The 71,826-nt window shown below is 40.4% G+C and overlaps 3 protein-coding genes across 7 annotated transcripts in view; 2 read left to right on the top strand and 1 right to left on the bottom strand.

Moving 5' to 3' along the window:
• The window catches only part of LOC127556631 (zinc finger protein 566-like), a 19,935-nt gene extending 15,628 nt beyond the window's left edge, over positions 1 to 4,307 (top strand). The window contains exon 5 of the mRNA XM_051989896.1: positions 1 to 4,307. This exon is cut by the window's left edge and continues 1,491 nt beyond it. The gene's annotated coding sequence lies outside the window, so the exon portion shown is untranslated.
• A 15,894-nt stretch (positions 4,308 to 20,201) lies between these two features.
• LOC127556632 (zinc finger protein OZF-like) lies at positions 20,202 to 39,809 on the bottom strand. Of its 2 annotated transcripts, none has more exons than XM_051989897.1 (3): positions 37,476 to 39,809; positions 36,747 to 36,860; positions 20,202 to 30,265 (listed from the first exon to the last, which is right to left on the bottom strand). In XM_051989897.1, the coding sequence occupies exons 2-3, from the start codon at positions 36,778 to 36,780 to the stop codon at positions 28,746 to 28,748; spliced, it is 1,554 nt and encodes a 517-aa protein (XP_051845857.1). In that variant the 5' UTR covers positions 36,781 to 36,860; positions 37,476 to 39,809; the 3' UTR covers positions 20,202 to 28,745. The 2 variants fall into 2 exon arrangements, with proteins under 2 accessions (XP_051845857.1, XP_051845858.1); XM_051989898.1 differs by lacking the exon at positions 37,476 to 39,809 and adding an exon at positions 37,242 to 37,339.
• A 2,019-nt stretch (positions 39,810 to 41,828) lies between these two features.
• On the top strand, positions 41,829 to 67,259 carry LOC127556619 (zinc finger protein ZFP2-like). 4 transcript variants are annotated; one of them, XM_051989874.1, is made up of 6 exons: positions 41,832 to 44,232; positions 44,500 to 44,593; positions 47,499 to 47,587; positions 52,527 to 52,653; positions 59,928 to 60,029; positions 64,772 to 67,259. In XM_051989874.1, exons 2-6 carry the CDS (start codon positions 44,560 to 44,562, stop codon positions 66,727 to 66,729), a joined length of 2,310 nt encoding a protein of 769 aa, XP_051845834.1. In that variant the 5' UTR covers positions 41,832 to 44,232; positions 44,500 to 44,559; the 3' UTR covers positions 66,730 to 67,259. The 4 variants fall into 4 exon arrangements, with proteins under 4 accessions (XP_051845835.1, XP_051845834.1, XP_051845836.1 ...); XM_051989877.1 differs by lacking the exon at positions 64,772 to 67,259 and adding an exon at positions 60,279 to 60,402 and having other exon boundaries at positions 43,121 to 44,232; XM_051989875.1 differs by lacking the exon at positions 47,499 to 47,587 and having other exon boundaries at positions 41,829 to 44,232.
• Positions 67,260 to 71,826: the final 4,567 nt, after the last annotated feature.

Genomic DNA, 71,826 nt, shown 5'->3' with positions numbered 1-71,826 from the left:
GACATAGGGAATAGCTTTTGAAAGGCCCCTTCAGCCTTAAGCAAAGTTAATGAAGAACAGGATTTGGGGATCTTTTAAGAAAAGAAAAAACTAACCCCTTCTCTGTCTCTCCCCAATCCTCTCTGTACATGTATTTGTGTGTAAACACACACACAGATGTAGATATATAGATATGTAGATATTGATATAAAGGTATAGTGGAACTCAGAGAACATGCAAAAACTCCTATGAAGTGATGAAAGAAAAAAAGTATAGCCTAAAGGATAGTATGCATGTTGACTATTGCAATATAAATGAAGACAGCTTCAAAATGTGTAATGTGTGGTTATTTCATATATATCTTCTAATATGAGTGTTTTCCTAAGTAAAATCATAACATCGTAGAGAATAGAAGCATATAAGACTTAAGTGAAGTAGAAAACAAAATCAATGCATCTAATATAAAAGGTAACTGGGGGGGAAATCCCTTGCATCTCATTTCTAATGAAAGTCTGATGTCTAAATAAATAGGAAATTACACAAGTATATGACTGAGATCTATTCCTTACTAGATAAGTGGTCAAAGAATATGGAGAAACATCTCAAAAGAATGACAGACTATTATAAAGCATGTGAAAAATACTTCATATCATTAATAAGAGAAATACAAGTTAAAACAGATCTGAGGTTTCACCTTACACTCAGCAGTTTGACGAAGATGACAAAAGATGGAAATAGTCAATGTTGGAAAGATTGAGAAGATAGGCATAATCTGTTTGTGGAGCTATGGTTCCGACTACTCTGTAAAACAGAGAATTCCGAATTATGTGAAAAAGTGATTTAAATGTTCATATCCTTTTACCAAGAGATGTTACTGTTAGATTTATGCTAAAGAGGTCAAGGACAGTGCTATGTGGGGATCAAAGAAGTAGATAAAAAGGTTGACTAAGTGATTGTGGTATATAAATGTGAAGGAATATTATTGCCTTGTAAAAATAATGATTAGAAATACCAAAAAAAAATTGGAAAAAAGTGCAGACTAAGGTAAGTAGGACCAAGAAAATAGGATTACAACAATGTAAATGGCAAACAATTTTTTTCTTAAGTGGGAAACAATTTAAAAGTGAATGCTTTGTGTAATTATAGTGACCAATCTTTACCCCTGGAGAAGAGATGAAGAAATAAATATTCCTCCTTTGGAGAAATAAATAATAGGCATGGGATGTTGAATACAGTATTAGATGTAGTCATTGTCTTGGGTAATTTTGTTCAGTTTTCTTAGAATGGAAAGCTCCCTGGGATAGAGGAAGGGAAAGGAGCATTGTTAAGAAATTACTTTAACATAAAAAAGGCATCAATAAAATTTTCCAAAATAATTCATTGGTACCAGTATATAATCAACAATCTTTTCATCTACTTTAATGGATATTAGGTCACTTAGGCAAATGTGCCATACTTTGTTGTAGGCTACTTTAAGAGAAAAGCTAAGATTTTGTCACCCAAGAAAATGCAAGAATGGATTCTTGTATGTATTTAAGCTATTTCTATTAAGTGAGAGGGCTTTTCTTTCTGAGATTTTTTTCCCCTTAAGTTTTTTCTTTTGTGTTTATTAAAAAAAAACATGAATTTATAATAGATTTTGGGAAGGTGCCAGTGTTTTAAGACATAGCAGAATCCAGTTTCCTCTAACCATCCATCAAAATAATGATAAAATCAAAGCTAATCCACTATAAGCTAGATCTGGTCAAGGACTGTACAAAAAAGACTACTGGAATTTTGGGAAAGTGCTGATCAGAGATAAACTGTAGAAAGGTTCAGAGCACAAGCAACCCAGAGACCCATCCAGATCTGTGGCTGGAGATGATCCAGGTAGCACATTCAAGGTGATCCAAGAATCCCAACCGTGAAAGAAGAAAGATTCAATCCAGTGTGTAGGTTCAACTCAAGAGTAACCTACCTTTCATGGTACAGGAGAGAGCCAAAGGGACTGCCCAGTATGGACTATCCGGGGACTCTCTGAGACAAGAAAATGGGGACATAATGGAATGCATGGGAGAGCAACTCCAGATCCCTGTTTGTGATAGGAAATAGGACTGGACCAGCATCCAGATAGCCTGAGAGCCAAGGCCAATCGACTCCTACAGAGCTGAATCAGAATCAAGCAGAATTATACATCATCCAGGACTCCAGGAGCAGAGTTTGCCATATATGTAAATTGCTAATAAACTGAAAATGAAGACACGGGTCAACAAAGGAAAATGTCAAATACAGAACTGAGAGAAGTGAAAAGGGTAAACCCAAAAGAAGAAAATAACTGTTCAACAAGTCTTAAGTATCCTCAAAGGAAATGTCATGACCATAAGTTATGGAATACATGGAATAAATGAAGTGTAGCTATGAAGGGGGAAAATAGCAAGGAAAATTGTTACTTTTGAAGAGAGAGTGGCAAAAAATTACTCAGGAATTGAATACTTGGAAAATTAGGATGTGCCAACAACAACAACAACAACAACAAAAAAATCCCAAGCTCAGCCTAAAAAATGATTCTGATACACAACAAGAAACATTAAAATCAAAAGATGGGGTGGGGAGGGAGAAAAACAATGTCAGATTTATGTGACCAAAAAACAAATTTTAAATCATTATTGGACAATTTTTTTTAGATTTTGGAGAGTGCTATACCCTTCATGGTATATGTGCCTATTTAGCTCATTCCTGAAGTGAACAGGTTTTCAGAACTATGAGCCCTTCTCACCCCTCTTAATACCTCTGTGTCTATTCTTCCTCTGTACCTCATTTGTATGATAAAATTACTATTTTTATCTTAACTCTGCCCCAGTTTCTTTTGAGCTATCCTATAGTTGATATTGATCTTAAACATATGGTATACATTTCCCATGTTAAAAAACAAAAACAAAAAAAAAGTAAGCAATTTGTCCATATTATGTTCCTTAAAATTGATTTTTGATATAGGCTCTTATATTTAAATTTTCTTTTGCATTCAGGTTTGATTGTTAGAAAGTCCTTAAAATCTGCAAGTTTACTGAATGTCCATTTTTTCTCATTCAATATTATGGATAATTTTGCTGGATATGATATTTTTGGCTACAGGCTAAGATTCCAGGACTTTGGATCTTTTATTATGGCTGCTGATAAGTCCTATGCAATTCTAATTGTAGCTCCAGTGGAGTTTTTTTTTTCCTTGTTTCTTGCAAAATTTTCTCTTTGATAAATGGGGAATTTCAAGATTTGGCAATAATATTCCTATGGTGTTTTCCACAAAGGATCTCATTGAGATGATAATTGGTAGATTTTTTTTCTATTTCTACTTTCCCCTCATGTTCTATCACTCCAGGACAATTTTCTTGGATTATTTCTTGCGTTATTGTGTCAAAATTCTATTTTTGGTCATAACTTTCAGATAGTCCAATTCTCATATTTTCTCTTGATCTTTTCTCCAGATCTGTTATTTTTCTTATATTTCCCATTCTGTTCTATTTTCCCATTCTTTATAATCTTGTTATTTCTTTGTCTTTTATAGCTTCACTGGCTTCCCCTTACCCAATTCTAATTTTCAAAGGGTTATTTTCATCTATGAGACTCTATCTCCTTTTCTAGTTGATTAACTTTTTTTTTTTTAATAATCTTTGCTTTTCTTGGATGTTTTTTTTTATTTTTATTTATTTTTATTGTTTTCCTCAATGTCTCATTTGATTTTTGAATTCTTTTTTGAGTTCTATAAATTCTGGGCAGGGAGCCATTTCCTGTTACTCTTTGGGGTGAAAAATTTTTTTACTTCAGTGTCCTCCTCTAAAGACCAACCTTGGTCTTCCCCATTCCCATAGTAGGTTTCTGTGGATTTATTTGGTTTCCACGGTATAAAAATTAAATAGGAGAAATGAAACAAATTAGAAAATTCAATCTCACAGGACAGTGGAGAGTGGAGGTTGCCCAAAGGAATATAAAAATGTAAGCTCCTTAGGGGCAAGGGCTGATTTTGTGATCAGGCCGGTTTGCCCCTAACTCTCCACTATTACCTTTCCCTAGTAGAATGGAAGCTCCGCAGATAGGGACTAGATGGGGTGGGAAACACCCTACTCTGTTAAGCATTTGATAGCCTCAGGCTTTCTTACCTCATTTTTCAGAAACTGCTTTAGAAACCCCAGCCAGTGAGGAAAGGAGCCAGGGCTTGGGGAGGGGAGCTCGAGGTGGGGAATAAAAAAGAGAATGCCCTTTGCCTCTGTGTCTCTCTAAAATCAGGTTTTGTGTGTTGGAGACTGCACATCCTTTCTCATGAGAAAAAAATAAACTTTTTTCCTACATTCACACTGGGACTTTTGATTGTTTTAGTGGTCCTACTGTTCCACAGAGCTGGGGTGGGATAAAAGCTCCACTGAGTGGGCTCTTGAGCCTGACCAGCCACAGGACGACCCACTGACCGTTTTTCAGTGACCCTCGGTCTGGTGGAGGGACTCTCATAGTCACGTGAGCCTAAGGCTAAGGCGAGAACCAAGTAGAGGAACAAGAAAAAGTAAGGGAGGAATGGGGGATCCATTGTAAAGGAAAAGTGCACTGCTCAATAGCCTAAGTCTGTGCACAGATCCCAGTTAAGGAAAAGGTGCCTGGGGGACTGGACTAGGGCTACTGTCGAGGTGGGCAACTGTGGGAGGTTCAAAGCAGTTCATGTTTGTGTGAATGTGTGTGTTGTCTATGTGTTGTCTATTTTTCTCACTCAGCTAAATTACAATGGAAAAGATCTGGCCATTTTAAAGTTTAAAAGTGCTTGTTTTGAGTCTCTGCCTGTCAGGCATCTTGATTCACACTAACCTGAATTTTTCTTAAGCTTTTAAGTTTCTCTTTAGATGAGTCTCTATGTTCCCCAATCCCTAGAGTCCCCAAACTCTTCACAGGGGACTCTGGACTCAGTAAAAGGGTGTGCTCTATCTCCACAAGGCTTGGGGAAACCTAGGGAAAGTCGATCTTTTCCCCTTCCCTATACAGCAGTCCACAGGGATTTAGGGAAGAGAACAAAATTTAAGGTGGGGAGATAGGAGCCATTGCCATTTTGCTCCCGGTGGGGGGGGGGGGGAGGGGAAGAGGGGTAAGGAGGGGGAAAGGGAAGGAGGGGCTTTGCTTCTATCTCAGGTCTCAAATATTTTACTGCCATTTCAAAGATTTTGGGCAGAATAGGGAAATGTAGTTTTTGAGGGGGAGGAGTTTTCTCCCAAAATGCAAACAAAATTTCTGTGTGTTTAATATGATATATGATAAAGTTACCCTAATTTGATGGGAGTGAATCCTGAAACTGTGTCTCCTTTAATCTGTTAAAAAAAAAGGGGGGGGGAGATTCGGTGTTTCAGGCTCTCCCCCAGGAAAAGCTTACCTTCCCAGACAAGCCCTTCCCAAGTTAAGTGGCTTCATTCAATCAAAGATCTTGGTCAAATCACCCTCCACTGAAATTGAGATCTTTTGGGGGATGGCCCAGATCCCCTTAAAGGAGTTTCCAGACTCTGGGAGGAAGCCTCCAAACTCCAGTTAAGCGATTTTATTCAATTGGAGATCTCTGATGGTCCTTTACTGATTGGCCCAGGCAGCTCCCAGCCCCTGGGCAACATTTGCCTACAGAACTAGAGTCTGTTAACCCACCTTTGCCAAATTCCTCAATGGGAAATTTGCCAGCTAAGAGAGCCTCTTTCTTAGTGAACAAGAAATTTCCCTTTTGCCTCACAGACTTTTCGGGTTTGAGAATTCTTTCTCATTGGACCTGCACCGACCAGAGGGGATTCCCCACCCCAATTCCAGCACATTTTCTCTACCACTAGAACCACATCAGTCTCATTGTTTAACGAACATGATCTATAGTTTTCTTGCTCTACAGGCACACTGGACAGTTTAGGATTTAAAACCCGATGAGTGAAACTTGCTATTGAGATGAAATCTCTTGGGATTATAACTATTATTGTTTTGAGTTTTTACTTTGGGAATGATTATCTGATGAATTAAGTTAGTAACCCATCATTTGAGAGCTGAGCTGGCTAAAGTGGGAGCGTTACTGCATGACTGGTTGTTAACCGTGCCATTGGACTGAGGCCCCGAAGGATCAGTTTTGATGCAATTATAATCACGCCCATGTTTTTTCCTCTTATAGCAAATTTCTATAAACAGAGGAAATGGTCAATAAAAACCACAAGCACAGTTCAAATATGTAATATCTTGATGCTTTTAATCTGAACATATGTAATCATTATATCTTAAAAGTTCCAAAATATGATATAACTGACTGTGGGACCTATTATTTTATTGATTATTGAAACTAAAGCTGAAACATCTTTGGTTTGGAGAAGAGAATTTTAATATATTCTTTTCCTAGAAGGATGTAACTTATGGAATATTTTGTTACATCAATGAGAAAGTCAATTGTATTTAAGTTTGTTACTAATGTGGCAATAACATTTTTTTGTATAGTGTATCCTATAGCACAAACATGTTTTCTTTTGATACACCACAAACAATTCAGTTTGATGCTTCTCAAATTATAGTTACACAGGTTTGATTAGCTGTAAACAAGCAGTTACAATAAATATTTGTATCCTGATAGACAAAGAATTTTATGGAACTACCTGTCAGATTTGGAATAATGTTTGGTTTGCTACGTAGGCTAGACATTTAGAAAATGCAGATCAAAAGGATAAGTTGGGAATAGATAGAGATCTCTTAGGAATATCTGGAATCAAATCTAGCACGTAAGGCAAGAGATAGACACCAATGTCTGGGTAGAACTGGTAAAGTATTCTGCAAAGAGTCTGAATGAAAAGTAATTTCTTTGTCTGTTCTACAGGTTGCCCCATGCCCAGATAGTACCGTTCCTTTTGGGTATGGAAAAACCCGAGAGTGAATTCAAGTGCAGGATCTTTCTGTTCTCAAAATAACATTCCTGGGGGAGACCTGCAATGCTTTGTTCTCCCTTTTTCTTCTGTGAGGAATAAACCAAACCCCTTAGCTCTGGAGATCAATAGGTTCACCTCTCATGGCAGGGTGAAAGATTCCAAAATTTGGGGACGTGTTGCTGAGTCTGGAAGCTCTGGCAATTTCTCAGGGATGAGAACACCCCAACCTTGGGTGGTACTGTGGAAGCACAGCCTCAAACCTGCTTTGCCTGGGACCTGAGGGGACACCTGTGCACTGATCCATGTGACTATTCCTTTTACCCTGGCATTTGAAGAAGAAAGTCAAAGATAGTAAGTGATGAATTCAACACTAGGAATCCAGTTCTGGATTTGGTTCACTCCTGATCTGTTGGATAAATATTATTGGGGGAGTTATACCAAAGAGGCAGTGAAGGGAACAGCAGAGTAATGAGATGTCACCAGCAGAATGGCGTGGGAAAACAGAATGATGCTGGACAGATTGTTGGTAGAACAGCCCTGACAGAAGAATTAGCAGAGAATTCAGGGGTTAATTATCTGTGCTGTGAAGGAGATGTGTTAATATACTTTGATGAAGTGGGATGTAAAAAGTATTAGCCAAATTTGAGGGATTAGAAAAGGATGTGGACACCAAATTTTAAAAGGGGAGGGGAAATTGTGAGAAACCGATTTATTTGGTTTTCACAGTGTAAAAATTAAATTGGAGAAATGAAACAAATTAGAAAATGGAAACCCACAGGATGGCCAGGGGTGGCTGTCTCCTGCAATCAAACTGAATTTCTAGTTGTGTTAGTGTAAGCACCTCTAATCGTGGGGTGGAGGAGATGCCTCCAGCTTCCCTTCAGCTCTCCCCTCTGACCTGGAACCCCAAACAAAGAGTTCCACTCTCCTGCAAGTACATGCAACCAGCACTGTCCCTGCCCCCCTACTTCTGCAGCACAGCTGGGCCTGGTATTCCTGATCAGCTGAGGTTCTCTTGGTCTTTCAGGACTCTGACCCCCAAATATTCACCCATTCTGGGAGGTGAAAGTTTCTGGGTCCTGGTGAGACTCCAGCCAAGCTCAGCTGGCCCCACTTTGGGGTCTCTGAGGAGCTAGCCTAGAGGTATTTGCACTTCACAGTGGTTCATCCCAGTCTGGGGTTTTCTTCAGATATTCTTGGATTTACCAGGAGGACCCCAGGTCTGCCTCAAATCTTTTGGATTTGTCACTAGTGTATGTTGGACCTGAGGTACAAATTTGTTCTATTTGTAGAGGAAATCTAGAGAGCTTGAAATTTACCAACATACTCTCATCATCTTCCAGTGGATGATTTTTAAGGCAAAAGACTAATAATAATGAAAGAGTTAAAATAATTCTTTAAAACATGAGGGCAGTAGAGAAAAAATGGGAAAAAAATGACAGTTGTGGAAGGAAAACATAAAAAGAGAAATGAAAACTTGGAATGAGAGGTACAAAAAACTTAAGAAAATAATATCTTAATAATTAGATTGACCAAGTCAAATCTAATGACTCCATGAGACATCAAGAAATTTGTTCAGTCATTTCAGTGGTGTTCAACTCTTTGAAGCCCCATTTAGGATTTTCTTAGCAAAAATACTAGAATGGTTTGCCATTTTCTCCAGCTCATTTTACAGATGAGGAAACTAGGCAAAATCAAATAACTTGTACAAGGCCACATATGAGGTTGGATTTGAACTAAGGAAAAGGACTGACATCAGGCCAGGCCCTCTCTCCACTGGGCACCCTAGTTGCTTCTATATCAAGAAATAGTCAAAGTCATAAAACTGGGGTAAAAAAGAAAAAAAAATATGTGAGAACACCCAGCAAAAATAATTCATCTGGAAAGATTTATCTGATGGTCTTGAGTGAGATAATTCATCACTGGACTACTTAAAAGTCATAATAGCAACGACAACAAAAAAGAACCTAGTCATCTTATTTCAAGAAATCTTAAGGAAAAACTGCCCAGATTTTTTATAACCAGTGGGCAAACAAGAAATTAAAAGAATCTACCTGAAAGTAATCCTTTGATGAAATACTGACAGGAATACTGGAGTCAAAATCTAGAGCTACTAAGATAGAAAAACAATACTTTAAATAGTCAAAAAGAAAGAACCATAGTCAGAATCACATGAGATCCAGCAAGCATCATTCCTAAAGAAGTAAATCTGGTAAACTGACCACAATGCAATTAAAATTGTATATAAATGAAAGAAATTTGAAAATTAATAAATTAAAGAAAATTTAAAAATAATTAGAGGCATTAACTTAAAGCTAAATAATTGGTGGATCAAAAAATCATAAAAAGAATGGGAAATTTCTTCAAATGGGTAAGGAAAGACAAGGGATAAGCATTTAAAAGCACCTACCACTGCTGAGTGCTTTTTATAAATATTTTTTCATTTGATCTTCACAAAAATTCTGTGAAGTACGTTATTGCCATTTTCCAATTGAGGAAACTAAGGCAAATATTAAATGACTTGCCCAAAGTCACACAGCTAATGAGTGAAGCCAGATCTGAATTCAGATATTCTTCACTCCAGGCTCAGTGCTCTATATAGTATGTCACCTAGCTAACTCAAAAAGAAAGAAACTTACAATGATAGAACATACCAAAACATGCCATCATTAGGGGAAATTTACATCTCTAAACACTTTCATTAACAAAATAGAAATCAGCAAAATCAATGAATTGGGCATGCAAAAAAACCCAAAAACAAAACTGGAAACCAATGTATCAATCATCCCAACTAAATACCAAAGTAGAAACTCTGAAAAGAAAAGAAGAAATGAATAAAACTGAAATCAAATCACTGAATTAATTTTTTAAAAAAACATGGCTTTTGTTTTCAAAAGCAAACATTTAGCAAATCTGGTTTTTTAAAGACAAGCAAACCAAAATGAAGTAGAATTGACAAAAAACAAGGAAATAAAGGACACTATCAGAATTATTTTTTTCAATTTTATCCCAACTAAATTTAGGTTAGATAAAATAATCTGCTTATAAAAAACATAAAGTATCCAAATTAGAAGCAGAAATAGATAATTTCTTTGTAATTATAAGAAAAAAAATTGTAAAAGCCATAATTGAACTTCTGAAGAAAAAAATCACTGATTGACAACTGAATTTTATGAAATTCAAAGTATACTTAGTTCCAATATTATACAAACTGCTTGCAAAAGTAAAAGGATCCTTCTCAGTGCTATAATCTAATTATGATATTGATACCTAAAACAAATGGAAAACAAAGCAGAAAAAGAAAACTATGCACCAATATTCTAACGATCATTGGTGCAAAAAACATTAAATATCAGCAACATATTAAAGAGATTATACCTAAGCATAAATAATGGCTTGATTTATACCAAAACTGAAGGGTTGGTTTAAGATAAAGAAAACTGCAAAAATAAAAGGCCATTCAAAATGATTATTGCAATACATAAAGTCTTTTAATAAAATCTAACTCCTGTTTCTATTAAAAGCAATAAAATGCATAAAAATACCCTTATCTTTAACAGGGTAAGATCTCTAAAATCAAGAAGACACATATCTAATGGAGAAAAATTGGTACTCTTTCTAGTAAAAATAAAACAAAAATGATATTGACATCACTATTTAACATGGTTAGAAATACCATCTGTGGAATTGTTAAGAAAAAAAATTCAGGGGATAAATAAAAGCAAAGAAGAAACAAAGAATTTTACTTTTTTTCCAAGTGAATTTCCAGAGAATTCTAAAGAAGTTAACTGAACCAGATAGTCAAGTTGCAGAATATGAAATAAATCCATATAATTCTTGAGCATTTCTCTATATTACCAATAAAAGTAAGCAGGAAGAAACAGAGGAGTTCCTTTAAACATGAATAGAGTATATATAGTATTTCGGTGTTTATCTAGCAAGAATATATCTTGGGTAATATATGAATGCAACTACAAAATACCTTGCAAAAAATAGAGACCTAAATAAATGGAGAAATATTAAAAGATGATGGGTAGACCATGCAAATGTAATAAAAATGATTAACACCTAAGCTAATTTGCTTATTCAGTGTCATACCAATAAAACTATAAAATAATTACAGAGCTAGGGAAAAAAAATAATGACATTCACCTGAAGGAATATAACATCAACAATTCTGAGTGAAAATGAAAAATAATAGGAAAGAATTAGACCTAGCAGTACCAAATTTTGAACGGTACTATAAAGCAGTAATCATCAAAATGATTTGATACAGTTAAAAAACAAAACAGGTCCAGTGAAAAGATTAGGCACTACCTGCAGAAGCAAATAAAGTCAGTATTCTCCCAAATTTTGGCTACCACATTAAACATTCATTCTGATCAAAAAAAAAAAAAAATTCTGGAAAAATTGGAAAGTAGTCTGGTAGAAACAAAGTATAGACCAACTTTAGACATAAAGTGTTACATTTTAAACAAAAGAGCAAAGAACACATTACATAATTGATCTAGGAATAAGGAAAAAACTTATGATTAAACAAGGAATAGAGTAGATAACCAAAGGTAAAATGGATACTATTGATAGTATAAAATTTAAGTTTTTGTGCAAATAAAATCAATACAGCTAAAAACTTGAAGGGCAACAGTTAAATGGGGAAAAATTATTTGCAGCAAATTTCCGTCATAAAAGACTCATATTCAAAGTGTTCTAAATTTTTAAACATTTTAGTCCAGATCTAAGTTTCAATAGTTTAATAACTCTGATCACGATTAAAGCTCAAAATTGCACTAAGATTTTTCAGACTTATTCTGTAAGTGTCTGATAATGAAACATGCTACCCACTTCTCGGAAGAAAAGTGGAGAGACTTAAGATGTCAAATGACATATTTTTTATAATAACCAATATAAGAAATTATTTTGCGTAAGTATGTTTATTGGTTATCTGAGTTTAATTCTTTTTTTCTCCCAATAGGCTAGGAAATCAAGGTGAAATAGGCAGAGGCTACCTCTCCCCCTCAGAAGAAAAATCTAAGAAGAAGAAAAAAGCAAAAACAAAAGGGGAAAGGAATAAGCACTTATTAAGTGCCAACTAAGTGCCAAGCTCTGTGCTAAGCACTTTATCAAATGGTTTATCCTCACAACAACCTAGTGAGGCACCTGTTATTGTTATTTCCACTTTACAGTAGAGGTAGCAGAGGTTAAGTGAAGTGCCCAGGGTCACAGATCTAGTAAGTGCCTGAGACTGGACTTGAACTCAGACCTTCCTGACTCTCCAGGCCCAAAACTAACTTGAACCCCAGAAAAATAGAGTCACTAAGGCACCCTTTTTTTTTTAATGCAGAAAAAGGTAATAGCCTTTTATAGACAAAAAGCACTATTTTGAAAGTTACAGGTTGAATTTATCATATAATTAAAAAGAAAAGCAAACTACAATAAATATCTATGATTTTGAGAACAATATTCTTTCTATTTTTCTTCATATGTGGAAATGGCCATTTCACAATCAATTAAAATAAAATAAGAGACTTATGTGAAAAAGAAAAAGTTTAGATAATATACCTACTTAGCCAAATGTGTCAATGCTTACACTGGAGAAAATGAGATGAGGATTAATGTTAAAACAGCATTTACTCATTGATACTCTCTGAGAAAAAGGACACTTGTAATCTGGATGAACTTTTTATGCTGCAAAATCTCTTCAAAAGGAAACTAATAAAGGTCTCCTACTATAGTCATTCAGATATTCTCTTAGAGTCTCCATTCAATTTTATGGGCCCCCAAAATTCAACAAAATGTAAAGCTAGGATATATGAGTCTGTATTGCAGAAAAAGATTTATTTTGAGAGGCAGTCTTATTATTTTAAAGTAACGAAATGAGCATTCAAAAGAAATTAATGTTACATTAGCAATGTCCTGCTTATTTTTGTCCCCTTTGGAATGTCCTTCCGTGTCCTTTTAAATGTTTCATTGAGTTTTGTTTTCTTTCTTTTCTTTTTCCCCATCACTATCATTATCCTCCCTTTCTTATTGCTCAAAATATGTCTTGCTTATAATAGTTAGATAAAATGAATTTGTGTTATAATGAAAATCAATACATCTGAAAATATATTTTTCCATCTGTCCCTATAATGCATCATCTCTCCACCAAAAGAAAGAGGTATGTTTCATTCTTTTGGAGTCTTGATTGGTCCTTACACTTATCTAAGCACTTAACTTTTTCACTTGTTTTCTTTTACTCTGTTGGGGTGATTGTATTGATACTTGTCCCCACTTTGGCTTCACTTCATTCTGAATCAGTTCATATAAGTCTTCCTAGATTTCCCTGAATTCATCCCTTTATATCATATATAAATATAGAGAGTATATACAATGTTGAAAAAGAGGTTTCCAATACTGGGGCTTATATGTCCATGAAATGACTTAGGGAGCAAGTATAGGAACTACTGGAAAAAAATTTTTCAATTTTGAGCCTTTCACCTTGAGATTATTCCTTTTTCTTGTATTGAAAGATTCAGTTCATGTAAATATTTATAAATTTAATAACTATTAAAAATCACTAATTTAGATAAGAATAGAGATTTTATGGTTATCATTGCATTCTTATTGGAGCAGATTCCTGTGAACATCTCACCGCTTAGAATTTTGCTATGCAGTTATAAGTTTGCTATGCACCTGGGGTGAGGGAATTTTTTTCTTTTTATATTTTGTTTTGATCCAACAGATATTTCACCACAAACGCTCAAACATTTCCTTAACAAAATACCTTCCCCCCTAAATAATCAAATAAACTTACATCATAATGATTGTGGCAGGACAGTATGTGCTATTCTGCATTTTCCAATTTAGTATTCAACACAAAGGATGCATGTTTTTATTTTGTTCTTCTGTTAAGCATAGTATTTTATATTTCTGAAGGATTTTCCCTATTCTTTTTGAATTCTGTTTGTTAGCACATAATTATGCAAAAATAATTCAGAGTATTCTTTTTCTTCTAGTTTTGTTATGATCTCACTTCATTCACTTCACCTATGAAATAACTTCCCATCATCCTTTACAGCACTCTATAGTTCCATTATATTAAAATGTCATAAATTGTTCAGCCATAATCATAGTTAGGCACTTTGCTAGTGCAAATAATGCTATTATGAATAGTTTTGTTTATAGGAATCTAAGGAGACCATTCTTTTCTTGAAGCATAAACCCAGTAAGGGGGGTGCCTGGCCAAGAATATCTTTTCTTGAATAATTAAAATTTGTATATCACGCTAATTTATTGTATTTGCAACTCATTAGCAGTTAATTGGCATGCTTGTATTCTCATGGTTTCTCTACTCTCTGCAATTCCTCTTGGTATAAAGGTAATATCTCAGTTGTTTTAAATTCCATTTCAGTCTAGATGAATCATTGTTAACATTTTTTCATGTTTGTTGATAGAAATAGAGATGTCCCTGAAGAGAACAAAGCAAGAATTATATTGGAACAACCATATAGAAAGGAGATCTGTGCTAGGGGAACTATAATTGCAAGTGTTATGATAGACCAAGGCTCTAGGTTTCTAGGAGGGGAAAATAACACATGGAAAAATCTCTGACCTTATTAATTTTTAAAATGGTAAAAAAAAAAAAAAATTGTTCTGGCTTCTATGGACAAAGGACCAAGAAGCAGAATGAGAGAAGAGAGATCTTTGATCAACTAAGAAAGAAAAGAAAATTATGTTAGTGATCTGGAGGAGTTTGGACTAGAAGAGTAAATCAGAGATAGAATTTAGGAAGGAGAAATTCGGTGCAATGTGCACAACGGCCTCTAGATCTAGATACTAATCTAGGTTTGAGAAATGAGCCGGATCTTGTTGCTCCTGATGGAGGGGAGACAGCAATGATTCTGAAGCCCTTTTGACCTAAGAGTACTCTTGTCTGTCAATGATTGTAAACATCCTCTGGCCTAGGAATGTAATAATATTTCTTCCCTCAGATATATTAGTAATCCTGAAGCTCCCCAACCTAAGAGTGCTCTTATTCGAACACCCTGTCAATGATTTCAAAGTCTTCTGGCCTTAGAATAGTCCTACAAACATTACTGACTGTCAAATATAATCTGGTGGTCAATAATGACTAAGTTCTCCAGATAATAGTGACCACCCCTCAAACCTACTTGTAAGCCATAAAATTAGCAATAAGTAACATGAAGCTCTGATCTAACTCTATAAATCTATCTTCCTTCTCACGGATCCCTTATGGAATCTAGCCCGCTGTTGTCAGCCTAAGAAACTCTTTGCCCACTTAACTTGGAGACTGGGTCTGCATGCGAACCTTTCTGGGGACCCCCAAATGTTGTTGGGATGCCTTATCCCTTAATAATATTATTTTCAAAACAGGTTTTTCCTCTGTCCCCTAATCTCTACTCATGCACAAGTCCTCCATTTTTTATAGATGTTTCATCATGTAGTGGCAAAGAACTGGAAACTGAGGAGTCCTCCATCAATTGCGGAGGAGCTGAACAAACATGAGTGTGATGGAAGCCATTGTGCTTTTAAGAAATGACCAAGGGGGTGGTCTCTGAGAACCCTAGGAAGACTGGTTCAAACTGATTCAGAGACAAGCCAGCAGAACCAAGGACACACTTATGGCAACAATGGTTACACTGTAACAACAACCAACAAAAATCTAGAAGGCAAGTAACTAGAAAGTGATCTGGGAGGACCAGACTCTCACAGTGATGGGTGTGAAATTATGTTCCCTTTTTTGGTGGGTGGAGACAGGGAGTGGAAAAGGAAGGGGAGGAGACTGCTTGCTTTTGCCATGACTTTTCTGTTTGTTTCTCTTCTTCTTTTTCCTGAGGTAGTTGGGGTTAAGTGACTTGTCCATGGTCTCACAACCAGGAAGTGTCTGAGGCTGCATTTGAACTCAGGTCCTCCTGAATTCAGGGCTGATGCTCTATCCACTGAGCCAGAATAAGGATCGTGATAGCAATCTGGGTAGCTGTGAGAGGAAGCCAGCTAGCAGAGAGAGCTCTGAGCTGAAAGGGGCCGTGGCAATGGCCAATGCAAGCAGTCTCTCCTCCCCTTCCTTTTCCACTCCCCTGTCCCCACCCACCAGAATCGTCATTTCCTATACAACACATCAGGACTTGCACAAAGAGTGGGCGGGGCCATTCTTTCTCCAAGCTTATATATTAATAGAGTATGGTCCCATTACTATTTAGCCTCATGTGCTTGGGACCTCAGTGCATCAACTCAAGCCTCAGCCCATTACACCCTTTAATCTTTAAAATTACACTAAAATCCCTTTCAGCTGTAAAGAGGGGGAGATTTGAGTCTCAGGTCCTCCTCGAAGTATATCTCCCCAGACAACTTAAGCCGTGTCATCCGACTGGACCATTTCTAAGGCAAATCACCTCCATTGATAGCCGATCTCTATTCAAATTTAGGCCAAAAAAGCCTTGAAAGCAATTTCATTTGGGAGATCCTAGTCTGATCAGCTCAAACTGCCCCTGCCCCTGCCAAGATCTGCTCATATAATAGGTTCCCGTTCACTCATTTCTTTGCAGAATGTCCAAAGCAGTAGCTGGCCAGGACTCCGCAGGCTGAGAAGACATTCTCCATGCCAGCCTCCTGCCCCTATGAAGTCAGTCTCTTAGCCAAGCTGACTTCTCATCCAACAATAAGCTTCCATTTTGGCCACCTAAAACTTCGGGTTCCTGAATTCTTTCCTGAAGAACCTGCGTCTCCGACCAAAAGGGGATTTCCACAACTCTCTGACTGCCACTAGAAACCCATCAGCAGCACGTTGCTCCTTGAGTTTGCTTTTAGGAAACAAGTGTTTGGTGTTTTTGTTTCTTTTTGCTTCTGTTCTGTTTTCGGGAGGGGTAGGGAAAGGACGAAGGAAATAAATGCTTGAAATTTTTTAAAAAACCTTTTTATTTTATTTTATTATAGCTTTTTATTGACAAAACATATGCATGGGGAACTCTTCAACACTGACCCTTGCAAAAACTTGGGTTCTAACTTTTCCCCCCTTCCCTCCATTCCCTCCCCCAGATGGCAGGTAGTCCCATACATGTTAAACAAGTTAAATACAACATTTCTATACATATTTAGATAGTTCTCTTGCTGCACAAGAAAAATCAGATTTAGAAAGAAGGTAAAAATAACCTGGGAAGAAAAACAAAAATGCAAGCAAACAATAACAGAGTGAAAAAAACATTTATTTTTTTTAATATTTTATTTTATTTTATAATAACTTTATATTGAGAGAACCCAAGCCAGGGTAATTTTTTTACAACATTATCCCTCGCACTCGCTTCTGTTCCAATTTTTCCCCTCCCTCCCTCCACCCCCTCCCCCAGATGGCAAGCAGTCCTATGTATGTTAGATGACACATTTATTTTTAAAAAGAACTTCTTTCACAGTATAAAATCCTCTCCCTCTGCTCGGGCAGGAGGCTCCTCTCTTGCTGCAGGGAGCCTCCCATGCCCGCCCACCGGACACGCAAAACCGAGGCAGGGGCAGCCAGTCCCGTCACAACGTCACCTCAAGAGGCGTTTGGGACAGCTTCCTGACACATGCGCAGAAGTCCACGTACCTTTGGCCTCCGGACTACGATTCCCAAAAGACCATGCGTTCATAGGAGTTTCCGCTTCCTTCCTCGTATCCAATGTCAGGGGCAGGCCATCGGAAGGAACTTCCATCGGGCGGCTTTTTCTTTGTTCTTCTGCCCCGCCTCTCAAATTTAGCTCGGTTTCCTTTTGTCTGAGTGATGCTGTCCTCTAACCAATCAGTTAAGGGTCCCGGTCGCCCCGCCCCATCACACTCGGGAGGTCGCTGCTAAGAAAGCGTTAGGGCTGCTGGGATATGGCCTTCGCCCCCCCCTCCCCCCTCTCCCGGACACGCCCCTTCCTCGGATCGAGGATGACACAGACACACCCCTTTCCCGGCCAAGCGGGTGGAGTGGCTGGGCGCATAGGCACGCCCCTTTCTCCCGAGACCGAAACGTTCCTGGGTGTGGGCACGCCCCCTCCTGCACTGCTGGGGTGGCGGCACCTGTAGGAACCCGGCCTCTCTAGATGAGGATGGCTCTGAAGGTGAAAGATAAAGGATCAGTTCTCTACTCGTAGTGTCTGGTTAGAAAGGTGAGATGTAGCTATAGCAGCGGGCAGAATAACCCCTTCCATAAATGTGTCAGTTCTGTGGTCTACACTACCTTGGTCTGCAGCAGTGCTTGTAGAGCCAAAAGAATTTATTCAAATAGAAAATCAGGATGAAGGGAAGGGTTAAGATATCCCTGTGTGTCAAGGAACTCACTCAGCAGAAAGTTTCTGATAAAGGGGCTCAGACCTAAAACTGGCCCAAACCAGCAGGGACCCATGACAAGACACAGCTTTTGCAAGCACCCACACTTGACTGGTTTCCCTTGTCCAATTCTAATTTTAAAAGAATCATATTCTTTAAGACTCTGGAGCTCCTTTTCTAGTTGGTTAACTTTCTTTTCCTAATCTTTTTGGATGCTTTTTAGGTTTTTAATTTTTTCTCAATCTCTCTCATTTGATTTTTAAAGTCTTTTTTGAGTTGTTACACAAAGTCTTTCTGGACAGCCATGTAACATTACTTTTTGGGGTAAGAGGCTTTTTTTTTTTTTTTTAATTCAATGTCTTCTGCAGATGAACTTGTCTTCCCTTTAGTAGAAAGGTTCTTTCTCCTTTACCTGCTTTTTTTTTTTTTTTAAATTGAGAACTTAAGTGTAGCCACCCGTAGTAGGGGCAGGGAGATGGTGGCTCTGGCTTTACTTCAGTTCTCCCCTCTGGCCTGGAACCCAAAGCCAGGAACTCCACCCTCCCCTAAGTGCCTAAAGCCTGCATCCCTGCCCTCCTGCCCCTCACTCCCAGTGTGCCTTTCCTTCTCTCCCAGGGCCTCATCTCAGCAGCACAGCGGGACCAGTGTTCCTTATCAGCCCAGGTTCCCTCAGTCTTCTAAGACTCGGACCCCAGACTCCCTATGCTGTTGAGGGTGAAAGCTCCTGTGGTTCTGGGGAAGCTACCTGGGAACCCAGCTAGCCCCATTGCTCTTTCTACCGAGCTGGTTAAAACTCTGGTCCTAGGTTCTTTGTTCTGTGTAACGGGCGGAACTCTGAAAGGGCACACTTGAATCTAGGACAGCAGGGTGCTTGTAGTTAAGCACCTACCGGTGGGAGATGGCGATCTCTAAGCTCATACTTGATGTAACGTAACATGTGGTCAGTCTCCTTAGGGAAATGTGGTGACATGATGCTCTACGGCTGCACATGCCCAGTGTGAGGTGACATAGTCATGCTGGGGTATTTAAGGGAGTCCCAGGGACAGAGGGCTCTCTCAGCCACAGAAGACTTCAGGCTCCAGACTCCAGGATCCATCTTGGACCAGCCATGGGGCGGCTCTCCTGCCTCCTTCACTTCTCCACCCTAAGACCAAAGACTGATCCCGAAGTCCTCTAAAGACTTAGCCTGGACATTCCACTTCTGGTCTTCTCAGGTTGTCCCAGATCTCTTGTTCTGCCCCAAGTCCTACTTATTTTTCACTGGTCTGTGTTCATCCCACGGGGCGACTTCACAACACTCCTTCCAGGATGAGACTGCTCCGAGCTAGGACTTGGTTTTATCTAATGGGGTGGGGGAAGCCTTCAGATTTCTGGGCTCTCCTCCTTTCGGGAACCCTCACACTGATGTCCGTTTTCCCTATCCTTTTTTTTTTTTAACCTCTTTTCCCCCCATAACACAGGTTACACCAGGAATCTTAAGTCTCAAAAGATCAGGGCTGTTGAGAAACAGCTCCAAAGCTACCTAGCGACTGGGATCTTCTCTAGGAGACATTTACCACCCAAAGGTGTAGGTGTAGTAGGAACACTACTTAAAGGTGAGCCAAGATGGCCTTTCCTAGTGGCCCAAGGATGAAAAAGTCAGGCTTCGATGATTCACCAGCTCCTCACATGGGCTCCAGACAGTAAAGAAAGATCAAGGCAACCAACCCATCGAGTCCTACAGCCAGTCAAGAAGCATTACATACTTGCTATGTGTCAAATACTGTGCTAGGTCCTGGGGATCCAAAAAAGAATAGAAAATAATAATAGAAAATGACATAAGTAAAGTGCACAAAGGAAGAAAAGGGGAGGTATCCAATGCAGGAGCATGGAAAAGTCAGAAGGGGTTAGTGGGTGGGAAATGATGGCTAACCCGGGTGCCCTCCTTAAATGGAGGACCCCACGGTAGGAAAGGCTACTAGTAAGTTTAAGTGATCTTGAAAACTGAAGAGGAGCGCTAGAGGTGGGCAGATGGGTGGATAATAGCAAAATAATGAGGCAGACGTAGCATTTTAATTTTTGCTGAGGTTTATTCAAATAAAGATACATAATTAATAAGTTATCCCTGATGTGGACATGTCCAAAGTGGCTTTGTGCAGTTTTCAGCAGCTTGCATGAATCAGGATGTTTTGTCAAATCTGGGAAGCTATTGTGGGGTTCTAGACAAGGACTTTTAATTGGTTTAAATTATCCGTCCCCCAAATCCAGTCTAATTTCCCATACACACACTAGTGGAACCAAGCTCCAGCGGTTTGCATTTCCATCCGTGAGATCAGCTGTGGGTCTCAAAGGAAAAATCCCTGGAGGCTTAATGGAATAGGCTTTTTTTACTAGTCCTATTTCCGTATCTTGTCAGAGTTTCAAGGGCTAGCCAACTATACCCTTAACACATTTGGTTTTGACAACAAGCCGTTTCTCACCTTTTTGTGTGTGTGCCCAGATATCACAAAACCACCCATATGGAAAGCATTAGCTGGTAAACAGTCAAGGGAAACAGACCTGAGGGCCTTATCTCCACTCTTACAGTAAGGTCCCCTTTATCTCCATACACTCACATTTGCTGCATTAATAGGGTTTCTTTCCAGTATGTCTTATACTTAATAAGAAGATTTCCTAAGTCCTTTACATCCATAAAATGTTTTTCTCAAGTAATAATTTTTGGAAGATCGAGAAGGTGTGCCATCTCATTGAAAGCGGTCCCACAATTACAGCTCGCATCCTGTTGCACGTGTTTATCAGTTTGACCAGCTTTTGCCAATAAGCCGGCACGAATCAGAGAAACGGGTTTTATTAGATGACACACCCCAGCAGCGTTTGACTGGGAATATGCATCGTTCATAATTCAGCTAGTAGCAGTTTTATGTTACATGAAACAAAGGAAAAAAGTGACTGCTCATTATAGTGCAGCTGATTATTCAAATTAAAAAAGAATGTTAAAGAAAACATATCATTAGCTATAGGAGATAAGAGAAGGGATGTGCACTTGTTAGTATAGTTAAATTACATATCAAAGTCAAAGGGAACTACAGATCAAGCTAGATAAGAGAAGATATTCCAGAGACTACTGAGTCCTCTTCTAATTTTTTTTATAGCAACTAAGTCTTTTTGTTATCAATTATATGAGGAAAGAAGACACTGAATAGAACCAACTTTTGCAGCTGGTCTTTTAGTTCATGCAGGCATTATACACAGCAAAACTGCTAATTCAGAATAAAATGGAGTCCGTCATGTTCTCTCAAATATTCACTTTTAACAATTCCCCCTCTGTCCCTAGATAAAACCATTTTTATCTTTAGGACACCCAATAAGAGGATGAGATGAAGTCAGCTTGTACAGCAAAATAGGCAACTTGGTCCAAAGAAGGTTATAGCGGTTATGAAACAAAATATATGGGTAACAAATCACACAAAATTCAGAACATTCTCTTAAAAATAATCAAACTTCAACAAATAATCAGTAATAGTAAATCTAAGAAGGAACAAGGAAATTAAGATAAAAAAACAGGAGACTCGTAAGAGAGAATAAATTGCTCTATTGTCAGAGGAGGAAAAAAAAATCAAACAAAATTCAGAACATTCCCTTAAAAATAATCAAACTTCAATAAATAATCAGTTATAGTAAATCTAAAAAGGAACAAGGAAATTAAGATAAAAAACAGGACATTCCTAAGAGAATAAATCACTCTATTGTCAGAGGAGAAAAATCAAAACAGGGAATGTATTGTAATATCCTCTTAGAGAGCAGGTTTGTTTTCCCATCATTTTGGGTTAGCTGTCTACTTCATGAAGTCATCTGCTTCACTTTTCTTAGGAAATTCTGTATTAAAGGGTCTGTCTTTGACAACTGTCCACAGATTGTCCAGTTTAATCTACTTAAACTCAGAAATGTGTATCTCTGAGTCAACATCTTGGTGTCTTTAATTGAGGTGTTAGTTGTCAAAAGTACATGGAATAGGTCTTTTCACCTTGTTTACAGGGTGGATTTGCAGAGGTTATTTCCTTGACCACTTTCCAGGTTCCAGGTCACTTATGAAGATTCTCTAGGCAGTTCTTTTACCTGTTGATGATAAAACTTAATACAGTTTATTAGAAAGGCATGACAGAACTAATTGCATTGGCTTTCCGGTAATTACAGTTCATGTGGTCAAAGTCTGTACAAGTCTCATGGAGTTAACTTAGGAACATCAGGGCTAGAGGAAGAACATCAGATGAGGTCATCTCTGAAAGTTTAGTTCAGTGGTTCTCAAACTTTTGTTCTCAGTATCTTCATGTTGTTAAAAAACTATCGAGGATCTGTTCAAAGGGTTTTTGTTCACATGGGTTATATTTATAGCTATTTACTATATTAGAAATAAAAATAATTTTGAATTTGTAGACCCTCTGAAAGGGTTTCAGAGACCCCAACACTTCTTTGGACTACATTTTGAGGACCACTGAAGTTATTGAAGTTATTCTATTCCATACTATTTTTTCTTCTTTAGATGTTTACCTGAAACCTGCCACGTGGTACAACTAGACATTGCTATAAACAATGCTATCTAAGGGCTAGAGGAACAATCTTTTAAAGGATTCTTAAGAACCTCGGTTTCTAAAAAAGTCCTACTGTCTCAATATAATTAGAGGACCTCAAACAGAAATAGGGGAAAAATTCAATTTCCTTTTTTAAGCATTCCCAAAATAAGATACAAATTTTATGTTTTAAAATCCATTTAATCAGCTTATTACATATAACGAAATGCTTTGGAGAACTAGTTCATTTAATATATGAATTTCAACAAATGGAGACAAACCTTTACTTAAAGCTAAGTGCCTTAGGATCACATGACTGTAAAAACTTATATTTAATGAACTTATATCGACTATTTTGTATGGCGTTTAGCCACACATATTAAGGGGAGGGGAAATGATCTTTGACCATTTGGTTAGGACAAATAGCAATTTCTACAGAGCAACTGAAAACACTGAATTCTCTACTTACTGCTTTTATATTTCCCTCATTAAGCTTTATGGTGTAAAACCATAAAAACAAAGGCTTCTAGAAAATGGCAGTATATTTTATTGAGCAAAACTTTTGTTTTTCAGAGTGGCAAGTTAATGCTTTCAAAATCTCACTGAACTCTTCCTGACCTAATAGGTGGTTTGCCAAGGATCACTAGTACTTCTCTTCTCCCTATATATTTACATATATGTATATACTTAAAGGTACAGTCATTTAAGTTGTTTTGTAAAGGACTTGGATAACATTCATTTCCTCTATCTTCTCATTAAAAAAAAAAAATTGTGACTTAAAAGTTTCTTGACAACTAATTAAATGATTCTATACTGGAAAGCCTCAATCTAATTTAAGATCTTATAAACAATTACTAAAACATATTCATATGCCTGTATAGTTTGGCATTTATATGGACAAGCATCTGTGAATATTTAAGTGGACCTCAAAAAACCCTTGATTGAAGTTCAGTAGTTCCTTATTATTTCCAGGATAAAATCTGAATATATTCATACTATTCACAGGGTTTTGCGGTCAGGCTCAATATTAACCAGGTGGGAAATTTTACTATTCAGAGAGGAGAACACAGTGGGGAAATTGAGTCTAGATGCTCCTACCATTACTTTCAGAAAGCTCTTTTCTCAGTCTTCCCAGGTACTTTCACCCACCTGCAGCATTTCTCAGAATGCCCTTTCTTTGAGCAGTTTATGGCATTTCCCTTGAATGCTGAATTACTGGCTTAGCAATAATTCAAAATTATATCTGAATTCAAAACTCAGACCAAATCAAATTATAGTCCCAAGAGGTTTAACTCCCTTAACACAGCAAATTCCAGTGGTCACAGCTTAAGGGAGGATATAGTAATTTCCTTGTTGCAATAATATTCATTTAAAATAATTTTTAAAATTGATCCTCAGTACTAATCAAGTACATACATGATATTTAAAAAACAACTTTAATTCGTTTGTGTGCATCTATATGTTCAGATATCATAACGAAGTAGTAAAGGTTAAGAAAATAATCACATTCTGGGTTTTTTATAAAAAGTTAATGTTTGATATAGTTCATTGAAAAGTGAGAAAGACAATGGCTTCTGACAATTTGGATATCTTAACGTATCATATAAGGCAAAAAAAAAATATGTTCATTGAGACCTATGTTACATTGGCTCAAAGATATAACTTCAATGCACATTTTTCTAGGTATAATCTTATGTAATTTGCTTTTCATGAACTTCATAATTAGTAATCTGATTTTTATCTTAGAATTTGCAAAATTCTCATTCTTTCAGTGCCCTCTTCCACGGAGCTGAGATTTTATAATCTTGCCCAAGTTGAAGAGCCAAAGGACCTGACATGTCCTTAAAAGAATTTCACAGATAATAAGAATTATTAATAATAATAATTATTAATAAGAATAAGAAATAATAAGAAGATAATAAGGTTTTTAGGCTTTGCCAAATTCTAAATAATTACTATTATTCATATTTATGCAAAATATAATCAAGGAAGTAGACAGGTTTTTTTAAAACTATAATTATAAGTCTCTAATATGTGAGAATTCAAATTCATCATTTCATAGCATTCAAATCAAAGGACAGGAGGGAGAGGTTAATCTCTTAATGACACAAACGTAGAAAGTACATTCTAAGTATCATTTTTCAAATTAACAGCATTTATAATGGTTTCCCAAAATCACAATGCAAAAAATAAGGAACATCATAATTTTTAAAACAATAGTATGGATTTAAAACATGAAACAAAACATTGCCAATTAAACGACATCAACTCAACTAAATACATTCTGAATTATCTTATAAAGAAAACCATTTCATCTATCAACTCTTGCATTCTATATAGTTACATTAAGAGATCAGTAGAGAGCATAGTATAGATAATAGAGATCAGTATATATTAAGGTGAATTGTCCATATATTATAAAGGCGCTATCAGTAATTATCACTCAGAACACAGATTATTTTGTAAATAGTAATTTCCCAGTTTTTGCCACATGATTCCAGCTACTTTTCTACATAAACAAGAATATAAAAATTAATGATATAAAGCTTGGCAATCATAAAAAACCCCTCAAAATTAACTAGTTGAGGAAAGAAGTTCTCCAAATGTAACAACCATTTTAGAGCCATGGAGATCTTCCATTTTCCTCTAATCTAGAGCAGTTATAAGATTTAACTGATATTTTATTACCTTCTCGGCTTTTCTTTTGAGCTATGCTGGACATTTTGGTTGCTGGCAAAAACAAAGATCTTGTATTATGCCAAGCTGAGTCAAGAAAATCATTACTTTTATATTCCCTACTTCTTTAATTCTCATTGCCTTCTAATCAAGTTTTATATCCACACTGTGTAAGTGCAAATGGTCTCCAAACATCCTTTAACTTTCTTATTGTTCCCTTCAAAACCCAACTCTTTGACTTCCAAACCGATTCAACCCTTCACTTTCCTTCTCTACTTTCTCAATCGCTCACAACTTTATTTCCTAATCATATTCCATTCCAGCCACAAAACTACTTTTCTTTACATTATTAAAATCTCATCTTTCTAAATTAGCACAAGTTTTATTACACAATTCCAATTAACTGCAAAACTTTTACTTTTTCCCTGATCAAAATGGAAACTTTAAGGTTTACAGATAATTCCTCATTTTGCTAAGTAAAATAGTTCCAATTTGTTTCTTTAAAGGCTTGCAAATGCAGTCACTTCTAATTTCTTTTAAAGATGACTTTGCTTCTAATTTACTTAGGCTCTTATAATTTATTAAGTTAATTCACAGAAGAACACAGAAGTAAAATGAAAACTTTCCCTTAAAATGCAATTTTGCTGATTTAAATAAACCTTTTTTTTTTTTTTTCAAATTGTATATGAGTTAATAATTGCACTACATGGTTCTTAAGCACCAAATATTTAGGAATTGCAGACTTCAAAACTATTTGATTCTTAATTTTTTTTTTTTAAAACTGTTTAAGGCTTTCTTAGTTTTCTTCTAGTTGGTGAAATCTTCTTCTTAAAAGAATAAAACACCTTACCTTAAAACAATAAACCTGTCACACTTCAAGGAAGAGAGAGGATTGAAGTGTTATCTGTATGTAACTTTCATTTTTCTTAAGTTAATAAAGAGCATCAACCTCGAAAACTCACGAAGATATTCCAGCCTTTATAAAAACATCCAAACTATATTGAAAATTCATAGCAAGGAGGGCAGCTAGCTGGCTCAATGGATAGAGCACCAGCTCTGAAATCAGGAGGACCTGAGTTCGAATCTGCCCTCAGCCGCTTAACACTTCCTAGCTGTGTGACCCTGGGCAAAGTCACTTAACCCCAATTGCCTCACGGGAAAAAATTCATAATAAGGGATTACATTTCAGTCAAAATTTAATCTCTAATTAGTTTACAATACCATACATTTATGTAAATGGGGAAAGGATTTTCTTCCTTTTTTTCATTCACTTCCAACCTAGCTAGAATTAAGAACATAGAAACAAGACTATCTTTTGAAAAATTTGAAATTTGTGGTCTAAAAGTTCTCTCCCCCATTTCCCCCTTATTTTCTATGGACAATTTACTGAGAACAGGACAGTTGACACTAGAACTGGGTACCTGGGGAGACGAGCTTATCTTCTACCAGTACCACAGGTGATGGCAGTAATAACAGAGACCACCGAAAGATCATTAACATCCATTGTTTCCTACAAAATAGCAGTCTTGGCCAGAATTTCAAAGCAAAAAATCTAGAAGTTGTATCTGGTGATCTTCCCGCATGTGGGTCTTACCATCCCATTCAGTGAAGATAAAAAATAACCAGCAAGAGGATTTCATAGGAAAGTTTTTCTTGCCCCTGAGGGGCAAGATGTAAAGGGCAAAATGGCATGAGGAGGTGGCTTTCTCTCCTGAAGAGAAAGATTCATTAATGTTTCACAATTTAGTTGGCAAAACGTACGCACCTTAGGATCTACTCGAATAAATCCATAACTCATTTTTTTCCCTCTAACATTTCTAAATGTTATGGCCAGTATCATTTAGTATGTTAATTTAGTAAATTAATCTTATTAGTTTAATATTAAGTAAACTAGGTATTGAATGGCTATTTAGTTTAAGAAAAAACAAATTCTTATTTAGAGACTAGCCCTTCCCAGAATTTTTTCCCCAAGTCATCAAAACTGAGCTGAAGATTCTATTCCAGAATATCAACTAGATCCCATCATGATGACCGATTACTCAAGGTAATATTAAGGCTTACATCTGCTTTATAGCATTAATGTTTGGGATTCTCCCCTGTCCCCGGCCTCCTGACCACTTGAGTTTATGGTCAGATGACTTGTCTGACCTCCACCAGTTTCCTCTGGTTCTGCCCTTCCAAGTATAGTTTTTCCAAAGGCTCCATGGCCCCTTGGAGCCAGGTACAAGATCAGAATGAAAATCTAACCAAGAATTTAGACAGAAAAGTTGACTAAGACACAGAGTAAGCACAAATGACACAAGACCAGACCACACATTACAAGAATACACAAAACATTAACCTGTCTTTGTTGGTCTCTTAATTGGGAGCACAAGAGTGTCCGACTGCTTTTAACAGCCCTCCCTTTTCCCTATTTCTAGAAGTTCCTGAAATGAATTCATCAGTATATGGCTGTAAAGTTCTTGGAGATGGGGATCGGTAAAGGCTGGATTGGCCAGTACCAGATGGAGTTGCCAAAACTGTGACAAGAATTTTCTTATCAGTTTGGCCACTTTTTGCCAATTTGTGACTAACACAAGTCAGACAAACAGGTTTTATCATACACTCAGAGAGCAACCCACTCAACCTGTCACCGATATTATTTATACATTGTAATAAACAAAGAAAAAAAAGATGGCTGCTCATTACAGCGCAACTAGTATTACAAAGAAAAACATATACTTCTTTAAGAAAATGTATATGAAAGCTATCGAAGACTGAGAAAGGATGTGCCCTTTTTAGTATGGTTAATTTCATCAAGTCAAGGGGAACTATTTATCACGGTAAATGAGGGAAGGAGATATTACAGAGCTTGTGGAGTCCTTTTTTCTTTTCTTTCTTTTTTTTTTTTTTTTTTTAAAGGAATCAAGTCTTTTTGTACCAATTAGAGGATGAAAGAAGACATTGAAGAAAACCAACTATTTAAGCTGGTCCTTCAGTTCATGCAGTTCCTACACAGAAAAATGGCCAACACAGAATAAAATGGAGTCAGTTATATTCTCCAAACAATTCACTTTCAACAATTTTCTTGTGGTAATTCAAGGATGACTGATATTTAAAGCCTTTTCCCACACTGATTACATTTACAGGACTTCTCCTAGTATTTTTCTGATATTCCCTAAGGTGTGCACCTTGCTTGAAGAGCTTTAGATAATTCTGTAATTATAAGTTTTCTTTGAGCTTAGAATGAACACATTCCCATGTTCATTATTTTTATAAATCCTTCCAGGATAAACATTTTGGTGCTCTAATGGAAGGCTTTCCAACACTACTTTGTTCACATTTCCTTCTACTACAAAGTATCTGGGGGATAAATAAGCAATTCATTGTATCAAAAAGCTTTTCCGTATTCATTATGTTCATAAAGTTTCTCTTCAGTATGTTTTTTCTGGTGGGAAGTGAGCTGTGTTCGGAGAATAAAGCCCTTTCCACATTCACTACATATATAAGGTTTTTCTCCAGTATGAATTCTCTGGTGGTAAAGAAAGGATGAATTGTGTCTAAAAGATTTCCCACACTCATTACATTCATAAGGTTTTTCTCCAGTATGAACTCTCTGGTGGTTAGTAAGGGATGAGCCAGAGCTAAAAGCTTTCCCACATTCATTACATTCATATGGTTTCTCCCCAGTATGAATCCTCTGATGGAAGGTTAGATGAGTGCTGTGGACAAAAGCTTTCCCGCATTCATTACACTCGTAAGGCTTTTCTCCAGTATGAATTCTCTGATGGGAAGTAAGCTGTGTGTTCACTCTGAAGGCCTGTCCACATTCATTACATACATAAGGTTTCTCTCCAGTATGAATTCTCTGGTGGTAAATAAGAGATGAATTAGAGCTAAAAACTTTCCCACAGTCTCTACATTCATAAGGTTTCTCTCCAGTATGAATTTTCTGGTGGGAAGTAAGGTGTGCACTCTGGATGAAAGCCTTCCCACACTCATTACATTTATAAGGTTTCTCTCCAGTATGAATTCTCCGGTGGTAAGTGAGAGATGTACTAGAACTAAAAGCCTTCCCGCATTCATTACATTCGTAAGGTTTCTCTCCAGTATGAATTTTTTGGTGAGAAATAAGGTGTGCACTCTGCATGAAGGCCTTCCCACATTCATTACATTCATAGGGTTTTTCTCCAGTATGAATTCTTTTATGGAAAGTAAGCTGGGTGCTCTGATTGAAAGTTTTCCCACATTCGTCACATTCATAAGGTTTCTCTCCAGTGTGGATTCTCTGATGGGAATTAAGCTGGGTGTTCCCTCTGAAGACCTTCCCACACTCATAACATTCATAAGGTTTCTCCCCAGTATGAATTTTCTGATGGTACGTAAAAGACGAATTGTATCGAAAAGTTTTCCCACATTCGCTGCATTCATAAGGTTTTCCCCCTGTATGAATTCTCTGATGGGAATTTAGTTGTGTTCGAAGAATGAAAGCTTTTCCACATTCGTTACATTTGTGCGGCTTCTCTCCAGTATGAATTTTCTGATGGTACATAAGGGATGAGCTGAAGCTAAAAGTTTTGCCACAATCTTTACAGACATGAAGTTTCTCTCTAGGTTGGATTTTCTGATGCTCAGGATGATGTTTATCCTCCATTACGTCTTTTTCAAATTCATTATAACCATGGGTTTGGTTTACATTATATGTCATATGATCCTGAAAAAGATCGTTATTACACTTGAATGAGTCCCCACATTCATTACGCACAGCAGGTTTCTCAACATCATAATTCCATCCTTCTCCCAACTTGGCGCACTGGTAATCATCTTTTGAATATTGTTCTTGGGATGATTTGTCCACAACAATGTCAACCTTTGAAATAGATTCTTTTGTTTCAGGTTCAGTTTTCCAATCTGAAATGAATAAATTAAATATCACTATTTACATGCTTTTGATGATGACTATTTAAAAAGTGCTTTCACTGGATTTAAACTTCTCAACAACCCTGTGAAATAGGCTGGGGCAAGTATTGTTACATTTGGGTGGTTCGAAGCAGACTTCACCGACTAAACTGAATGACTAAACTGCTAATGAGGGTTGACGGGGACTCCATCGCAGATCTTCTCACTAGTTTAATCCAAGGCTCTTTTTACACCACCAAGCTGCTTCTCAAACATTATAGAAAGTCAATGTTGAGAGATACGTATTCAAAGTTAAGTAAATTCCAATATCCAGAACCCAAAGGATTGAATCACCAGTACCCAAATAACCTGCAAAGTATGCTAATCTCTGAGAAATCATAAAGAACAAAAGACAGATGTCATTTTTTTTAATGGAGAAAGAGATCGATTCTGAAAACTACAATTGGCAGGCAATAGAATGAAGTGAAAATGGGCTAAGTCACTAAACTGGTACAGGTTCCATTTTCCTAATCTGAACAATAGGAATGCCAAGAGTGGTAAGGATCTTGTAAGGATCAAATAAGGTAAAGTACTTAAAGTGATTTGTGGAACCTAAAGAGCTATAGAGAACTTACTTATCCTTTTGATATCAATGCTCTGATCCAATCAGAGCATACATTTTGTAAGTAATGGAAAAAAAAATTCAAACTATATTAACCATCCCTCACTTTTTTTACTGATCAGAATTCATCAGGAAGGATATTTTAGTCGTCACGGAGTTAGACATCAGTGACATATCTGCCAAAAATCTTTTAAGTTATCCTTGTTGATGTGAGGAATGTTCACAAAATATTCTGTTATGAGATCTGTGAATGAAATTTATCTAAAGAGAATCAAATTACTAGACTGATATTAATGTGGAAAGAAGTACCTATTGCCACAAATACAACAGGTTATTTTTTTACTTTACAGTCTCATAATACTCTTCACTGGTCAGAACACAGCGGCAGAGGGCTTACAAGTTAAAAAAATTGACAAATCAGAACCAGATGAGGAGGAGGAAAGATGGGAAATAATCAGGAGACTATAACTTGAAGACCAGCTCAAAACACTGAGAATGTTTATCATGGAGAAAACTTCAACTAAAGGGCCAGCTAGATGTCACATGGATAGAACACCAGCTCTGGAAGCAGGAGGACCCAAGTTCAAATTCGGCCTCAGACACTTAACACTTACTAGCTGTGTGACTCTGGGCAAGTCACATAATCCTAATTGCCTCCTTTGAAAAGTGGAAAGAAAAAGAAAACTTTAAATAAAATACGATTGTTTTAAAATATTTGAAATATCATCAACTAATATGATGAAAATAATAGGAGAAATCAGAAAAGGAATTAACAGCTTAGTACAAGAGGTACAAAACCTTGACCATGCAACAAACTCCCTGAAAATAACAAACAAAATACAATGACTTCATGAGACAACAAGAAATGTAAAAACAGTCAAAAAACTGAATGAAATAGAAGAAACGTAAAGGTACCTCACTGTAAAAACAGCTCACCTGAAAAACAGATCTAGGAATTTAAAAAAAAAATTATTATTTAAAAATACAAGTAGGCAGAGAGAAAGAATTCAAGTATCAAGGAACCACAGTGAGAATCACTCATGATTTAGCAGCCATCACTAAAAAAAGAGCAGAGAACTTGGGATATAGCTCAGGTGGAAAGAGATATGGGCTTATAGCCAAAAATGATGTATCCAGAAAAGTGAATATAAAGCTAGAGAAACAAAAAATAAAGAACCTTCCAAGAAACAGAAGATTTCCAAGCCTTCCTGATGGAAAGACCAAAGCTGTGGAGAAAATGGAAGTTCAAACATGAGACTGAAGAGAAGCATAAAAAGATAATGAATGAATGATGATAAAGGATTAAATAAGAATAAACTGTTTACATTAAAATGGGGGGGGGAGGGTAAAATGTGTCACCCTTATGAACCTATCATCATCAGGGTTCATATCAGACCAGGCCTGGAAGTGGTTCCATCAGGTGTCGATGTTCTTAATAAAAGACGAGAAAGAGATGAAGAGGAACCCATTGGGATGAGTGGAAAGAAAAGAAGGTAAACGAAAATTATCTGACATAACATTGAGATTTGTACCAGGGTGTACAAATAAACATCTACCTAAATGAAAAGGAATGGGTAGGGGAAAGCTGAATCTTACCCTCATCTGAACTGGTACCTGGAATAGGATGCAGAAATACATTTTACTCAATAAGGAAAATAGGAGGCAAAGGAAAGAAGTGAGGAGAGAGAATTAAGAGGGAGAGTAGATTAGAGTAGGAAGAATTAGTACTAAGTAAAACAAACCTAGGATATGGAAAAATACTCAGAATCCTTTTTAAGTCAGCAAGAATTGGGAATCTAAAAGGGTATCCATAAATTGGGGAATAGATGAACATGTTTTGGTGTACAAATGGGGTAGAATAATATTGCGCTTAACTCTTCAATGTAATGACCAACCAGGGTTCCTGATGACTAATGATTAAGCAAGCTCTCCACCTCTGGAGACAGGAGGAAGACACAAAATGCAGAAACAGACAAATGTTATTTAGGACATGGCCAAAGTGGAAATTTGTTTTGATTTGTACGTGTTTGCACCTAACAAGGAGGGAAGTCACAGGAAAACTTCTCTAAGGAAGGGAACAGAAAGAAAGATGAAAAAGGATAATATTGTTATCTAAAAGCTCACAAGTGTCCTTTATGGGAAAGGACATAGAAGGAAGAATATGGAGACCTGGAATCTAGTTCTCATACTATGTAAGCATGAGCTCACAGATGTGTCTGTCACTCAGATCTTGTGAACCTCCGATTCCAAATCTGAAAAACGGCAAGGCTGTCCCCCAGCACCATTTGTCTCACATGTTCTTAGTAGAAAATGAGATTAAAAACCGTGGACGCATTTCGACAGGTGAAATAGCAACGGCAACATCACTCGCTGATGCACAGGAGCGGGGAACAGGAAATACGTGGGGCATCTACACTCCCCAAAAAGGCACCATCAATGAATCCTCCAGCTCTACTGGCTCCCCAGGGAATTGTTTTATACCAAATACACGGGAAAGCAGGAACAAAACTAGATCACAAATCTGTGGCCAGCAGAAAGCTCTCCTTTCGCCTGTGGCTCAGAGTGAAGTTACCTATTTTGGGGACACACAGAGAGAGTACACCTGCGGCCCACGGAAAGCCTGCAACACCTGTAATCCAGAGAGAGCCCTACCTCCAGGGCGGCTGAGTACAGAAGGCTACGCTCCTGGCTCACAGAGCCTAGAGAAGGCTCCCTCCCTTGTGGCCCGAGGGAGATTCCCCACCCTTCTGGCTCATCAAAAGCCCCCTAGGCCTGAAGTCAGGAGATTTACTGCAAACTGCAGCCCCCAGATCCCTGGAGAGATTCCAAAGACTTTCAGTCACTGAGCCTCTCTCCTCATAGGAGGAAGCCGACAGGGGCCCAGAGGGGATCTTTGTCTCTGGGTGGGCTTCCTTCTGACTCAGGCCAGAGTCACTGCCATTCCTTTGGGACCCAACTCTCAACAGATGGAGACCAGGAGAAATCCCTCGTGGCCAACACCTGACCAAAGTCCTCAGGGGCAGCATCCTGGGAAACGGAAAACAGCCCAACTGATTCAGAACTGAGAGAAGGAACAGCGCCAAGCGTGGAGCAGGAAGGACGTCCACCCAGATGTCATGTGCCCGGTGTCTGTGTTCCAGACTGCTTCCACAGGCAGAGGACTGTTATGGACCCCTCTCCCCAAAGGAGGGCAAAAGGAGGCAATAGGAGCAAGGGGGAGGATGCTGGGGAGACATTAGAGCGCTGGGAGGTCTGCAAAGTGCGTTACAAACAGCTCACTGAGACGGGAAGCTCAGCGTGCCAGCCATGGGTCAGGAGGCCCCAAGTTCAAAAAAATAAGGTTTCTGACCAAGTTAAGAACCCCAGAGGGAGGTCTCGGTGGAGCACCCCAGCTTCTGCCCTGGGCTCTAGAGTTTGTCACAGCTGTCTCATCAACTCTCTGGAAGACCCAAAGCTGGGAGAGAACCAGTATTTTCAACAAAAAGACCCACAGTTACGAAGGCTTCGGCATTCTGGCACAACAGGCCAAAAAAGGAAGAGGAAATTGTAGCGGGAAAAAATGTAAAACTTTTTGTTTTCTTAGAATAACCTTTAAAAAACAGTACGGTCGAAATTAGAGACCAACATCTCACACTGTAGTCCAGGTCTGGGGAACTTTCTTTCTGCCAAGGGCCATCTGCATATTTATGCTATCATTCACTGGCCACATAAAATTATCAACTAACAGAACTCGGGCAGGGGGAGGCTGTTGTACCTAGCTCTCAGCTCAGCATCGCCTGCAGTTGCTGGGCAGATTTCATGGGATTTTTATATGGCGCCGGTCAGGTGTTCCCTACCCCTGCATTAGACCAAGATAAGGTCAAAATGGCTATGGGTATTAGGACATAAAGGTTAATACTATCAGGATAGTAAAAGAATACAGAATAGTTCACCTGTCAGATCTAGAGCTAAGGGAAGAATTAAGGGCCAAACAAGATACAGAGAGCATAACAAAATAGAAAATGGATAATTTCGATTACATAAAATTAAATTTTTTATACAAACAAAATCAATTCAACCAAAATTATAAAATAGAAAATGGGAGGAAATGTATATAACAACTATCTCCAACTAAGGCCTCATTTCTCAAATAGATAGAGAACTGAGTCAAATTGATAAGAGTAGAAGTCATTCCTCAAATGATCAAGGGTCAAAGAACATAAACAGGGAGTTTGAGATGAAGAAATCAAAGCTGACTATGGCTATATGAAAAAACACTCAAAGTCAATATTTATTATAGAAATGCAAATTAAAACACCTAGAAGGTGCCACTTTATACCTATCAACTTGGCTTTGATGACAAAGAAGGAAAATGACAGATATTGGAGGGCATGTGAGAACACTGGGATACTAAATCAGTGCCGGTGCAGTTGTGAACTGATCCAACTATTCTGGAAAGTAATGTGAAATTATACCCAACGGATTATAAAACTGTACACTTTTTGATCCAGCAATAACCACTGCTAGTGGTTCCAAAGAAGTTTTGTTTTGTTTTGGTTTTTTGGTAAATGGAAAGAGAAAAAACTTATTTGACCAAATATATTTATAGCAGCACTTTTTGTGTTGGCTAAAAATTGGAAATTGACACGTCCATCAATTGGAGAATGAACAAGTTGCGGTTGTAATGGAACATTACTGGGCTGTAAAAAAAGATGAACACGATTGCTCTCAGAAAAAAGTGGAAAGACTTTCGTAAGCAGATGCAAAGTGAAGTAAGCAGGACCAGGAGAACCAGCCATACTGTAAGATGAATAACTATGAACAACTAAGCTATTCTCAACAATACAAAGATCCAGGACAATCTTAAGGGATTCATGATGAAACATGTGATCCACCTCCAGAGAGGAAACTGATGTTAACTGAAGACAGACTAAAAAAGATCACTTTTCACTTTCCTTTTTTTGAGTTTTCTTGTACAGAATGACTAATATGGGACTATTTTACATAATTGCACATATATAACCTATATCAGATTGTTGTCTCTGGGAGGCAGGAAAAATAGAAGGGAGAAACAGAATCTGGAACTCAAAAGTTTTAAGAACAAAAACTGAATATTAAAAATTGTTTTGGTGTGTAATTGGCAGAAAATAAAATCTTATTTTTTTTAACTTGTTAGCATTTTTATTTAAAGTTTTGTATTCCAAATTCCATCCCTTCTCTCCTCTCCCTCCTTCCTAAGACAATAAACAATTAGATATAGGGGGAAAATATTATTTAAAAAAATTAAGTGTTAGGTGAGGGAGAACAACAACTTATTTAAAAAGCTGAGGGACTTAGGGGACCACAAGCCCAACACTGGAACATGGCAGCCAGAAAGAAGCTGCTCCATGCCTGTGTTTCACCACTTGCTTTGTTGGCTCTGAGTTTCTCAGAAAAAGACCTTCCTCTAACATCCCATGAAGGCGGCCTCTCTGCCAAGATCTGAGAAAAGGAAAAGCCGGCCCCTGAAGCAGCTCCGCCACTGGTGTCCTCCCTGGCTGGCCTCCCTGGCGCCTCCACCCCCTCCCATCCCCCCGCCCCTGAACCCCACATTGGGAGTTGGTTTGAGGAGGGCAGGGGCCAGGGGCACCACCAGCTCCCCGTTCCTGGGAGCTCTGCTCTCAAGTGGAGGGGCCCAGGGTTCCCCTGGAGACCACCAGGCCAGGCGGGCCCTGCAGCAGGAGCCCCCCTTCCATGCCGGGGCCCCCACCTCTGCAGGAAGGGCTTCCAGAGGGCCAGCGAGCAGGTGCCCTAATGTCAGAGCTCTGCATGTGTGTGATGGGGAGAGGGGGACGGAGGGAAGGCCCAGGGGGCGTCAGAGGCCGGCCCACGGCTACCCCCTGACCTCCTCACCTCTGTCCTCCAGCATGAGGTCCAAGGCCTCCATGGTCCCCTGGCGTCCTCCGGGCTTCCCTGGCCAGGGGCTCGGGCATCACGGGCCCATCGGCAGCTCCTGCTCCTCAGGTCCTGCAGGGGAAGGGGTCAGGCCGGGTCAGAGTGCCAGGGCCCGGGGCACCCACTCAGGACAGGGGCGGGGCACCTCTGCCCCTCCCCCCGGGACCACTGCCCAGCTTCTGCCGGGAAAGGGGAGGGGCCGTGGGAGGTGCCTGGGGACTGCGTGGGCGACCCCAGGAAGGGGAGGCAGGGCACGCGCCCACAAACACACACAGGGACACCCGATAAAACCTACATGCACACGTACGGGCGTGATGTTCTATGCAGGGCGCTCCCCGCTTTTCTTTTCCCACCCCCACGCGCGCACACGTGCAATTTCTGACTTCGTTGTCAGGCAGAGCCCCACGCCAACGTGTGGAGATCAGAGACTTTCCCCGCCCCCCCCGCACTTACGCGTCCCGCTTTCCCAAGTTGCACAATCCCGGACCAAAAAAGCCGGGGCTCCCAAGGGAGCTGCGCCTGCGCATAAAGTGTCCTGGGAACTACAGCTCCACAGTTCCCCCTCCCACACCAATTCCGGGGCAGGAAAAGCTAAACGCACCACGTGATAGGGGAATAACGGGCTATCCCTCGCGAGGGATTCTGGGAAGTGGAGTCCCTAGGGCGTGATGAGTCACCAGGGCTCACCTCATCCCAATGTTTTCCAGAGCGGCCTTGGGGCCGGTGACCGATGACTGCAGGCACCGCTACAGGAGAAGGCGGGGGCCTGCCTGCTTCCTGCCTCTCCTGGGAGGTTTCTTTCCGCTACCACGGTCGCCTCCTCCTCGGGAGGGCTGGTCAAACCTAGGAGAGCAGTCCCGTGAGAGAGACCCGCACAAACCACCTGACCCCGACCCCCCACCCCCCCTCCACTCATTGGCTCCTGATTGGCTGGGATGCCTTCGGACCTTCCTACGTCGTACAGGGACGCTCGCTCCTGATTCGCTCACCAGCTTGTCCATCTTTAACTTTAATTTCAGGCCTGGTTTCTTTATTTGTTTTGTAAATTACGGTTTTTGTTGTGTAAATTACCGGGAACTCCTCTTTATTGTCAGTATTAGACTTTTTTTTTTTTTTAAGGGTGTAAGTAGAGTAGATGACGCAGCGAATCAGGAAGTCAGGAAGTCAGGGAGATCCAAGTTTAAATGTGACCTCAGACAGCCCCCGTGTAACTCTTGGAAAGTCCCTATAGCACTGCCTGCCTCAGTTTCCCCATTTGTAGCCTCTGCGTCCCAGAGTTATTGTGAGGATAAAGGAAATTTCACGCCAGTCAGTAAAAGGGAGAAGAAAGCATAAATTAAGCATTTACTCAGTGCCAGGCACTGCTAAAAACTGGGCAAAGAAAGAAGGGCAAATGACGGTTCCGTGTTGGCAGACGCGCAAACGTCCTGCAGACCGGAGAAATTGGGGACAATCGCACAAGGAAGGCCTTAGCTTGCAGCCATGTACGTACCATCACTGAATAGTCATCTCTGCTGGAAGAGTGCACAGTGTGGAAGTTGATGGTGTCCCCTGTGACTCAAAGTATTCAAGATGGAGACTAAAGCTTCCCAACAATTATACCTGAATAATAAATGCAAAGGGAGTTTAGGTTCCAAGAGTAAGAATAAACCACAGACAGAAAGCATTTTTCAAACGAAGGGGCTTTAATCCTAAAAGCCGATGGAACCAAACAGCACCAGGACCCTGGTTGGCTGGAGGAGGCATAGAGAAAGGCAATGGTTTTCTCCTCCAAGGTGTGTGCTGCGGGGAAGGGGGGAAGCGGGGGAGGGGAGGAAGGGAGGAGGTGTAAGGGAGGGGATTTACTTTTCCACCTCTGGTCCGGACTTATCAAGACTTTGACACTGAGGAGGCTTTTTCGGTGCCCCCGATTTTGGAACATTTAGCAGGATCCAAGCCCCCTGCACCTGGCGGGGTGGGCAACCACATCCTGCAGACCGCTGCCCACACAGGCCCTGCTGGGGCCTCTTCCATTTTCCTAATTCTTGAAACAGGGGCAAGGAAAGGGTGATGCAGGCCCCATCATCTTTGACTGCTTTGGGCTGGCAAAGGACCAAGAGGGGGGCTCTTCATTCAGGGAAATGGGGTTCAGCGGGTATTACAACCTGTGAAAAGCATTTGGCATCATAGGAGGTAAAACAATTAAGGAGCAGAGGTTCGAAGGAAAGGCGCTTGCTAGGGGGAGCAGGAGGAGTGGAAGGGCAAGGGAGGGGAATAAGCCCTTTCTTCCAGGGGAACGGAAAGGGTTTAGAGTCCGCAGCCACGCTCCTTGGCCGTCTCACTGAGGTTTTGTATCTCCCCCACTCTCTTACGGAGACCAGCACTCCTCACCAAGGGCAGCCCAGGTCAGGCCCTGGCTGCGGCAAGAACATCCAATGCGCATCCAGGCTACGGCCGCCGGGGATCCATGCTGTGTTTTGGGCACAGGGAGGAGTAAGGAGATTCCGGTTAACCTCAGCAATCCTCTTAAACAGTAATACAGGGAGATCGGGTAAGGGGTGTGCCATCCGCCCGGCTCCTATCCCACCTACAATTCCCAAAGCAACCAAACCGGGGAACCCATGGGAATGCTCGCTGAGGCCTCTGAATGGGGGTCCTGGGGGAGAAGAACAGTTCGGGTGAATTTAGGAGGAAAAAGGAGGAACAGGTTGCACCAAGATGCAGATACCCAAATAGAAGGGAGGCGGGCTCCATATAAGCTATTACAACATAGAAAAAGTTCTTCAAGGGGCCTGGAGGAGAAATAGAAACTTACTGTCTGGGGGGAAATTCTGTTTCTAAAACAAAGGAGCCGAGTGCCCAACTTGGTGGTCTCATGGAAGGAAACACCAGAGTAATCAGAGAGTTCCATTAATTGGGAAACATGAGCTGCTCCGGTTGCCTGCTAGCCGCCTGCCCCCTCCCCACCTTGCACACATTCTGAGGCTAAAGCTCCTTTGTGGAACAGCTGAACAAATAGTCCCCATTCATCGTGGGCCTGCCATTCACGGCACCCGTCCCAGCACCTCCCAGTAATGCCATGGAGGGCTGGCAAGGGGCTCTCCCGGTAGCTCTGAGAAAATTGGGATGCCATGGAAAGGTCAGGGGGAAGGTTACTGTTGGAATTATTACTCCAGATATAACGCCAGCGTGTATCAGCGATGAAGATGCTATTAAGCAGATCCGGGCACTTACCCTGAGTGCACTGGGAAAGGAGAACATGGTCCTTATCTGATTGGATCCCTTTAGGCTTTTCTCAGCCTGAACACTCATTTATGGTTCCTTTGAAAATGGTGACTTTAGGTTGGGAACTGATTTAGGTTGAACTGATTAATTGCCTGCACTGTCTATAGGAGCTGGGGGTTGGGTTTGGGAAGAGTAGATGCATAAAGTTGTAAAGAGATTGCCCGTGGGAGTCCCATCTTTGGGATTTTCCAGAAAGCAAAATGAGTTAGACTCCTGGGGAGTTTGGGGAGAATAAAAGGGAATCCCAATAGGAGGTGTCTCAGACCCAGGGGAGGCAATTTTGAGTTTACCAAGCTGGGGGGGAGGTGTGGAAGGTCCTTACAGACTTGCCACCAGGAGGGTTGCTGTTTTGAGCTGTTTCACAATTTGAGTATCTAAGGAGGGAGATGGACAAAGGAGAGGAGGTCCATGATTTGAGGGCAATGTTCAATGGGGACCTACTGGAGTTGAGGAGGCTTCGTTCTTTCCAAATATCCTCATAAGGGGCAGCTGCTACTGGTGCAGTGGATAGAGCACCAGCCCTGAAGTCAGGAGGACCTGAGTTCAAATGTGATCTCAGGTACTTAACACTTCCTGGCTGTGTGACCCTGGGCAGTCACTTAACCCCAATTGCCTCAGTAAAAAAACTTGTTTTGTTTGTTTGTTTTTGTTTCTCCCCCACTCTTTTATGGAGAACAGCACTCCACCAAGGAAAGCCCAGGTCTCGGCCCCATTTGTTTGTTGGGAAACAAATCTCCTCGTGAGCATGGAGGACTTGGAAAACATTTTTAGAATTGGTATAGAGATGGAGACATTTATCCTTTCCCAGTATAAGGGGGCCTTGCGGACTGAAACAAAGGAGCCGAGGGCCCAACTTGGTGGTCTCATGGAAGGAAACACCAGAGTAATCAGAGAGTTCCATTAAGCACAAAAAGTGCCATCAGCAAGCCAGAGAGCATCAGAATAGAGAAGAGGGCAATCGCTTATGTCAGGTCTCGCAAGTTAGAGATAGTAGGGGAGGATGTCTTCACTGGAGCGAGGTAAAGTCAGTGAAATCAAGAAGAAGGCCTGGTATCAGCTCCTAGCACCGGTCACCTCAGCCTTCGGCAGGTTCTGTCCAGCAACTGCCTGGGATGGATCTGGGTGCCCCTGCATGGCACACTGCATGGCACTGTGAGGTGAGAAAGCCAGTCAGCCTTTGCATTTGGTAAGTCCACATTCTCTGTTTCAGTTGTGGAAATGTATTAGCTCTAATTTGTGGCAAATTATTTTATCTCTGCCCAATTTTCTGATTTATAAAGAGAAATGATAATTGTTCTTGTGAAGATCACATGATTGCAAAAGTGCTTAGCATAAAACATGCTACATGAATGTTAACTGCTTTTTTGGATCTATTGCTTCCTATTTGATAATTTGATGGGTTTTTTAGATGGGACCAGCAGATACATTTCAAAGGAACTCTAATTAAAGCCCACTAAAGGGATATATAAAGGGATATTTGTACTGACAGTGTTAAAAGGAGTATTTGGGAACTTTGGGAAAACAGAAAAGCCATTTGCTACTACTACAAACAGTCTGCTTTTAAGTTATGTAGAGGCAGACTTCCAAGGGCCCTATCAGTAAAAACTGGCACCTAAACCCTTTTCCTGGCTCATAAAAGAAAAATTATTTGCATGAATTGGAAAATAATCAAATGGCAATTCAATTTGTCTAGAACATTTAATTAGAATCTGGGGAACTTTATTAACTAAAGTGAAGTCCATTATGAAATCTATTCTCTCAATTTTAAGAATTGTCGTTTCCTCTCTAAAACAAAAGGGAAAACTTATTTAAGGGAATAGAAATTACAGTTAAAACTATTTGGCTATTACTTAGGAAGATTCTAAAATTGTTAACTAAGTTTTTTGGCGTTATTGCCATCAGATTAAACCTAAAGTTGATAATTATTATTTGTGGAACAAGAAGGATGAGGTGAAAGTTTCTCAGTTCGCCTCCAAATTTGAGGTGTACAATGCCTTTTTTCCCCTCCACAGACTGGGGAGAAGTATCAAACAGCACAGCCCATGAAAATACTAAGAATAATTGGGGGGGGGGGTGGAGGGAGGGAGGGGAAAAATCGGAACAGAAGTGAGTGCTAGGGATAATGTTGTTAAAAATTACCCTGGCATGGATTCTGTCAATATAAAGTTATTATTAAAAAAAAAAAAGAATAATTGGGGTGGGCAGCTGTACATCCCTTCTTAGCATGAAGCAGCTTTGGAAAATGAGATTTCCATCCCTTTGTCCCAAATGAATTTGGGGTGCAAACTGCTTGAGAGGGGAAATGATATAATATAGCTTCTAGGGGAGACAGAAATAATTTTAAGGCCCCCTGACCTTAGGGGCTTGTGTTCTAACAATCTGTCAGCAATTCTAAATCTTCTGGCTTTGGAATCCATGATCCGGAGACCCTGGGATCCAAGAATGCTCTTGTTCTGTCAATGATTGTGAAAGTCTTCCGGCTTAGGAATATAATACTATTTCTTTCCTTAGACTTTAGGGAAGCTCTATCAGTGATCTGAGACTCTCTAACTTAGAGACCACCTTAGTTGTTGTTCTAACAATCTTGTCTGTCCATGTCTCTAAAGTCTCCTGGCTTTGCTAAATTCTCTTGGATTTAGCCTTTCAATAGACATTACGATTACAATAAACTTCGCCCCTTGACTTGGATAGGGTTTAAAGGCTGCAAATTCTTTTGAGACATATCATGACACTGTTGCGTGACTCCCAATTTTTTGGAGTCCCTTCCTAACCTCCACAAGAGGACAGTTTCAGGACCAGTGTCCATTTTTTTTACATCTAAAGCAAGAGCTGGTGCGATAGGAGCCATGGTTCTGGTCATTGGCCACCGGCTGTGCGCAGTGGTTAAAGCCTGAACCTTCTGTCTGATCCTCTGCTCCTTCTCCTCCCCCTGCGCCCTGCTGCTGTTATTAAAAACCTCAAAGGCCACATCAAGCAATTACCGAAGGGGAGTCTGGGTCCCTTTTCAAAGTTTTGGAGCTTCCCGGGGAACACTGGGAACTGAATTTGAAATGAAATGCGTGATTAGAACTGCGGCGGGCGGGAGGGTCAGGATCCAGATTGGTGCCTATAGGGTCTCGGGTCTGTCCCTAAAAGTGGCGGGGTTTTCTCCAGAGTTAGTTTGCCATAATTAGCCTCCTCGTGCGTTCCTCTAAAACTTTCTTCGGCTAAACAGGTGAGCGCGTGATCGCTAAGAAATCTTTTCTCTGATCCACAGACGCTTCTGGATTTCCTTGTGGGCGGTATGGTGCTGAAAGATGAAGGGCTTTTTCCAGGGGAATGGATGGAGTTAAGTAACCACAATTTGGAACGCCGGGTTCTTAGTTCTCGGGTCTTGGCTTTAAGGCTTGGAACCGCTTGTGCATTGACGCTTCTTGCCCAGGAGCTGCTAGTGCTCCGACTGCCCCGTCCGCACTAAGCCAGGATTGGGCGGGGAGCTGGTATTGAGATGCTGACCCCCAACTGGATTGAATTTGTTGTGACCCTTATAAATATTACTTTCCTCTGGGGTAGAGGAGGAAGCCAGGAGCCCCGGGACCCTGTCGGCTGGGTATCCTCAGGCCTGGCTGTGAGTGTTAACTATAATGGGAATGACTGCGGGAGGACTCCGGGAGCACGGCCCAGGTGGCGCGGACCGAGCTGCAGGGGCAGCGGGCAGGATGAGCCAAGCCCAAAGCATCTGCTCGGGAACGGCCTTGGGATGAGGGAACACAAGGGACTCAACAAGCCCCGGGGACTCCATTTCCCAGAATCCCTCGCAAGGAAACAAACATCCCACAGGTGCACGCATGATTCCAGGTCACATGGCACTTCTTTTCTTGGGGCCCGAAGGACTGTGGGAACTGTAGTTCCCGGCGCATCTTGTGCGCAGGCGCTGTTCTTCTAGGATATAGGGCTTTTTTGGTCCTGGATTGCTTTAGGAGTTGGGGGGAGGGAGGGGGCGGAGTAGAGGGGGCGGGGCTGGTGAATAGGTACGCGTTTGGAGGATTGTGGTGCGGAGAATGAACCTGCTACAGCCACGGACACGCGCAGGGTACGAGCTGACCCAACGGAGTGGGAGACTCATGCGTGTGCGCGCGTGAGCGTGGGAGAAAGACTCGGGGAGCTCCTTGCACAGGATCGCGTGCACGCAAGTGTGCATGTAGGTATTGTTAGGTGTCTGTGCTCACGCAAGGCAGAAGCACGGGATGGGGTGGGGGCGCGCCCCTGCCTTCCCGTCCCCGCGTGGGTCACCCACGCACTCCCCCGGCCCCTGGAAGGGAAGCACCCCCGGCCCCAGACCCACGAGCTCCTTCTTCCACGGCCCCTCCCCTTTCCCGGCGGAAGCTGGGCAGAGGTGCCCCGCCCCTGTCCTGAGTGGGTGCCCCGGGCCCTGGCACTCTGACTGGCCTGACCCCTTCCCCTGCAGGACCTGAGGAGCAGGAGCTGCCGATGGGCCCGTGATGCCCGAGCCCCTGGCCAGGGGACCATGGAGGCCTTGGACCTCATGCTGGAGGACAGAGGTGAGGAGGTCAGGGGGTAGCCGTGGGCCCCGCCTCTGACGCCCCCTGGGCCTTCCCTCCATCCCCCTCTCCCCATCACACACATGCAGAGCTCTGACCATTAGGGCACCTGCTCCCTGGCCCTCTGGAAGCCCTTCCTGCAGAAGCTGGGGGCCCGGGCATGGAAGGGGGGCTCCTGCTGCAGGGCCCGCCTGGCCTGGTGGTCTCCAGGGGAACCCTGGGCCCCTCCACTTGAGAGCAGAGCTCCCAGGACGGGGAGCTGGTGGTGCCCCTGGCCCCTGCCCTACTCAAACCAACTCCCAAGGTGGGGTTCAGGGGCGGGGGGAGGGGGATGGGAAGGGGTGGAGGCTGCAGGGAGGCCAGCCAGGGAGGACACCAGTTCCCCAAAGTGGCGGAGCTGCTTCAGGGGCCGGCTTTTTCCGCCCTCAGATCTTGGAGGAGAGGCTGCCTTGGTGGGATGTTAGAGGAGGGTCTTTTTCTGGGAAACTCAGAGCCAACAAAGCAAGTGGTGAAACACAGGCATGGAGCAGCTTCTTTCTGGCTGCCATGTTCCAGTGGTGGGCTTGTGGTCCCCTAAGACCCCCAGCTTTTCTTGTGAGTTGCCATTCTCCCTCCTCCAGCACTTAAGTCAGCACTAAGAGCAAGACCACTTCATTTGTGTAACTCCATTTTTCCCGCTATAATTTCCTCTTCCTTGTTTCGGCCCGTCGTGCCAGAACGCCGAAGCCTTCGTAACTCTGGATCTTCTCGTCCAGCTCTGGTTCTCTCCCAGCTTTGGGTCTTCCAGAGAGTTGGTGAGACAGCTGTGACAAACTCTAGCGCCCGGGGCAGGAGCTGGGGTGCTCCACTGAGCCCTCCCGCTGGGGTGGGGTGCTTAGCCTGGTCAGAAACCTCCCGACCCAGCACCCGGAGCTGCCCGTCTCAGTGAGCTGTTTGTAACGAGCTCTGCAGACCTCCCAGCGCTAATGTCTCCCCAGTATGTCCCCTTCACTCTGCTTGCATCCCCAGTTCCCTTTTCCCCGCTTTGGGGGAGGGTCTGTGACAGTCCTCTGCCTGTGGAAGCAGCCTGGGACACAGACCCCGGGCCCACGACCTCTGGGTGGACCTCCGTCCCCCTCCACGCTTGGCGCTGTTCCTTCTCCCAGTTCTGAATCAATCAGGCTGTTTTACAGCCCTGGGACGCTGCCCCTGGTCTCCATGAGGGCTTTGGTCGGGTGCTGGCCATGAGGGGTTTCTCCTGGTCTCCATCTGTTGAGAGTCGGGTCCCAAGGGAATGGCAGTGACCCCGGCCTGAGTCAGAAGGAAGCTGCCCCGACCCTCTGAGTGCAGGGGATCCCCCAGGATGCTGCCCATTGGGGGGCGGGGCTCTCTGGGCATGGAGTCCACGCTGGCCCCTGGGCCCCTTCCAGGTGGGCGCTATTCCTCCTGCTGCCCCTGGGGCCCAGCACAGAGCTGGGACAGAATTAATTTGGGGGATATAAAAAACCGGGCAATCTGGAGCTCTCCAAGCAGGGCGTCCTAACTTGGGTCCTTGAACTTGTTTTTTAAAAAAACATTTAACAACTATATCAACATACATGATTTCCCTTTTTAATTTTGTGAATTCAGCCATTGTTTTGAGGAGGGATCCTTTGTTTCCTCATACACCAAATTCAGAAAAGGGGCTGGGTCCCTGCTCGAGATTCTCCATCCTCTTCCCAAGCAGACCCTCCCTACCTGTACCACTCTGCTGATCAGTTTTCCGTAGAAATGGAAGAGAAGACCCGGGCCCCTCCTTAGAGTACTTGCCCAATCATCACCCCCAGTCCCCCCTCTCTGGGAGGGGCAGGAGGAGGGACGATTTGAAGGGCTTGTGCCATCTCCGTGTCAAAGGGAAGGATCCATTCTGCAAGCCAGGAGGAAGCAGGAGAAGGACTGGGGGGTACAGTGGGCGGGGAGCCAGCTCTGGGGTCATCTGTTGGCAGTCCTGGCCTCAGGTCGATTTCTCTCAGATACGCCCTTAGCCCACCCCAGGGATGCTGGCTGGTACAGCGGGCACTGCCATCCGATCCGCAGCCCCCAGCTTCTGGCTCGGATAACAATCAGTTATTCTGGGCTTCCTCCGACAGCCACTAAGTCTGAATTTGAAGGCAGGTGCCGGGCAGAAAGGAGCATCCAGTCCTAAAAACTGGCATTTCTATCATGCTGGATGGTTGGCCATGCATTTGTCGTATCTCTCATTTGACCTCCACCATCACCTTGGGAATTCAGTGCTATTATTTATTACCCTCACTTTACAGAAAAGGAAACTGAGTCAGAGGGCCCATCACCTTGGGAATTCAGTGCTATTATTTATTACCCTTTACAGAAAAGGAAACTGAGTCAGGGGGAGGCTCGGACTTACCAGTATGTCCTAGGCAGAATTTGAACTCCAGTCTTCCTGATCCACGCCCGGTATAACACAGGTCCCATCATCGGTGGCCTCTAAATTCATCCTCTCTTTTTTCGAATTATCCTTGTGCTGGTCCCGGGGTGAACCAAGGATTCAGAACAGATAAGGGGGGCGGAGGGGAAGGACTGAGCATTCAACCTGCAGGCCTGACCCCTCGGGGCTCTCTTGGCTGACTGGAGAGTTGCCCATTTCCTTCTCGCGCTCATTTTACAGATGAGGAAACTGAGGCAAGCTGTGTTAAACGCCCCGAGGTGAAGCGATCACGTGTCTGAGGCCGCTAGCTGCCAAGACCGCCATAGTCACCCCCCTCCCCCTTCTCAGGCGTTCCCTGGGGGCGCATGGCCGGGGGAGCCGTGATTTAGGGGACGCTGCTCCCGGCTCCCCGTGGCTCTCCTCCTGCTCCTGCGCGGGACTCCCGTGTTGTGGCGCGAGAAGGCACGTGGGCTCCCTGCCAACGCCTCCTTCTTCCCGCAGGGCGTCCGCAGGACCGCGTCCTTTCCCCCGGAGGGGAGGCAAAGCAGCGGGCGGGGATCCTGCCTGGTCTCCTCGGAGCCGGGGCCTCGGTGAGTCACGTTTTCTTGCATCTCCCGAGATGTCCCGTTTTCTAGCACATTCTCCCCCCCATCCCCCACCTTCCCTCTGCCTTCAGGGGCCACGTGGGGTGTGCAGGGTCCGCCCCGTTGTTCACGTGACCTCCGCGAGTCCGACCTGTCCGCGTGGGTCCGGTCAGCCACAGGGGGGCGCGCCCGTCCCCGGGGGCCTCTGAGCCGCCCCGCCAGCGGCCGTCCTCGGGAGAGTCCGAGAGCGCGAGGAGAGCTCTGGGCCGACTGACGTCCGGCTGGACTTTCCCAGGCTGGGCGCGGGGTTCTCCCGGCCCGGCCTCCTTCCTTCGCCCCCCGGGAACACTCCCCGCTGGCTTTGTGCCGCCCTTGGTGCCCTCCTCTCTGAGCCACCAGGACTCCAGGGCTCCCCGTACTCAGCCACACGCTCCAAGGCACATCAGGGGAGGCCAGGAGGAAGGGGGATCTGCCGAGCCCCTGCACCAGCATGGCTTCCAGAAGCAAAGGCTAAGGCTTACGGGGAGTGATCCCTGCGGCCTTCCAGAGAGGGGGCAAAGTCTTCACCCGCGAGGGACTAATGACGTGGGGAAGGGGGAGAAACGTCACCCGGAGCGGGGCGGGGGGGAGGGGGGGGTGAGAGCGTGACCCAGGACGAAGGTCCGGCCCGAGCGGATGGGGCCAAAATCCCAGGCGGAGCCTAGGAAAGGGGGAAGGAGCTCTTTGTCCTTTCTTCTGTAAGAGGCCGCAGGGCTGCGCAAGGTCGCCGGCCTCCCTTCCCCCTCAGCTGCCTGGGCCCCCCGGCCAGAGAGATCAGGACGGCTGGAGACGGTCTGGGTGCAGGGGGAGACTCGGGCTCCTTAAGCTGAGCCTGTCAAGGAGAAAGGCTAGGGAAGAGATGGGGCGGAGGAGGACCTCTCACCTGACATAAAAAGGGAGGCGGCGGGACTTCTGCCCCAGGGAAACAGTCGGGAGGAGAATGAGCAGGAGGTCTGCCTGAGAGATGCTCTGGCTCCCCAGGCAGGTGGGGAGCGCGACCAAGACCGGATGAATGACCCGGAGGAAGGGTCAAGATATCAAAGAAGAGATTGATTGGCCTAAGACCTCCCTTCTCTCCCTCTGCCCCTGTCTCTCTCTCCTTCTCTGTCTCTGTCTCTTCTCTTTGTTACCCCCTCGGAAATCCCGCTCTCCTGGCTTAGAGTATTTGCAGGATCCCTCGCGGCTGGAGAGTCAGCCACGTGCCGTGGTCACATGGTCAGTAGGGGTCAGAGGCAGCTTGGTGGACCTGACTTTTGAGGGTCCGTCACTGTCCACCGGGCAGCGCTACATCCAAGCAGTGGCTCTGGGGAGGAATGAGTTTAATAAAGTGATCAGGGTGGTTTTTATGAGGCTTCACGGCAGAACAGAAAACCGTCAAGTCTCCTGGAGAAGGACAAAAGAAACATTCAGTGTGACCCTCCAGGTTAAATTGTTGTGCATTTTATTTTTAATTTTTTAAAGCACTTTCTCTTCTTTTTATTATTTTTTTATTATAGCTTTTTATTTACAAATATATGCATAGGTAATTTTTCAGCATTGACAGTTGCAAATCCTTTTGTTCCAACTTTTTCTCTCCTTCCCCCCATCCCTTCCCTCAGATGGCAGGTTGACCAATACATGTTAAATATGTTAGATTATAAATTAAATACAAAACAATTATACGTGTCCAAACAGTTATTTTGCTGTACAAAAAGAATCAGACTTTGAATTAGTGTACAATTAGCCTGTGAAGGAAATCAAAAGTGCAGGCGGACAAAAATAGAGGGATTGGGAATTCTATGGAGTGGTTCTTAGTCATCTCCCAGAGTTCTTTTGCTGGGTGTAGCTGGTTCAATTTATTACTGCTCCATTGGAGCTGATTTGGTTCATCTCATTGCTGGAGAGGGCCACGTCCATCAGAATTGATCATCATATAATATTGTTGTTGAGGTATATAATGATCTCCTGGTTCTGCTCATTTCACTCAGCATCAGTTCCTGTCACTCTCTCCAGGCCTCTCTGAAATCCTCCTGCTGCTCATTTCTTACTGAACAATAACATTCCATAATATTCATATACCACAATTTATTCAGCCGTTCTCCAACTGATGGGCAGCCACTCAGTGTCCAGTTTCTCCCCACTGCCACAAACATTCTTGCACATACGGGTCCCCTTCCCCTTCTTTAAAATCTCTTTGGGATGCTGGGTCAAAGGGTAAAGCATTTTATTTTCCAAACACATGCATAGGTCGTTTTCAGCATTCACCCTTGCAAAACCTTGGGCTCCAAATTTTTTTTTCCCTCCCTTCCCCCACTTCCTCCTTAATCCAAAATATATTAAACTTGTGCAATTCTTTTATACTTATTTCCACAAATATCTTGATGCCCAAGAAAAATCAGAAAAAGGAAAAAAAAAAGAGAGAAATCAAAAAGCAAGGAAACAACAAAGAAGTGAAAATACTCTGTGGTATTTTTCCTCAGTCCCCCAGTGCTCTCTCGGGTGCTGATGGCTCTCTCCATCATCAGTCCATTGGCACTGGCCGGGATTTGGGTGTGTATTTTAATAGTGCAAAAGTGAGAGTGGGGAAGATGCTGAAGAAATATGTTGGAAAATATGGCTGTCGAGCCAAAGGCTGATGGACCCCACAGCTCTCAGGCCTTTGCCTCGTGACTGTTTCCTTTAAGGAAAAAAATTGGAAGGCTCCAGACACAGCTTGTCCCAAATAATGTCATGAAAATGGAAAGATTATTATCCATAAATGGGAAACATCTGTGTATGGATTTGGGGGTTTTACTCCAAGATCTCCCTTCTGATTAGTTAGAACATTGACTTGTTAGAACAAAGCTCAACATCTGTTCTAAATTAAAAGGAGAAAAATGAAAGGATACAGAAAGAAATTAAGGTGATTTCATTATGTTCTGGCTTTAAAAGCTGTTAATCTAGAAAAATGAGACAGGTAAAAGTAATCAGATGTCAGGCTGTCGCCAGTTCCTAAAAGTCAGTTTAACTGTTGCAAGTCAGTCCCCCAGAGGCTTCAGCCGACAGACAATGGGGCTCCGAGTTACCTAGAGAGCTGCAGCAAATGGTGATTTAAAGAGATTAAAGCATTTGTAAAATCTTAAGAAAAATCACAGAGAAACATGTGACACATCGGTCATGTGGTAGGAGGAAGGATAATTGAGGGGTCAGTCTGTGTCTGCTGGGATGTCCGTGTCATAGAAAGAGGTGTAGAGAATACATCGGGGGGACTGCCTCTGTGGGATTTATGGGAAGACATGGAGAAGGGCCTTAAAGGATGAAATGCTGAGGCCTTGGACTCCTCAGACTGCTAAATAAATAATTCTTCTCTTTTGCTTTTTTCTTTATTGTGACTGAGTGTTTCCAGGGTATCTCAAAAACCTTGGTGCATTTTTATTCGTGTTTAAAACCTACACTAAGACTTTTCAATATCTGGTGTAGTTTTTACAAGACTTGGCCTGTTCTGATCATATTGTGCTGTAGTCTTTGTTTCTTTTCATACATATTTTTAATATTATAATATATTTTTTATACTTATGCATATTTATTTATATACATATATATTCATATACATTTAGGTTTTTCAGACAGGTCTCTTTGATAGCAAGCCAATGTGGAGGGAAGAATGGAAGTCTTCCTTGCAGTGGGGGGTGAAATGGGGCACACTGCTCCTAGCTGATGAGAGATCTCGAAACTAGAAAAGAAATGGGTGAAAAGGGGAGCCAGTGGGGATGCTCTCACTTCTATTTGGGGCTAGTGGGACCACATTAAGCTCTAGAACTATAATAAGGAGCTCCTGTGATGACTACACAATCTAAACGATCAATAATTTAAATAAAGGCCGAAATACAATTCCAAAGGGATGAAAAATGCATGACTGGGGTATACATTCCGCCAGCTGCCTCCTCCACGGAAGTGGCTTGTGTCCACGTACCTGGGACCTGACAGCAAACGGACGTGACAGGAGGAGGCAATATATTCACACACCCGCGTGAGACTGTAGTGTCCAAAATGGCCGTTTTCTGAAATAACTGGAAACAACACTGTCTCTCATCATGGAAGTCACCATGTTCTCCAAGGCCCTAGAATGAATACTTGAGGAAGACCAGTAGGATTAAATGATGTCATCAGCAAAGATGAACTTGACCTTGCCCAGGATCCCACAGCTAGTACGTGTCTGAGGCCAGATTTGAACTCAGGAAGATGAATGAGTCTTTCTGACTTCAGGTCTTGCACTCTAACCACTGCTCCCTCTGTGGCCCTTAGGGATAGGGATTAGGTGAGAAATTAAACCTAAGCAAAAAACACCAACTAGGGATGTAAAAAGTTTTTTTTTTTAGCTTTTTGAGGTGACAATGAGAATGTGGGTACCCATAAATTAGGGAATGAATGAACAAGTAATGGTATGAGAACACATTGGAATATTATTGTGCTATAGAAAATGATGGAGATTGATTCAGAGAAAACTGGGAAGATTTGTATGAAGTGATGCAGAGGGAAGTGAGCAGAACTAGAACAGTGTATACAGTATGGTAAATGTGGCAATTTGAAAGAATTAGGGACTCTTGTCAGTGAAATGACAAATGACGCCCACCTCCTGATAGAAAGGGGAAGGACTCAGTGCAGAATGGAAAGTACTTGGTTTTTGGACATGGCCAGTAAAGAAATTGGTTTGACGGCTATATATGTTTGTAACAGGAGGGTTTTTCCCTCTTATTTTCTAATGGGGGCAGGTGAGAAGGAGAGATGCAAATTTCAGTTTAAAAATACATATAATTAAAAAATTAAAATACACATTATTTTAAAGAAATATTTGAAATGGAAGCTAATAAACTTCTAATACTCTGAAGATATATTAATTTTGTATCTCCTTCATGCTTCATGCTTCAAAATGTATTTGTTTCCTCAGGAGTCAGTGACTTTCCAGGATGTGGCTGTGAACTTTACCCATGAGGAGTGGGGGCACTTGGAGCCGGCCCAGAAGGACTTGTACAGGGAGGTGATGCTGGAGAACTATCAGAACTTTGTCTCCCTTGGTAAGGACAACTAGTTTCAGGAACATCATTTTTCCCTCCTGAAGGCCATGGGATGTCTAAATGGACACAGCTGGGTGATACAGTGGATAGGGTGCCTCGGTCTGGAGACAAAAAAATCCGAGTTCAAATGTGGCTCAGACATTGTATAATTGTGTAATCCGGGGCAAGGTCCTTAATCTGTTTGCCTCATTTTCCTTATCTGTAAAATGGCAATAGCAGCTACCTCTCACGGAAGTTGTGAGGATCAAATGAAATAATATTTGTATTTGGCACTTACTAGGTACTATCGAAATGGTAACTATTATTAAAATGAATATTACTATAGTACCAAGCTGACTTTTGACTTGATATGCAGAGCTATTCTTAAATGTACATAATAATGACAATAAAATAATAACAACAAAATTCAGGACCTGGTCATTGCTACCTTACAGAAAAGTTATCTTTAAGCATCCTAAACTTATTAAACAATACAGATTATGAAATTTGGAAGCTGCGTAACATCTCACTGCAGGTCGCAAAAATCTACCAGTTGTGTAGAAAGATATGACCGGGTGGATGGAATAAAACACTGGAAGCTTTCTATCCTTCATAAACGAATTCCCATTTTATGAACAGGTAACAAATCAACATGACTGAAAGACAAATCCTTAAATGTCCATAAGAATTCAGCCAAGAAATGGGCTGGAAGCCAGACTATTCCTTCCAGCCAGAATTCTCACCCAGAAATATCCAGGGCATAGAATAACATGGAACTATAAAGATGGAAGACTTTCATGGTGGATGTTATTTTGAATATTTATAATTTCCAAACCACATAGAGCGAAGAGCTTTCAAAATATTGTGTGTGAGAACAGGATGCAATCTTTATTCTCATCTTCCTGAAAATCCTTCCAGTCTGCAGAAGATGAGCTTTACTCTTATTCAGCTGCAAAAAGAAGCCATTTTATTCACCTACACAATAGTCTACAGATTTTAAAGTAACAAAAATTAATTTATTAAATCCATTAATTTACAATTAAATTAACTTAAACTTAAAATTAATAATATAGAAAATAGTATAAAACAGGATAGTGACTTATCCTTTGGATGTTTCTCTTAGAAACACATAAAAAAGAGAAGATAAATGATAATTTGAAAGCATAATAATAATGATAATAACCTCAAAAACGTTCTTGAGACAAATCAATAAACTACTGTTGTCTGTAATTGTCAGAATATGATATGATCCATTAAAAACTTCAAAAAATGTTTTCAGAAGATTTTGCCAAATCACATACTTATATAATGCAAAGATTTCAAAATGTTCTTGATTCCTGTTCCCAAATGAAAAAAAACCTTTGTTTTTTGTAACTTTATTGTACTACTCTCCACTTGTTCTTGTTCAGATCAATGGTTCCCAAAGTATGGTCCAACCATTCATTGCTGGGATGGCCAGAATCCTTTCAGGGAGTTCACAGAGTCAAAACATAATTGCCTATTAAAATACCCCTTTCTCCAACTATATCTCTTTGTGAACCCCGAAGTGGATGTGAGAATCCAGCTGTGAATGAAGCCAGACAAAATGTAAACCAGTACCACTCTTCTCACTAATTTTATTTTTGTCTTGAAAAAGCTATTTTCCATTAAAAAATTGTTACGTTCAAGTGTAATTGGGTTTATTGCTTTTTAAAATTAATAATAAATATTTTTAAAGCGAATATGTTTTAATCTCTAATATCAGTAGACATGAGGCACACAAACTTGGGGGTCCTTGATAAATTTTAAGAATTTAAAGAATCCTTGAGACCAAAAAAATTAACCACTGATCCAGACCAGAGATTATCCACTAAAATCTCAGTGTGGGTGCCTAACAATGCTGCTTCCTCTTGGCAGGAGTAAAACAAGCTAATTTTCTTTGATCCCATATCAACTCTGTGATCTTTCCCTCACTCTCCTTGGGAACACAACATAATATACCTTTCACAGGTTTTTTTTTTTCCTTAGCCTCTGCATACTTTCTTTTCCCTAGAGAAGGGATACATCAAGGAGATGAACAATTTTCAAAATAAGACTTGCAAATTTAAGAACCATGTGAAAGATCACACCAACTTGCTAATTAAAATAGAAATGGGAATGAAAACAACTCTAATGTTTTATACCACAGCTAGAAAATTGGGAAAGATGGTCAAAGGTGGAAATGGGAACTTTTAGGAGGTTATTGGAAGAGAACCTCACTAATGTATCTGGAATTCTGGAAAGCAGTTTGGAAATACTGAGACCCTCTCACCCATGCAATAGGTAAACATACATTTCAAGGAGGTGGAGGTCAGAAAAGCTCTGTGAGTTCCAAAATATTTATAGTGTTACCTTTTGTGGTAGTAAACAAATAGAAATGGAACAGATGCTATCATTTGAGCAAGAGCTAATTGCATTGTGGTACATAAATAGAGAAATAGTAATATTGTAAAGAATAACTTTGGGGCATTACATGGCACCAGACCTAGATTCAGACTTGTTCAGATCTCCAACACTAGCAGTGGGACCCTGGGTAAGTCATTTAATATTTACACAATATTCTACCCATAAACCTTAACCACACTCCTTACGATGCACATAATGTTTGTGGGGAAAATAGGCATAAACTTAATAGTCTCAGGGTAATAAAACATACATGTCGGGAAAACACGTAGTCAGTGCAGCTCCCCTCTGGAGACATTAACTTTGATGTCCTGTCCTTTCTATCTCCATAACTGTCCATAAAAATCCTTAATGAGCATTCCATCTTGTTGAAAAGAAACTCCCAGTGCTAAGCTAAGCTGATTGTGTTTGATCTCCCTGGACATGACTAGTGGTCCACCAGACTATTTTTATGATGCTAAACTGTTCCTCTGCATATTATTCCTTAAAGGCAACTATAGTATCCATCACTTCAAGCTGTAGACTTAGCTGATCGTTTTAACTAAAATTGTATCGGGCTCTTTTAAGAAAAAGCAACATTTATCTGAAAGTTGGCAAAAGCCTTTCCAACTCTTCTTCATAGAATTATTCTTCACAGTATCTCAGAAACAATAGGAGGCAATGTTCAGAAATATTTTCTATCTTCTCTTGTCAGCAAGATTCCCTCTGCATGTGGATGACGTTTTCCATCCAAAGTTTATTGGGATTGCTTTGGATGACTGAACTGCTGAGAAGTCTGTCATAGCTGATCATTGCACATTCTGCTGTATACAATATTTTTCTAATTGTTCTTGTTTCACTCAGCATCAGGTCGTGTAAATCTTTCCAGGCCTTTGTAAAATCAGCCTATTCATCAAATTTTTATAGAACAATTACCAAATTGATGACATCTATTCATTTTTCAATTCCTTGCCACCACAAAAAGGGCTGCCACAAACATTTTTGCCCATGTGGGTCCTTTTCCCTCTTTTATGATCTCTTAAACACTGCTGGATCAAAGTATATGCTTTATAGCCCTTTGGGCATAGTTCTAAATTGCTCTCCAGAATGGTTGGATCAGTTCACAATTCTACCAACAATGCATTAATGTCCCAGTTTTCCCACATCTCCTCCAACATTTACCATTATCTCTTTCTGTTATCTTAGCCAATCTGAGAAGGATAAGGTAATACCTCAGAGTTGTTTTAATTTGCATTTCTCTAATCAATAATGATTTAGAGCATTTTTCATATGTCTATAGATGATTTTAATTTCTTCATCTGAAAATTGTTCATTCAGATCCTTTGACCATTTATTAATTGGGGAATGGCCTGTATTCCTATAAATTGGAGTCAGTTTTCTATATATTTTAGAAAAGAAACACTGGCTATAAAAATTGTTTCCCAGCTTTCTGCTTTTTATCTTGGCTTTTTTTTTTTTAACTCTTTTAATGTTGGTTGCATTGGTTTTGTTTGTGCAAAACCTTTTCAATTTAATGTAATCAAAATGATCTGTTTTGCATTTCATAATGTTCACTAGTTCTTTTATGGCCATAAATTCTTTCCTTCTTCAAAGATTTGATAAGTAAATTATTCCTTGCTCTCCTCATTTGCTTATGTTTTCATTCTTTACACCTAAGCCACATAGTCATTTTGACCTTCTTTTGGCATGCTTACTTCCTGACATATTATTTTCCAGTTTTTCCAGCAATTTTTGTCAAATAGTGAGTTCTTATCCCAGAAACTGGAGGTTTTGAGTTTATCAAACAGTAGATTACTATAGACATTGATTATAGTGTCATATTTATCTAATCTATTCCACTGATCTACCATTCTCTTTCTTATCCTATACCAGTTGGTTTTGATAACTGCTCCTTTTTCAATAGAGTTTTAGGTTTGGTATAGCTTGGTCATCATCCTTTGCATTTTTTCCATTAATTCCCTAAATATTCTTGATCTTTTCTTTTTCCAGACGAATTTTGTTATCATTTTTTAAGCTCTATAAAATAATTTTTTGGCATTTTGATTGGTATGGCAGTGAATGAGTAGACTAATTTAGGTAGAATTGACATTTTTATTATATTAGCTCGGCCTACCCATGAGCAACAGATATTTTTTCAGTTGTTTAAATCTGACTTTACTTGTGTGAAAAGTGCTTTTTAATTATGTTTATATAACTCATGAGTTTATCTTAGTGGATAGACACCCAAATATTTTATATTATCTACAGTTATTTTAAATGGAATTTCACTTTCTATCTCTTGCTGCTGGGCTTTGTTGGTAACATATAGAAATGCTGCTGATTTTTGTGGGTTTATTTGATATCATGCAACTTTGCTAAAGCTGTTAATTGTTGAGTAGATTTTTGGTTTATTTTCTAGAGTTCTCTAAGTATACCATCATTTCATCTGCATAGAGTGATAGTTTTATTTCCTCATTGAATATGCTAATTCCTTCTATTTCTTTTTTCTTTTCTTATTGCTAGAGCCCCCATTTCTAATATGATACCAAATAATTGTGGTGAAAATGGGCATCCTTGTTTCATTCCTGATCTTATTGGGAATGCTTCTAAGCTTATCATTATTACAAATAATGCTTGCTGAAAAATATATTTAATAAAGCTGGATACAGTTTGGTTTGGCCTAGTCTCTTATTTATGTATTTATTTTTTTGGTGAGGCAATTGGAATTAAGTGACTTACTGAGTCACATAGCTAGTGTCAAGTTCAGATTTGAACTCAGGTCCTCCTCACTTCAGGGCCAGTGCTCTATCCACTGCACCATCTAGCTGCCCCCCACCTTTGGATTAATCTTAAATATTTTAGTAACCAGTCATAATGGTAAGCAGTCAGTCAACAAACATTTATTATGTACTTACTGTATGCCAAGATAAATAATTAAATAAGCTGTCTCTTTGTGAAGGTAGACTTAACTCATGGAATGCTTTGCTCAGAAGCATATGGGTCCCAGACAAGGGCCATCATCTCTTTGCATAAAGGTCAACTAAATCAAATTGAAAGTTGAAATTAAAATGACAAAGCTTAGCCTGGCAAGGTATTGAGGAAATGCACTTTGCCTCTCTTTATTTTTTTATTTTTTAAAAATAATTATAACTTTTTATTGATAGAACCATGCCAGGGTAATTTTTTACAACATTATCCCTTGCACTCACTTGTGTTCCGATTTTTCCCTTCCCTCCCTCTACCCCCTCCTTTAGATGGCAAGGAGTCTTATACATGTTAAATATGTCACAGTATATCCTAGATACAATATATGTTTGCAGAACCGAACAGTTCTCTTGTTGCATGGGGAGAATTGGATTCAGAAGGTATAAATAACCTGAGAAGAAAAACAGAAATGCAAGCAGTTTATATTCATTTCCCAGTGTTCTTTCTTTGGGTGTAGCTGCTTCTGTCCATCCTTGATCAATTGAAACTGAGTTAGATCTTCTCTTTGTCAAAGAAATCCACTTCCATCAGAATACATCCTCAAACAGTATCGTTGTTGAAGTATATAATGATCTCCTGGTTCTGCTCATTTCACTTAGCATCAGTTCGTGTCAGTCTCTTAGCCAATACCAAATGGTTTTGGTGACTGCTGCTTTATAATATAGTTTTAGATCAGGTACAGCTAGGCCACCTTCATTTGATTTTTTTTTTTTTTCATTAATTCCCTTGAGATTCTCGACTTTTTGTTCTTCTATATGAATTTTGTTGTTATTTTTTCTAGATCATTAAAATATTTTCTTGGGAGTCTGATTGGTATAGCACTAAATAAATAGATTAGTTTAGGGAGTATTGTCATTTTTATTATATTCGCTCGGCCTATCCAAGAGCATTTAATATTTTTCCAATTATTTAAATCTGACTTTATTTGTGTAGAAAGTACACAAATTGTAATTTTGCTCATATAATTCCTGACTTTCCTTTGGTAGCTAGATTCCCAAATATTTTATGCTATCAACAGTTATTTTGAATAGAATTTCTCTTTGTATCTCTTGCTGTTGGATTTTGTTGGTGATGTATAAAAATGCTGAGGATTTATGGGGATTTATTTTGTATCCTGCAACTTGGCCAAAGTTATGAATTATTTCTAATAGCTTTTTAGTAGAATCTCTAGGGTTCTCTAAATATACCATCATATCATCTGCAAAGAGTGATAGTTTGGTTTCCTCATTGCCTACTCTAATTCCTTTAATCTCTTTCTCGACTCTTATTGCAGAGGCTAGTGTTTCTAATACGATATTAAATAATAATTGTGATAGTGTTGCCTCTCTTTATTGAAGATGAGAGGTGTAAAGAGCTGAAATAGGTGCACTGGAATCAGACAACCGAGCACTTAAGGCTAATTACCAATTAGATAATGCTCTATTAGCATATGCTTAGAAAATGGCCCTTCTCATTATTCTGTGCTGGCTCAATCTTTTGGTCTATACAGATAATTGTAGGAGGGATTAGGGGGTAGAGTAAGATAAGCCAGGGTCACTTTGGATGTGGACAAGGAAGAGAGCTCATGGAGTTTTCGTCCATCTCCTTTACTTCTCCCCTTAAAGACCAAGGACTTTTGCTGATCCTGACTCTGGCTGATCTTGAGGTCAACAGAGGGACTCTGGAAATATTGTATATATTCTCAAATATGGTTAATATTTTGGTTGGTTTTATGTAATATTTTTTCTTTTTAATCTTTGTTATTAGCAAGGCCTTATTTAAATCGTGGAAGGTGGAAGAGCATATTTGGAAATGAGGATCATCTAAAGACAAAAGAAACAAATTAAAATAAAACAAGGGCAAAAAGGGCTAGAATTGGATTAGGAGAGGGATTTCTGTTCTCAGCACTTTCCATTTGTTTCTGTGAACAGGGCTTCCATTTTCCAAACCACATGTGATCTCCCAGTTGGAGAAAGGAGAAGCTCCGTGGATAACAGAGAAAGTGTCCCTTATCCCAAGGGTCTCTTGTCAAGGTGAGCTAATGGAAGCTAATTAGCCCACAAGCATGTAACTAATAGCTTTACCCTTTGGATGGCAGCACTGCCCACAACCCCCAAGGGTAGAGATGGTTCCCTTTGCCATTTCTGATCCTTACCTTCCTCCACCATCTTTTCTGACACTGTGGACTTTATCCATCCTTTGCTGTCCCCTCCCACACAGTCATTCTCTCTTCCCGCATTCTGTAAGTTACCTTCACATACTCCCTTTTCTTCTCTTTCCAGATAGAACACAAATCTGACCAACAGTTTTTAAAAATCCATGGTTTTGTTGCTAATTTGTCTATATTTCTGTTGTCTCAGTCCTTTCACCGCCATTCCCAATAAACTTCATCTGCCCCCATCACAATTTTGCCTCTGGTCCCTATCCTTTCTGAGAATAATACCTTTCCTTTAGTACATTAAACAACCAACCATCCAAAAAGCATATATTGTGCAGCTACTGTGTGCCAGGGACTCAGGGATACAAGTACAAAGACAGTATTCATCTCCTTACAGTAAGCTTACATGGAAGAGACTACAGGTACACAAATGAATATAAATAACATACATATTAAATAGATTTGTCTATATAGTTGTATTTATAATTTATAGATATACATATTTATAAAATAAATATAAATAACATACATATGAAATGAACAAATGCAAATACATAGGAAGTGATTAAATATAAGGTATTTAGAAGGATGAGCACAAACACTTGGATTAGGAAAGATTTCCTGCAGAAGAAATTCCTTCAAGGACCTGTAAATTTCTCAGTGTGCAGATGCCCTGCACCAAAGTAGATTCCAACTCCTGCCATAATGGAAGAACTCAGTTGTCACCATCCTCCGGCCCACCTGGGCAAGTTGGCAAGGCTGGGCTCAGACCAAAGACTTACCATCCATTGCGGGCACTAGATGGTGGCCCAGTAGTGCACAGGCTCAGGCCAGATATCTCTAGCCTCTGCTGCCTCAGTTTCCTCAAGGTTTAAAAAAAATGGAGATGATAATAGCATTGGTGTGCTGGAGTTGTGAGGCTTGAATGAGACAATATTTGTAAGTGCTCAGCATGGGGCTGGCTCTCCGTAGGTGCTCAGTAAACACTCGTTCCCCCCATGTGGAAGTCTCTTTAGCTTAGATTTAGCATGTAATGGTCTAAGCTAGAGAAACCCCTGCCACAAGGGAGCATCCTCCCATCACTTACTGCTCGTAGCTAAATCTCAGTCTCACACCCAGATTTTCTCCAACACTTTCCTCTCTGTCCAGGCCTTTCTCCTGTTCAAGTCTGAGAATTTTCCTCCGTTCTCAGTCGTGAAGGACTCTTTGCAGCCAGGGTTTCCCAGCTCTGCTCTGGGTTCTCCTGTTCCTTCTCAAGTAACTTCAAGGAAAGCCCAGAGTTAAAGGGCTGCTCAGTGAAGGAGCTCAATAAGAGTCTCCATGATATTTAGTAATGGGCTTAAAGCCACAGCTTCCTGAGCCCATTGCACTTTGGGCTGGCTCCTCCACCACACACACAAGATGAACTGCCCCAGGGCTTCCTCCTGGCCCAGCTCAGACATGGTAATCCTTATCCACAGGACCTCTGACCATATCTTCATGTTTTCTGTCATGTATCCAAGCTGTATTCTTTCCCCCAAACTTAACCATGCCTGTTTTATTCATCTTCCATTTTGGGGAGCCGATCACCAGGTTCTCCATCTCCTAGTCATGAATCTCCTTCTTCAAATAGGCAGCAAAAGCTCCTTGAGAGTAGGAACTGGACCTGTTTGCTCTATTTGTATCCTGGTTTTAGCTCAGTGCATGGCACACAGTAAGTGCTCAATAAATGTTTTGTTTATCTGTCTTCTCCCTTAAGAGAATACCAGCTCCTTGAGAATGGGAATAGTTTCATTCTTGGATTTTGTATCCCCAGGGCCCAGCACAAGGCGAGGCTCATAGAAGGTACTTAATAAAAATGCTGACCTTTTATCTTCGAATCTCCATCCCTGCTTAACTCCTACCATCTGATTTTGCTTCTCTGGCTTCGCAGAATAATGAGATAAAATTGTAAAATCAAGCTAATTTCACTCTGTACAATTTATCGTTCATGATCTTAGCCATGCCCTTATTAGCTGTGCTCAGGAATCTCTTACCGATTGACTACATTTCCCATAGCAGCTCTTCTAAACCTTTTTTGTTGTAAGTTTTGATATCACAGTCATTTCTAAGCCAAATCCTCTAAGAACCTTCTCTTTTAATAAAGAAAAAAAGAATCATTTAAGCAAAGTAAATCCACACATTGACTACATCAGATGAACCGTATAATATTTTACTCAGAGTCCCCATTTCTGCAGTAAGAGGTTGGCTGTAATTCCATCTCTTTATCAGGGAAGAGACCGGTCATTACAATTACATTGGGGGAACTTTTATATGATTCTTTTTTTTATTGAAGCTTTTTATTTTCAAAACATATACAAGAAAAATTTTTCAACATCAGTCCTTGCAAAACCTTGTGTTCTAATTCCCCCCCTTCCCTCTAGGGGGCAAATAATCCGATATATATTAAACATGGTAAAAAATATATGTAAATCCTATATAAGCATACATATTTATACAATTCTCTTGTTGCAAAAGAAAAATCAGATCAAAAAGGGAAAAAAAGAGAAAGAAAATGAAATTCAAGCAAACAACAACAAAGGATGTGAAAATGCTATGTTGTGATCCACAGTTCTGGATCCGTTCACCTCTTTCAGACTTGCAGAATAGGTGCTGACCTTCATTAGTAGAGAGCCTTTCCTCACTGAGAATTCCCTTGTACCAATGAAATTATCAGTCTGCCCGAATAAAAAATGTATATGAAACCACCTTAAAAGAGTAGCAAAATTCACATAAAAAACATTGAAGAGCAGTGATACTGCTGCATAAAAGCCTTTCTTTTAACAATGAGAAAACTGCTAAAGTTTGAGGTTGCATCTATGATCCATTGCAATCACTTTTATGTTGTTTTACTTAAGTATATGAAGGGAATTGTACACTTTCAGAAGAACCCTCATAATGTATATAATAGAACAAAACAAAATTTGATTTTTTAAAATGTAAAGATAGTGAAATATACGCATGAAATTTAAAAAATGATTAGAAGGGAGTTCTATATTTTCATAAATGTCATTGATAAAAATTTTGTACAAATGAAGACCAAGCACTGAGTCCTTTGGTATAACACTTGAGATTTTTCTCTAGAAGATGTTTGCAAAATCTTCATAACAGGAAATTTATGGTAAATAGGTTAATGGATCCAAAAGGCATAAAGAGATGGACAAAATGATTGTGGAGCTGGATCTGAGAAGACAGATAAATAAATAATTTATTATGTAGCTATTATTTATTTATTTGACTGCTAATAAATACACATAGCTATCCCATTCCCAATTCTCCTTTAATTTTTTCCTTATAAATTTTTAAACATGACAAATGTAGCTTTAACACATCAGATTAATATAAATAGGAACACAAATAAACTAGTTTGCTTTCTTCAAAAACAATTCATGAAAAATAGCAAAAATCTTGATTGTACTCTTTTTTAACTGATGAATTCCATAAAGAAAAGAAGGTTATGTACTTTGCAAGGTAATACCAATATTGTCCATTGTATTTATCCTGTTTTGTTGATCCATAATGCTTTCATTTACATCTCTTTTTTTGTGCATAGTTCAAGTGCATATTGTACTCTCCAACATTTCATCCCAGTCTATCTCTGTTTCATTGAATGCTCTTTTTTAAAGTCATTCTCTGGAAATATGGTTTTTACAGAGATAGAGATCTAAATAATTTAAGAAGTGTTCACTATTCATATCTAAATAGGAATGATAATAACAGTAAAGATAATATATCTGCTTCTGTCTACAGATTTAATGCTATATCATTGAAAATATGAAGGTGATACTTTCTAGAACTGGATAATAATAAGAAATTGAAAAAAGACTAAAAATATAAAACAAAAGAAAAACTCAGAAAAGAGAGAATAGTATTAGTAAATGTCAAATTATATTGAAAGCAACAATTTCAAACCTATCACTGACTAAAAAATAGGCAGTCGGTAAAGCATTAAAGTGTACTGTGTACCATGTACTGTGTATAGCCCAGTCTCTGCTCTCAAGATGCTTCCAGTCTAGTAGGGAGAAAATTTCTTTGCCTTAATCACTGAATCAAACTAAGACCTGATGAAAACCTTGGCTTAAAAAGGCCAAGGTCTCCTGTTTCATCCAGAGCCATTTCTAGGCATCATGATCTAGATTTTGCCACTGGATCCAGGTAGCTCTGGAAGGGAAAGTGAGGAGGTGATCTTGCACAGCCTTCCCTCAGTTAAATCCAATTCACTTGTGTGTCATGGCTCTCTGATGTCATGGCTGTCTTCAAGAACGAAGGAAAACCAACAACACAGTATAGGATAAATTGGGTGTAATTTCAAAGGAAAAGCACTAAGATTAAGGAGAATTGAGAAAAGCATATTGTAGTAGATGGAACAGTAGCTTCTAATAGAGGAGGTGTTTGGAAGTTAAAGTAATGTTAAAAGAAAAAAAGAATATTAATAAATCATTTATAAAGAAATAAGCTACAACTCTTCTAGCTTTTCTTGCTCAATTTTCATGCTTCTTGATGTGAGCCAGAATCTATCTAAAATATACCATAAAGCAATGTCCTTTCTTCCAACCCTGAGAAAAAATAAGTAGTTGTATATATTTTTGTTTCTTTCAGATTTCTTTATTCAAAAGACAAGATATAAAACTAAAAAGTCAGTTGCAACTAAGAGTATTTCCATGAGAAATTTATCCAAGAAGAGATCAAAAAATAGCTGCTGGAACTTTGCATTAAAAGAAGTCTGGGATTTTGATGCAAGGCTGAAGAGACAGATGGGCAATCAGAAGAGATGGGCCAGACAAGTTACAATAAGTCAAAGAACAACTTCAAATGAACTGAGTCTTCGTGAATGTGTTACTTTGGAGAGAAAGCTCAAGCTGGGATCACTTCACACTACCAAACAGAAAGCTACCATGGGAAAACATCTCCATAAATATGATTCTTTTGGAAAGAGCTTTAAATATTTATCAGAAATATTTAAACATAATAGAACACCTTCAGGGAAGAAGTATTATAAGTATAACAAATGTAAGAAGCCCTTCAGTTATCATTCAGATCTTTTTCAATACCGTAAGATACATAGTGGAGAGAAAACTCATAAATGTGATGAATGTGGGAAAACCTTCAGCAACAACTCGTGTCTTACTGTGCATTTAAAAATTCATACTGGAGAGAAGCCCTTTGACTGTACTGAATGTGGAAGAGCCTTCAGGCGTAGAGCACATCTTATTCAACATCAGAGAATTCATACTGGAGAGAAACCTTATAAATGTTATGAATGTGGAAAAGCCTTTAGTGTTGATTCCTACCTTATCAAACATCAGAGAATTCACACTGGAGAGAAACCCTATAAATGTAATGATTGTGGGAAAGCTTTCAGACAATTAGGAAATCTTAATCAGCATCAGAGAATTCATACCGGAGAAAAACCCTATAAATGCCATGAATGTGGGAAAGCCTTTAGTCAATGGGGTCACCTCAATCAACACCAGAGAACCCATACTGAAGAAAAACCCTTTGAATGTAATGAATGTGGAAAAGTCTTTAGGCAATTGGGAAACCTTAATCAGCATCAGAGAGTTCATACTGGAGAAAAACCATATAAATGTAACCAATGTGGGAAAGCTTTTAACAATAATTACCTCCTTATTCAACATGAAAGAATTCATACAGGTGAGAAGCCATATGTATGTAATGATTGTGGAAAAGCCTTCAGTCGAGGGACATATCTTAAGAAACACAAGAGGATTCATACTGGAGAGATACCCTATAAATGTAATGAATGTGGGAAAGAATTCACTGACAAAGCATCCTTTATTTATCATCAGAGAATTCATACTGGAGAGAAACTTTATGAATGTATTGAGTGTGGGAAAACTTTTAGCCAAAAAGCGAACCTTAAAAAACATAAAATGATCCACACTGGAGAGAAGCCCTTTGAATGTAGTGAATGTGGAAAAGCCTTCCGAGAGAGGGGAAGCCTCAGTGTACATAAAAGAATTCATACAGGAGAGAAACCCTTTGAATGCAATGAATGTGGAAAAGCCTTCCGAGAGAGGGGAAGCCTTAGTGCACATCAAGAAAAGCATGCTGAAGAGAAACTTTACAAATGTGATGAATGTGGGAAAACCTTCAGATACAAGGGATATTTCAGTATTCACCAGAGAACTCATACGCAAGAGAAATGCTATAAATGCAAGGAATGTGGGAAGGACTTTAGCCTAAGGGCATCCTATATTATTCATCAGAGAATTCATACTGGAGAGAAGCCCTATAAATGTAATATATGTGGGAAAGCTTTCAGTTATAATACATCCCACAGTAGACATCTGAGAACTCATACTGGAGAGAAACCCTTTGCGTGTAATGAATGTGGAAAAGCTTTCACTCAGAGGGACTACCTTACTGAACATGAAAGAATTCATACTGGAGAAAAACCCTTTAAGTGTAATGAATGTGGAAGAGCCTTTAGGCAGAAGCAAACTTATAATGCACATAAGAAAATTCATACTAGAGAGAAACCCTTTAAATGTAAATTATACGAGAAAACTTCAACTGGAAATGGTGCTATATAGGACAAACAGAAATTAATACTAGTGAGTCTCCAAAGGTGCAATGAATGTAGGAAAGTCTTCAGCACAAGCTTAGGGAAGTCATGAGAGAATCTATACTGAAGAAAAACTATGAAATGACTTTGAGACAACTGTAAGGTGTGTATTTTATCCCTCAGAGACTTTATATAGAATATTAACTTTGGGGATATAATACCATAGGCAATGCTTCATATAATCTTGTCATTTGTTAAACACTCAAGTCCAGATGTCTGACTTTTTTTTTCATGCTCTATTAAATCATTTGGTGCTTTAAGAAAGAAAAACATCAAAATCATCTTTGACATCCCCTTTATTACCTGTTGGCTGCTGTTAAGAAACAATAGAGTTGTATAAGTATAGGATCTTTAATAGTACCTACAGAAGAATTCTAGAGAATTATTCTATAACCCAGTAATGGTTAATGGGAAGAAATAAAAGATAAGTGACTATTAGTTGACAACACTGTTGAGAATATCCTAACCATGTTGAAGAATAAAAAGAATCAGTTTTTAGTGGGCTTGTGGCTTTCTTGGTCCCAGCAATCAACATTATTTCGCTTTCAAATCCCCAACTGGAGCATATATAAAAAAACTCAAATCAAGCCTTATTTAGCCCACTTGTTCATTCTTTACTTTATTATCAAGTCCCTGCCTTGGCTCATTTGCTAACTTACACATTTGGTTCTTTCCTCTAACACACCAAAATATCTTCTTTTTTAATTCTCAAGTCCAAATAAACATTTCAATCCAATTTTCCCTGTTTTCTTCTTACCCGTCCTAAGCAATAGGAATAGGTATCCCCCATTAATGTAACAATCAAACGGAATGGTCTGGCCTGCCATTATATTCTTCCCTTTGGCTAAGCAATCCACAAACCAAGTGAGCCAGATGCGTGTGATAAGATAAGATTGGATGGCCATTTGTCAAGTTATAAAAAGAACTCTTGTTTAGTTACCTCTGAGATCCTTTCATGCCCCCAAATTCTGTGACAGGTCTTATCTTTAGAATATAGTTGTGAGTTTTGACATTATTCTCAAATTGCTTCAAAATCAGATTAAGTCCAGCAGTTCCCAAGTTTCCCGTGTCTCGCTCCTTCCTTTCTTACTGTGGAGAATAGCTCCATCCTTCTAATCTCTGAGTCACCCTGGATTCCTCCCTCTCAGCCCCTGTATTTAATCTATGGCCAAGACCTGGTGAGTTCACCTTTGCAACATTTCTCATGTAAGGCCCCTTTTTCTCCTCTGACATTGCCCCCTACTCTGGTATACACGTCATCACTCCATGTTTCTTTGCAGTGGCCTGAAGGTCCTCCTCTTCCCGAGTCTTTCTCCCCTTTAATCCATCCATTTCAGCCATTGAAAGGATTTTCCTAAAGCACCTCACTCTCAAACTCCAGGGATTCGTTGTCACCTCCAGGATCAAATACAAAATGTTCTGTTTGACATTCAAAGCCTTTTATAACCTGCCCCCCATCTTCTTACTCCCCAACATATACTCTTTGACCCAAAGACAGTGGCCACCTGGCTGTTCCAAAATAAGGCATTCCATCTCTTGACTATGGGCATTCTCTCTGGCTGTTCCCCAATGCCCAGAGCCTTCTCCCTCCTCAATTCCACCTACTAACTTCCTTGAAATCACAATTAAAATCCCATTTCTTTTTTTTTTTAATTTTTTTTATTTTGAAAAAAAATTCTTTACAACATTATCCCTTGCACTCACTTCTGTTCTGACTTTTCCCCTCCCTCCCTCCACCCCCTCCCCTAGATGGCAAGCAGTCCTTTACATGTTGAATAGGTTACCGTATACCCTAGATACAATATATGTTTGCAGAATCAAACAGTTCTCTTGTTGCACAGGAAGAACTGGATTCAGAAGGTAAAAATAACCCGGGAAGAAAAACAAAAATGCAAACAGTTTACATTCATTTCCCAGTGTTCTTTCTTTGGATGTAGCTGCTTCTGTCCATCATTGATCAATTGAAACTAAGTTAGATCTTCTCTTAGTCAAAGAAATCCACTTCCATCAGAATATATCTTCATACAGTATCGTTGTTGAGGTATATAATGATCTCCTGGTTCTGCTCATTTCATTCAGCATCAGTTCATGTAAGTCTCTCCAGGCCTTTCTGTATTTATCCTGCTGGTCATTTCTTAGAGAACAATAATATTCCATAACATTCATATATTACCATTTATTCAGCCATTCTCCAGCTGATGGGCATCCATTCATTTTCCAGTTTCTAGCCACTACAAACAGGGCTGCCACAAACATTTTGGCACATACAGGTCCCTTTCCCTTCTCTAAGATCTCTTTGGGATATAAGCCCAGAAGTAGCACTGCTGGATCAAAGGGTATGCACAGTTTGATAATTTTTGGGCATAATTCCAGATTGCTTTCCAGAATGGTTGTAAAATCCCCTTTCTTACTGGAAGTCTCTCTAAGCCCTCCTGGTTCTAGTGCCTTCCCTCTGTTAATTATTCCTGTCTATCCTATATATCATTTGCTTTGTACATACTTGCATGTTATCTCCCCATTTGTTCCTCAAAGGCCGGGACTGTGTTTTTCCTCCTTTTAGGTGCTAAATAAATGTTGATTGATTGATTGACATGAGGCTTCTAGGAAGAGAGATGATCATCCTACTCTACTCAGTAATATAAACAGAGCTAAACCACAGAAAGTGCTCACCTGGAATGGCACTTTATTAAAGTACCAGCTGGTTATCCCTTGTGACTGATCCATTTGTTTTTTTTTCAACTCAGTGGAGAATGTAGCCTTCAGGAGTTAAAACTGCTCCCTTTATTGACCTTCAACAGGTTTCAGTTAACTATAGTTTCAATTAAACGTAGACACCAAATGTGGTGTTAACATAGAACCTTATTTCTTTATGACATACCTCATTAGGTTTTATTAAACATATTCTACCCAATTTGCATGGTTCCTTCAGAGCTATTCTTGTGACTGCCTTTCCTGTAATCTTATTCTTTATATAGACACATCCCATGCCTATAGTAGATTTCCCTGCTCTTGGACTTCACTAATTTTGGCTAATTATGCTGACAATCCACTCTTTTCCTCGCCACCTTCTCTTTGTTTCTAAACTCTTCTCTATTTTTCTTCCTCACCCAGCACTTGTATCCCTGTCTGATCATTTGTTTGCCAATCCTTGTGTTTCTGGGCCTCCTCACTATCCTGCCTGTCTCCCCATCACCACCACCACCTTCTTATTCACAATTCTAAGTTTTCCCCTCAGACTTGATTTGAGTGAATTGATGGCCCTCAGTTCGGCATAATTATGTAATATTGATAATAACAGATGACATTTATATTATGCTTCAAGGTTGGCAGAGCACCTCAGCTAGTGGGAACAGCTTGCTCAGTCAGCACTGTCTGAAGCAACTTACTTAATTACAAAAAGTCATTTTTTCCACTGGTGGGCTGCAGGTAGACGTCTTACAGGATGTCCTACGGGACATTCAATATGAAAGAATAACAGTGGATAGTGACTTGTCCTCTGAACCTACAAAGAAAATAAGAAGAAGAAATAACAGTGATAATAACTGACACATAAAGCTCTTTATGTTTTTCAAAGATCTTTAGTCTGGTGGTAATAGCTCGCTAATCAGCACTAAGGATGAGAAGCAGTGGAACTACATAATGACTTAATGAATGAATGAAGCATTTATTAGGCATTATGTGCAAAAACCATGCTAAGTATTAGGGAAACAAATGGAAAAGCAAGATGGTTCCTGCCTTCAAAAAGTGGACCTTCTAATGTTGTTCTATTGTGACAGTATATGTGGCTGGATGAGACAGACCAAATGATTTAGGAGACTTAGGAAAGTTAATTTGTTGGTATAGTATATACTAAACTATTATGTAAGAAGGATTCTGGAGCAAGTGACCCTAGGGACAATATGAGAGGAAGGTAGATGGGTGTTGTAGGAAACCCTTTCATTGACCTCATAGGGAGGGCTCTTTTCTGATTAACATGGCCTCCCTGATTGGGTGATGCTGACGCAGGTAGCTCCTTCCCTACTATAGTTTGAGCTTAGATTTACGTAATTATCTAAACTTGGTCCAGAGGAACTGAGAGGAATTTGGCCCAAGTTTGAGCTAAAACTATAAATCTGGCATGCAGAGCAAGCTAGTCAACAACTCACTGTGAGCTCAGCAATCACAGCGATCTTGTTTCCAAACATGAGAAAGATTTTGCTGACAGGAACTTCAAATCCAAACTTTTGTCTCATCACAGGAAGTAAAAAGAGGGAAAAGGGACAATACTGAATACTTAGTAGGGAAGCAGTTAGCACCATGGCCAGTGGCAGCAGCTGATGTAGTAATAGGCGGGAACAACAGTGGATGGGTCCCTAGGATATATTTTTTTCTTTCTTTTTAAAAAAAATTATTTATTTTAAATTTTATCAAAGTTTTTTATTTATAAAACATATGCATGGGTAATTTTTTTTCAGCACTGACCCTTGCAAAACTTTGTTAGGATATATTTCTTTAGGCAGATGGGGTGCTACAATTTAGTGTGATTGGCTTGAATACATGAAGAAGAAAAGCAGCTATCAGTTGCTAGTGAAGGAATTAGTTTCTCTGACAATGGATTTGGATGGTTTGGATTATTGGAAAAGGAAGAGTAAGATTTCCATAAGCTTTTGGAACTTAGAACAGGTGCAAGGGCAAGGTTTCTGATGGGTTCTGGTGTGTGATCGAGTGGAGGCAACCAGGGAAGAGTACCCATGTGTCCAGACTTTCCCTTCTCCCCAGAGTCTAGGCGCAGGGGTCCTCAAACTATGGCCCGTGGGCCAGATGCAGCAGCTGAGGATGTTTATCCCCCCCACCCAGGGCTATGAAGTTTCTTTATTTAAAGGCCCACACAACAAAGTTTTTGTTTTTACTATGGTCCGGCCCTCCAACAGTCTGAGGGACAGTGAACTGGCCCCCTATTTAAAAAGTTTGAGGACCGCTGGGGGCTTGTGGAAGTACTTATTACCAGAAACATAGATCCGGGCATGAGTTTTCCAGTAAGGATCAAATCTGATAAAATGGCCTTTCAGATCCACCTGGTTTCATT

The sequence above is a fragment of the Antechinus flavipes genome, chromosome 3 (assembly GCF_016432865.1).
Source record: "Antechinus flavipes isolate AdamAnt ecotype Samford, QLD, Australia chromosome 3, AdamAnt_v2, whole genome shotgun sequence".
NCBI lineage: Eukaryota > Metazoa > Chordata > Mammalia > Dasyuromorphia > Dasyuridae > Antechinus > Antechinus flavipes.
The sequence above is the reverse complement of the archived record's forward strand: the minus strand, read 5'-3'. Positions and strand labels throughout refer to the sequence as shown.

Coding starts and splice junctions, on each gene's coding strand:
- LOC127556632 (XM_051989897.1), bottom strand. CDS start 36,780: ATGGAGGCCTTGGACCTCATGCTGGAGGACAGAG. Junction 30,266..36,746: donor CCTCATGCTGGAGGACAGAG/GTGAGGAGGTCA, acceptor TATTCATTTCAG/ATTGGAAAACTGAACCTGAA.
- LOC127556619 (XM_051989874.1), top strand. CDS start 44,560: ATGGAGGCCTTGGACCTCATGCTGGAGGACAGAG. Junction 44,594..47,498: donor CCTCATGCTGGAGGACAGAG/GTGAGGAGGTCA, acceptor TTCTTCCCGCAG/GGCGTCCGCAGGACCGCGTC. Junction 52,654..59,927: donor TCAGAACTTTGTCTCCCTTG/GTAAGGACAACT, acceptor TTCTGTGAACAG/GGCTTCCATTTTCCAAACCA.